Raw genomic sequence first — 72,089 nt, 5'->3', positions numbered from 1 at the left:
GCAGGTTCTCTTCAGGGGTTGACTAAACCTGCTCCTATATAGCAGCAATCTGAAGTGCATAAATTGTTTATTATTAAGGGCTATCAGTGTTTCCTGGCAAAGGGCATCTTTATCATTTGCCATTGCATTAACATTGACAAAGCAGGGGAATACTGAAACCCAGCATTGTTGATCAGATGGAGCAAAATAACAGACACGAAGCAATTCAGCTAGAAGCCCAGTATTCTTGATACATCTGTGGTTATGTGGAAAGATCAATTGAAGACAATGGAATTATCAGTTAAATTGAATGGCCAAGACTTGTGGAGACACTTTTGCTGAGATTTGAAGCCATTTAGGAAAGACAGAAGACCTAAATAGATTCATATTAAAACTTCTTGTCCCAGAAGCTTAATTTGACATAATAAATGTGGTGGATAGGCTATGTTATTTAAAGATGGGAATAAATATTGCTTTGCATACCATATTGCTCTTGTTTATGCAGGGCTATAGTCATGTGTTGGAATACAAATTTTACATTGGTAGAATGAAATATTTACAAGTTAACTTCCCCAACACCACCCTCACACCTGTTTTTTTTAAGTATGTACGCAATTTCTGTAGTGCTTTTTCAGATGAACTCATGTTTCATTCATGAATAGTGTGGTGCTTTAGTCTATTTGAATAACTTGAAGATGTAAAAAGTGGCACGAACATAACACTCAAACTGTGCAAGATCAACCAGTTTCTGAGCCTTAAATTAGGGAATGCCATGATCTAATTCCATCCAGCTAAAGAACAAATCATGTAGAAATACATCCTTCTCTTACACTACCCTCTACTTCACTTGAATGACAGGAAAATGATAGAATGGAAGGAGTTAAGCTGACCAATCTTCCAAAAGTCTATGTTTTTTAATCGCCAGTATATGTGCTATTGGGGGCATGAGGCCCACTATTATTTAAATATATTTTCAAACATATTATTTAAACATCTGTGGCCGAGTTGAGGTGGAAGGATTGTACATGAATGAAAAACCCAATTTGGGCCCCAATTCAGGAAAGCACATGCTTAACTTTAAGCATGTTTTTAAGTCCTCTTGACTTCAATGAGAATGTGCTTTAGAGCTTTTTTGAATATAGGTGCTTTACTGACTGAAAACCGTAGATAGGATACTCTGTCCCCATCTTCATTCTCATACTTTCCCACCTTGCTGTGTTATAATCTCTACCTCTGGAAGAAAAGAGGAGTAGGAGAAGGAAAGAAGTCTTCATAAACCACATGCACAACTAGACTCCCTCCCATTAAAGCCAATGAGGCAAAGTCAACTAAGATGAGTGCTCATCTAGGGTAATTCTGCTGACTTCCATCAAGTCACTTCATCAATGTGAAAGTAGACTTTTGATTAATGGTTGTAAAGTACAGTAGCAAATTAACAGAACTTCTAATGGACCATCTGAACCAGTCCTCCCCATTTTCCAGACGGGTCCTCTAACTCTGAGACTCCATACAGCTAGGGAATTGTTTCTTAATGACTGATCCATGGACTGGCGTCAGTCCCTGAGATCTGCTTGACACAGTTTTGGAAGGCAGCAAGCCAGCCCTTGGTATTAAAAAGGTTGAGAAACACTATGCTAGAGGACTTAGAGCTCTGCCTACTTGGTCAAGATGTTTTTATCTGGTTTTGCTTGTACGGGTATTGTAAACCACCAAGATGTCACACTGAAAATTCATCCCCAAATAATGCTACTTTCATACAGATTTAAACTTTATTATTTTGTGCAAATCTGGATAAATTATTAGTCCACATTATGATCTAAATACTCAGCCATTTGGTTTTCAGAAATTCTTATTCTCTCTCTTTATTTATGTTTTTATTTGTATTGTATTTTGACTGTTTATGCAACACCTCAAGTCCTGAGTGCTTTTGAGGGTGGGTGGGAATTGGGCAGAAATCACTTTAAAAATGATTAGTTATTATTATGAGTGGTATAAACCACCTCCTGAATTTCAGTTATTTTATTTTAAACACTCAAAGATAACAAAATCAAGAATCCACCCCCCACCCCTGAAAAAAAACTACAACTCCATACTCCAGACTGAGATCATATTTGCCGAGTTTTAATCAAAAGAGATTTTATGGCTGAGTTTTAAGCTTCTTAAACTAGAGGTGTGTAATAGAAGCATTGACAGACCCTTAATTATATTGATGAGACTGAGTGCTGCTATAATAAAAGTTAGGAGCTAATTCATAAAAACGTGCCTAATATTCAACACACAGCTAGGTGAGACTATAAACAATGACTAACTTTCCAAGGCAGCAAGGTATTCAGATTTTGCTTGAGAAATTGGAATAGTTCATTCCTGTTCTTCAGAAGCAGCAGTTTCAGAAACTGAGCTCATCAACTGAAACTCCCCCCGCTCCAAACTCTAGAGCCTTTGATTCAACAAAACCACTGCAGCTGAGATTTTACAAAACAGCAGTTGGAAGCTCAATTCCCATTATTTTTTAAGGGAACTGGGCATCCAAATCTTTTAGGAGGCATTGACAAAGTCAGCCAGGAATTCCAAGACAAAAAAGTGCAAGTGGGGAATATAAAAATACGCATAGATCAGAAGCCCATATTTAACAGGGTCTCAAAGTTAACAGCAGGATCTGAAAGTCAATACCAGAATGAATTAGACACCAAAGGAATGACTTCAGAATGAGCATATTATGACCTGAACATTTAGAATGGGCAACAATGACTGACTGGCAGTAGTACTTCGAATGAAGTGAATGCTAATAGAGGTTGCCAGGGGACCAATTGGAAACGTGTTGAAGTAAGTCAGCTTGGAAGTAATAAAGGTACTGTATATGCAAATGTCAAAATATCTGAAAGTAAAGTGGGCACATTTAAGCAATCTTTTAGCGATGGTAAGAAAATCACTTTGTAACATTAGAGACTTTGAGCCAATTTCTGCTCTCAGTTGCACAAGTGTAAATCTGGCATAACTCCATTGACTTCACCAGCATAAGTCGGGACAGAATTTGTCCCAGGGTTTCTTAAATGTCAGTGGAGTCATTTACTCAGTTTCTGAAATAGGGTATGTCTGCAAAATTGATAAGTTACCACAGGTAATTCCTTAATTAATTTCCCCTCACCTTCTTTGAGATGAATTAGTCTGCTGCTTACATCTGGGCAGACAAACAGGTGAGGATGTTCACAGCCATTCATTAATGACACTCCAAGAAAGAGCAGTTTGCCCCTCTTCCAGTACTGTTGCCACATCATCAATGTCCTACTTCTTCACCAGCCTGAACCTGGCCATGGATTCCAAGATCATTTTTTAATCTGGCCAGTCCTCACACCATCATCTTGAGACACATGCCTATCAAACTCTAGTGGCCAGCTCTCTGTGGATAAACAATCTTCCCAATGAATATATTTACCAGTCATTATAAAAAATAATGTTTTACATATAAGAAACACAGTTAAATATCTTGATGACACCTAGTAAATTTTAAATATAATTTTTCATGGTATATGAGTGACAGCCTCCTTGGAAAGAGATAGGAAATGTTCATGTTATGCGACTGTAAGCTCAATTTGCTAATAAAGACTATACCTTGCCCTGAAGGTTTTTTCCAGCTGCAGCCCCTGAAGCACAAATGTCGAGCATGTATCACACAGAACTGTCAGTTACTACTGGAGCCAGAAAATTGTTGTTTCAAATGTTACAGTACAGGAAAATCGCCTCTCTGCACTTGCTGCCAAAAAAATGACAGCTTAATTTATGCCATGCTGAAGCTACATTACAGAGCCATTCAACCTGGCAGTCAAGTACACTCCATGCTCACATCTTTCCCCTGTGCAAATGCATTGGGAAGAAATACACAGGGACTGTAATAAGGACAACTGGCTGCAGTGTTTTCCATGTCAGTGGAACGAAATACAGGTGAAACAGTATCAGCAATAAATAACATCATTGCAACTTCATATGCAAACCACAATTCAGCATGTGGATTCTCGAATAATCAGTGAGGATGGCTGACAGAATTGTTATGCATGAAGTGGATTATGGAGAGGTTTGCTTGTGTCAAACCCCTAGGTTTTATGTCGAGGGGAGGTGCTGAGGTATTACCCATGCCTTTGAAAATTATGTCAGTATCCTTGGTTCAGACCTTCAAAACTTGGCAATGTTTACACTTTCTGAAATTAAAAATCTAACAGTATTAAAGCACAGCATAGTGTCGATATTTGTCATCAAGGTTTTCAGCAAGACATTAAAGATGCACATATTCCTTAAAAATGAACAGCCAACCAATCAAACCCCATAAAATCAAGCTGAGCTATCCTACATTGTTCTTGTATTTTAAGGCCAAAGCTCAATCCATTTGACACTGAAACAATGATCAGACACATATTTTGGCGACATGTTAATAGAATGAATGGAGATTATGATGTGGGGTTCTTTTGCTTAGTTGATTCATATTAATCCCATCATAATTATTTTCAGAAAGATTCCCAGATTTTAAAGAATAATTAAGAACTCAAATTCCATTTGCAAACTCAACAAGACCAAAAACAGGCTATCTAAATGTCATTTTATTTATTTCAGTTTCTTCTTCCTTTTCCTACTAGTCACAACATTCCTTTTCTACATTCCCTTTGTACCAGCGGCAACATCATGCTCTTCACTTATCTTTAAAATGCTTGGCAAACAACTAGCTGATTTTCACAACAGCTCTGTGAGACAGATAACTATACAACAAAAGGTTTGTAAATGAATTTACAATGTTTTTAAAGGGTTATCATTCTTCTGTCTCATCTATTTTAGGTTTTCCTAACCCCAAAGTATGTAGTACTATGCTCTAGACAAATGTAAATGATTTGTAAAATGTAAATAGTCCTGAATACTATTTAGAACATGTTTGGAAATTCTGTATATTAATAAATAACTGCACAATTCATCAATAGGTGATGCTTAAAATGAAGTGTTGCTTCATTCACAGGCTTCACTTCACCGGGTTTGTGCCCATATTTCCTTTGATTGGGATGGTTCACATCCCCCCCTTTTCAGAGTTTTAGTTTTAATTGACCCCAAGATCACAAAGTAAAACTCTTGCTTCATGTTAAATTGTGAAAAACAACTAGTTTTGCACAATTTTGACGCTGACTCATAAACCTGGCCCAGGTTCACCCAACAGTAGCAAATCCTAGCAAGTCTTTCAGCAAAGGTAGGTTAACTTGTCTGTTTGGAGTGGAACACCAAACTGAAACCAAGTCAGACTTGCATTGCTTCCCTTTTAATTGTAAATATTTAGGACAACGTTAGTATTATCCAAGAATCTCCCATAAGATAACTAAAGGGCAAATTCTGCTCAGACTTGCACCCAGTGCAACCCCGTGGAGTTTTCTTTCCATAGGAAATAGGTTCCCAAACTACAAAGAGTAGTGCCAGGTTCTTTTTATTTGGAAAGAAAATGTTGGCATTGAGTTTCTCCAGGATGATTAGCCATCTCAAGTTCCACCATCAGCTTGGCAAAAGCTGCCCTTGGTGTATGTACTCATCTCAGCAGGTACAAATCTTGTATAGTTTAACTTTGTCAAGATTTTGAGCCTTTTTATCAAATAGGATAAGAAGGTGGCAAAGCACTAAGGGAAAAATGAGTTTCACAAGGGCAGAAATTGCTTTTTGCATGTTCTTGTCTTGCCTCTGGGAAGGATCATTGGTGCAATTAGAGCATGGAGCTGGGGTGTCACTTAATCCCTCTTGGCCTTTGTTTACTCATCTGTAAAAGGGAGAAAATTGCCTACCTTACAAGGTTGTTGTAATGCTTGACTGATGAACTTTGGTAAAGCACTTGGTGATTATAATTATGATTTATTGTATAGTGCCATAGGTGTTCATAGCTCTTTACGGGCAAGTAAAAAGTGCCTTCATGACCATACAATCTTTAGCTGAATGATCAAATACTATTTCATAACTGTGTGCCACAAGGTTTCTTACACTTTCTTCTGCAGTATCTGATTCTAGTCACTGTGGGAGACAGGATCCTGGATTAGACACACCCTGGTCTGATCCACAATAGCTATTCCTGGTCCACTATGCAAAGTAGTATTTAGCCATGCTAAAATTCTGTCAACAGCTTGATTTTACATTGATCTCTACTAACACCAAACTAGCTTCACACACAGCTCTAAGCCCTACTGTCAGCAAACCAAGACATATCTATGCCGTTCCCCCCCCCCGATTCTTCCTTCTTTACGTCTTTAGAAATGCACATGCCCCTGTCCCTAATTTTTTTTTTAACAGAGAGAGAATCCTGCTGGGACCCTTCCATGCTCCTTTGTAATGTTTCAATATTTTCAAATGAAAATAAAAAGGAAGATGCAGACTGAAAAGGTTCAGTAGAATGGCCATAAAATGGAGTTACTCTTGACTGGAGCTGGTTGAATTATTTGGATTATCTGTTAGTCCTCTTGACTAGCTGTGAATTGTACATGAATCAGTTCAGATTTTGGTACCTATATCTTACTTGCAGTATTTGCCAAATAGTTTATATGAACAATTTTAACTCTCTGAGGTATTTGCGAACTGTTCACTTCCTACTGGCAATGTGTTATTGATCACATATGTATTGTTTCCACTTCCAAACTGGATGACTGAAGCTTTTTAGAACAGATGAATCATAGAATCATAGAAATGGAAGGGACCTTGAGAGGTCATCTAGTCCAGTTCCCTGCACTGGTGGCAGGACTAAGTATTATCTAGACTATTCCTGACAGGAGTTTGTCAAACCTGTTCTTAAAAATCTCCAGTGATGGAGATTCCACAGCCTCTCTAGGCAATTTACCCTGACAGTTAGGAAGTTTTTCCTAATGTCCAACCTAAAAACCTCCCTTGCTGAAATTTAAGCCCACTGCTTCTTGTCCTATCCTCAGAGGTTAAGAAAAACATTTTTTCTTCCTCCTCCTTGTAATAACCTTTTATATTCTTGAAAACTGTTATCATGTCCCCTCTCCGTCTTCTCTTTTCCAGACTAAACAGACACAATTTTTTCAATCTTCCCTCATCGGTCATGTTTTCTAGACCTTTAATCATTTTTGTTGCTCTCCTCTGGACTTTCTCCAATTTGTCCACATCCTTCCTGAAATGTGGTGCCCAGAACTGGACACAATACTCCAATTGAGGCCTAATCAACACAGAGTACTGCAGAAGAATTACTTCTCATGTTTTGCTTACAACACTCCTGCTAATACATCCCAGAAGGATGTTTCCTTTTTTTGCAATGATGTTACTCTGTTGACTCATATTTAACTTGTGATCCGCTATGACCCCCAGATCCCTTTCCACTGTACTTCTTGGGCAGTCATTTCCCATTTTGTATGTGTGCAACTGATCCTTCCTAAATGAAGTACTTTGCATTTGTCCTTATTGAATTTCATCCTAATTACTTCAGACCATTTCTCCACTTCGTCCAGATCATTTTGAATTTTAATCCTATCCTCCAAGGCACTTGCAACCCCTCCCAGCTTAGTATTGTCCGCAAACTTTGTAAGTGTTCTCTGTATGCCATTATCTAAATCATTGATGAAGATATTGAACAGAACCCAGAACCAGAACTGATCCCTGCAGGACCCCACTCAGTATGCCCTTCCAGTATGACTGTGAACCATTGATAACTGCTGGTTTTCCAACCAGTTTTGCACCCACCTTATAGTAGCTTCATCTAGGTTGCATTTCCCTAGTTTGTTTATGAGAAGATTATGTGAGACAGTATCAAAAGCTTTACTAAAGTCAAGATATATCACCTCTACCGCATTCCTCCATCCACAAGTCTTGTTACCCTGTCAAAGAAATCTGACACAATTTGTTTTTGACAAATCCATGCTGACTGTTACTTGTCACCTTATTATCTTCTAGAAGTTTGCAAATTGATTGCTTAATTATTTGCTCCATTATCTTTCTGGGTACAGAAGTTAAGCTGACTTACTATAAAGTGTACATGCCTCTGCTTCCAACTGTGCATAAAACTAAGACATTTGTTCAGCTACTGACATACAAACTTCTATAAACATCGGTTGATAGCTGAATGGATGACTTGCATCTCAGTTTTGTTTGACAATGTTCCAGTCAGATCGGCACAGGACTAAACTCTCTTTTCAACACACAGTATTTTGCTCTTGCAAGCAAATTTGGCCATTGGCCATCTCTCCTGTTATTGATGACGAGTCTGAGAACTGCATATACAAATGATTTAATTGCATATATAAATGATTTAATTGCATATTACCTCTATCTAATGTGGATGTACCCAATCATATAATTATTCAAAAGATAATGATTTTTGTATCCATTTATCAAAGAAGTTGCATATTTAGTTCACATTTTAGGGAGATCTTTAGTAAGCAAGTTCTATAGCAACTTACATGGAAACATACTGCACCTTTTGCTAGTATACTTTCTTTTCTACTTAACTCTCCTTTACTGAATAAAGTACATGGATGAATTTTAATGAAGTGGGCATTCTTAAATATCAACAAGCAAAAGATAGTTTTTGTCACTTTCTAAAAAGCACTAAACAGTGGGTTATTATTCTCAGCATTCAATTTTGGAGAACCCACTCTGGCCTTCAAGTTGGGGCATTCTTATTGGGGATGCATGAAAGATCCATGCAGCCAACTTGGCCAATGGCACCCTCCAACCTCACTGAGCCAATATATCATTGGCTAGGAACATGAAGACCACCACAGATCAGACTAGCTGGCTGGGGTGCCAGCCAAAACACTTTAAATCTGTACAGGGGAGCAGATGGCTAAAAACATTTGTCACATGCTTCTGACATTTTTATTGCAATTGAATGTTTGCACACGGCCACATCTATGTTCACTAGTTAATTTTTTCTTCCTTTCCTATCACATAGATTCATTAACCTAATATTATTTTCCTTTTCTGTCATGCAATAAAAACTTTTAAGCCATGCTTGCCAGGTAGAGGGTGGACCTAGAGAGTTAATTATTTGGCAGTTGGGGTGCAGCACTTAACCTTGTAGCGGTTGGGTGACAGAGACTATGCTTTCTTTCTTGGAGCAGGAATCACTCGTCCTATATGAGGAATGATGGGGTTGATCTATAGAAGGATTTAGTGGCTGTATACAAAACTGCATGAGAGCGAATTAGGCTATAGTCCATCCCAGCATTTAACTTCTTATACCACACCCGTCATCATAGTGTCAGAGAACCTTATTGGAGGTCTCTCAGCTGGAGAGGGAAAAAATGAAGGTATCAGACATAGGAGTATGGCAGTCCCAGCACCCCTTCTTTTGGGATGTTCATAGCTATTTAATAAAGTTAAAGCCTGTCCCTTTCAAACTGAATCCACTTATCTCTGACTTCAATCGTACATGTCTTTATCGAATGCCATCTGTAAAGTTCTGGCACCATGGATTTTTGCTTGCATTGATATAACCTTTAGCAAGCCACTTTTCACTGAATAAAAACACTTGGTCAGTGAGAGAGCTGCTCAGGCAGACTTTACTGATGATTTGATCAGCATCCAAAACATTTTTTATTACAGCCTGGAATAAATGTATCTCCAAGATCTAATTTGTCTAGTATACATTCAGATAAACAGAACTTGAACACATGTCTGTAATAGTGGGCATCTGATGACTCCCTATGACGTTACATTACCTGCCCAGGATAACTGATAATTTTTCCATAAATACTGAAACTGGTTCGTATGTCATGTTAGTTTAAAAGATTAATTCATGTTATTCTAGAAACAAGTCCTTGAAAAGAGAACTCTTCTCAAGTGTCTAATGTCCACATAACACTCTTATTTTCAGAGGAGTAGCCGTGTTAATCTGTATCCTGAATTCAGATGTATTGCATCTGAAGAAGTGGGTTTTTTACTCACAAAAGCTTATGCCCAAATAAATCTGTAAGTCTTTAAGGTGCCACCAGACTCCTTGTCACTCTTATTTTCTGACCCAAAGGGTTTTAAAAATGATAATTGCATTTTTCATTGTTTAATAGCAAAGGTTTATGATAAAACATGACCTTTTTGAGAAGGTTTCATTGTTCCAATGGGCCCCATAATACAAGAAGGATACGAAAAAATTGGAAAGAGTCCAGTGGAGGGCAACAAAAATGATTAGGGGGATGGAGCACGTGACTTATGAGGAGAAGCTGAGGGAACTGGGATTGTTTAGTCTGCAGAAGAGAAGAATGAGGGCAGGGCCGGATCCAGGCACCAGCAAAGGAAGCAGGTGCTTGGGGCGGCCAATACAAAGAGGTGGCACCTCCGGGTCTTCGGCAGGTATTCAGCGGCAGGTCCCTCAGTCCTTCTCTTTCTCTTTGAGCTGCTGCTGGAGCTGGCCCTGAAAGGGGGTTCCAAAGAGGATGGATCTAGACTGTTCTCAGTGGTACCAGATGACAGAACAAGGAGTAATGGTCTCAAGTTGCAGTTGGGGAGGTTTAGGTTGGATATTAGGAAAAACTTTTTCACTAGGAGGATGGTGAAGCACTGGAATGGGTTACCTAGGGAGATGGTGGAATCTCCTTCCTTAGAGGTTTTTAAAGTTAGGCTTGACAAAGCTCTGGCTGGGATGATTTAGTTGGAGATTGGTTCTGCTTTGAGCGGGGGGTTGGACTAGATGACCTCCTGAGGTCCTTTCCAACTTTGATATTCTATGATTCTATGAAATGAGTGTAAACCCCAACAACATGACTATACAATCCTGAAAAATCAACATATATCGATGTGAGTAGTCGATTGTCTCCAGCAGGACCAACCAGAGGAATGAGAGTTATGTATGTACATTTCTGCATGATCAGGCACATACAGACCTAAAGTTCTTTGTAACTGACATTTCCTAGATGATGAATGCAGATTATGCACTTGCCTCATATGATTAGTTGCATTTACTGGCTTTATAAATATATATTAAATGTTGTATTCATAGCTTCTTAAATATAATACAACAAAACCTCACAATTTTTCCCACTGAAAGATCCCAGAGCACACTATGATCCCCTCAACTCAGAGCAGGGTATATGATAAACAGGATCTCACCTTTCAGACTAGTAACTCAGGAAATAGGGCAAATCCAAGGCCTGGTCTACACTAGGGGGGAGGTGGAAATCAATCTATGATACTCAACTTCAGCTACGAGAATAGTGTAGCTGAAGTCGACGTATCTTAGATCGAATTAGAATCACTTACTTTGCGTCCTTGCGGGACAGAATCGACGGCTGCCGCTCCCCCGTCGACTTTGCTTCTGCCTCTCACCAAGCTGGAGTTCAGCAGTCAACAGGAGAGTGATCGGGGATCGATTTATTGTGTCTACACTATCTGTCGCTACCCGCTGATCCAGCAGGTAGTGTAGATGTACCCCAAGAGGGAGTCATGGGACTTCTACCACTGTCTTTATTACAGGCTGCCATTTTCCCTTTCTTTTATAACTATTCTTTCTCCTTTCTGTGATGAGCCCTTGGCACAGAGCCTCTATTCAAGAGATTGAGGGACCTGCTGGTGCAGAGGTGTAACTGGCTTCTAGCATTGGAAGCCCAGGAGTGAATCAAGCTCCAAGAGTGTATTAGCAGTATTTATATTGACCATGGAAGATTCTCTGCACCTTGAAGTCTTTAAACCATGATTTGAGGACTTCAATGGCTCAGACATAGATTTGATTCAGGAGTGGGTGGGTGAGATTCTGTGGCCTGCATTGTGCAGGAGGTCAGACTAGAAGATCATAATGGTTCCTTCTGACGTTAAAGTCTATGATTCTATGAAGTTGAGCAGCTTGGGAATTTTTCAACAAAATGTTTTTTCACCAAAAAATGCAGATTTATCGAAAATGAAATGTTTCACGGTAAAAGGTCAGTTCAGATGCATTCCTCAACTCAGAAAAAAAGTTGAAATTTTTTTTGAAACTGTCAAAACATGTCATTGCAATACTTTCAAAACAGAAATTTAGATTTTCTGGCTAGGAGTGACTTTTTATTTCAAAATGTATGCTAATTATAATTTTAAAAAGGTTTGAAATCAAAACAAAAATGTTTTGAAATTATCAAAATGAAACATTTTGATTGACCCAAACTAAACATTTTTTAGAATTTGCAGTTTGCAAAAATTCTCAGGATTTGGCTCTTTTGTCCCAATGCCAGATGAGAAAAATATCCAAAATCTCAAAAGTTATTGTGGGAATCGGAAACAGTGGCCTGCCCTGTTCTAGTTGTGATGATTACTTGAGGGAAGAGAAGGTCTGATCTTGAACAGCAGGTCTAGGTTCGTGGGAAGCTGGATCAAGCTTCACTCTGAACTTGGGATGAGCTCACTAAAAGGCATGCAAATGTCAGGAAACAATTAGCAATCCTAAACTGAGTTTTGACTAGATAATGAAAAACTGAAATCTAGCAAAGTAGACCTGTTTTCTATACAGAAGGTTCACATAGATCTCTTGTGGGTCCTGGGTTCTGTTCTGAGCTCGGCCATTGGTCACATTACTTAAACTCGCTGTGTCTCAGTTTTCCCATCTGTGAAATGGAGACAATAAAAATACTACATAAATAATAAATAGTAAATAAATAATAAAATAATCTAATTCAGGGGCGTTGTGAAGATTAAGGAGCAGATTATTGGCTAGTGTAAATGGTCATAGCTCTACTGAAGTTACTGGAGCTATAACAATTTACATCAGCTGAGGATCTGCCCATATGGTTTGTAAAGCATCTGGGCCCCTCAGATGAATGGCTTGATACGGCAGAATATTATTATTGTTTATAAAGTGCATATTTGCAGATCATTTTGAAAAGTAACCTATTTTGGTAAGTAGCAAAAGCTATTGCTGTGAGTTTTGTGTTGTTAATCAAACACAAATGCTTGGTCAATTTGATCTAGTGCGAATTCCTAACACTATGAGCTCTCTGTAGGGGGAATCCCTGGGTGAAATGGAGCCATCATTGTGGTTCTATCCCATGCCCTTACCACACATCACAGAAGAGATATGGCAAAGGAAAGAGCATGGGATTGGAGCATCTCTATATTCAGGCTATTTTGGGCTGGCAGAATGTCCCTTTGAGGCCATTGGCAAAAAGGAGAAAGTTATAACAGCCCTAACTTTAGTCAGGAACCAAACTAGCCACAGAATCCACAAGCTACAGAGCTTAGCCACCTTCCCTTGGGTCTAGTACCAAACACAGAATCGGGCCCTATATTTTTCATCTTTTACTTTCTTTGTATTCAGGGTTGGGTTTTTTTAAGGTGGGAATCATGATTTAGTCTTTTCCACATCATATTTTCCTTCTTTTCTTTCAACTAAAACTATAATGTGCACAAGTAAAAGTGCATATGTTTATTTTATAATATGAAAATATACAGGAGTTTCATATTAAAATGCCAGTTACAAACATAGAGACTGGTTTCCCATTTTAAAGACTGTTTCCTGGCTTAGCAGGTGCAAAAGACAATATATAAGCTCATTCTGCAAGGCTACCTTTGGAATGAAATGGTATCTGCTGAACTAAGACACCATTGTCCTAATATGTTACAGAATGGCATATATTCACTGCAAAATGGCATATTTGATTGTCTTAATTGCATATCTAATTCTTTAAAATGCTTTGCTTTCATAGTTATGACAAAACATATTTTAAACTGCCAGGTTATACAAAAATTGAAACTGCTATAATATCTCCAGTGGAAGTATTTTCTGACAATCAAAACTATTTTTTTCTTTATGAAAAGCTTCTATATAGAAAATGATCCTTTAAAAATGACAACAAAAACCTACTGGTATTAAGAGTTTGTAACTGAATCGGATTTGATAATATTGTAACAGCTTCTATTTGGAGACAACTTTTTTCTGTTTTGATTTGAGATTCACAAAGGGAGATGGGGGGAAAGCGTCTAAATATGAGAAATGTAAATTTTTTCCTTCAAAACTGAAGTGTTTTACAATAAGCAAAGAGCTAAATTTCTAGACACTCAAATCAAAACAACCACCTCTTCCAGCATAGGCTACTGCTTAACTCATTGTGGTCTCTGGCCTCCTACAGTACAATGTTGAGATGGAGCAATGAAAAAAATATCTCCATTATGTAAACATTGGTAAAGACAATTAACAACCTTTGTGTACATATTTCTTTGATTTTAGGTTACATTTAGGGGGCTACTGAAGCTTCCTTGTTATTCTTTCTACGCAAAACAAAAACCAGGGACATGTCCAAGTACATACAATCACAGTTAGGAAGTTTCCATTTAAGTAATAAGACAATTGTCTCCAACATGTGACCCTTTTAAAAACAAAAAGGTTGCAAGCAATATCTTTAAGTAGTGCATGCTCTGTATTGACTAACTCCCACACTGATAATGTCTTTGATCCCGCGTATAAGAGAATGTGATGCTGCAGGTCAGCAATAATGGCTACAGAAGAAACTTTCAAGAGTGAAGAGCTTATTATATCTGTGTGTAGGAAAACAGACTCATAATCAAACAGCATCATAAACATATTTGATCACTGTTTGGGGTGGTTTCAAAATGGGCCACTGTAGAGACTCCTTTTATTATAGGGCCAATTCCAGATCTAATCAATTCAAATGTGCTTTAAAGCACTGTTGATTAATCTGGAGGAAATGTCCACACAAAAGACCTGGAGTACAATATTTACCCATGTTGCTAAGTCCTTCTCATATGCACAAGGCCAAGGGATAAGTTTCTGTACCTCACTGAAGGCTGACCTATTTGGCTGGAAATTGGACTAAGCTACAAAGAAGGTTGCTTTGGACCTCTCCAGAGGTACCCCTTTCCAGTTCCATTCAGCACTCCTACCTGCTTCGAATGCACTGAAAATTTGCTTTTAGGTCTGACAGGAAAAAATTTATTATAAATATTCCAGTTAAAGAGTTAGTTAGCAATGACATCTTTCCTTAACTATAGATCTATACATTGTAGGTCCTAGTCTTTATATGCCATTCAGTTAAACTTCCTTAGAAGTTTATGACCAAGGAATCTGTTCATTACCAACAATCAGTGCATGTACCATACATGTTCTTTATACTAAACTACTGTCATTACTCCTCTGATGGAATGTACAAGCACCAACTCCCAAGCTGGTTTCACCTTTGGCCTACAGTCAGGACAATGGGCATTTTATACCACTTCAGGAGTTGGAAATCAGCACCTGCTTTCAGACAGTTGATAACAGATTTAGACTTCTTTGCAAGCCTTCCCTCACCCCCCAAACTATCTGAAGATGAAAGAGATTTAGACAGGGAGCTCATGGTGTGTCTGGTAGTCACCAGGATAAGTTGTATTAAAGCAAGTACTTTACAGAATACATGAAGAACAAATAGGGTATAAATCCATACGCAACAGGAAAGAGTTACTCAATAGATAAGAAAGACCAAAATCTGACATTAAACATTTGTTCAGCTCATATCCAAGTTAAAAAACAAAGAAAGTGTTCTGAAGCCTATTACAATTTGCCTAAGACTGTGAAGCTTTGAGGCTGTGGTACCCTGTTGAGAAGATTTTCTCCCTATCACTCTCATGAATGCTAGGTTGGAATTGTGCCCAGTTACTGTTTGTGGGGAGGAAGTTTCATAAATCCTAATTCCCTAGTAGCATATCCATGCAGAACTGCGCAGGAGTCAGTTCAGAACAAATAATTAATCTGAGGGAATATTGTCTTTGTTTTGTATTGTCAGAGGCCTAATTGATTTTATTAGGTTTGGTGCAAAATACAAGTTACTGCATATGTTTAGATACCTCAGACATGGAGATGGGAGGTTCACAGAAACCTTTAAAAGAGTCTTGGTTTTGATAGGTGGCCTTGTTTTGTTTTGTAGGTTTTGCTTTTTATTTTTAACTACAGGCTTTGTTTGACTTTAACATGACATAGCTCTTCAGACACATGACCCATTCAGTGGTGTCGTTCAGTGTTAGTCTAATCAAAACATGTTAGCCACATGAATATTTGTGAAATGTACAGATGACAGCTTCACTATATGCATCCAGGATGAACTCTCTCTTCAAATGAATGACATCAATGTAATCTCTCAGAATTCAGCAAACGATAAGTCATGTCATCTATGTTCTACCAACTTTACAAGACTGTAGGACCCTAATCAATCTCACAGTCATGTTTTTAATCCAAAATCTTTAACCTTGCCCATTTACAATGTCATGCCTCGAAACACACATAGCAAACCAGACTCATTTTCTTTCTTAGAAATTGTCCTTAATAATTTCTGTTCTTGCTGACTCATAAACAATGTGATTATCAGGGAAGTCTAACTACTTCCTCCAAATGATTTTCTTATACAGAGTATTATTTAGGATGATATTTTAAATTGGCTGAAATCTAAAAATAAAATGATTCATTAATATAAAGAGATGCTATTTTATTTCTATTATATATATATATATACACACACATATGCATTCATAATTTAGGAGGGCAATCTAATCATCTAATACAAACCACAAAAATTATATATTAAAGCCTGATTATATGCTAAAACCATAGTGCTGCCAAAAAACAATTAACATACTGCATGCTGGCTTGATAAAGCCTTCCTTCATAATTAACTAATTAATTTTAAATTGTTTAATTTTAAAAGATGCTAAAAAAGAGATCTGATAAAATACAAATAATTCCAAATACCAAATTGTGAGACTTGATTAAACCTGTTAAATCAATAAACCTGATAAATATATTTGTGCACTAATTTCAGGGGCTACATCAATACTATTAAGAGATTACAGTACATGCTCTCATTTCCAAGGCTAAAGAATGCTCCACTGTATGTAGGTGCTGAGGAGAAGAAGGCTAATGAGAAAAAGAGTGATTGTGACAAGCAATTATGTCACCTATGTGAATAGCTTAATTTTCTAAATTAGCCACTTTGATAATTATGACATCTCATTTGTCTTTTAATTCCATGAGCTGTGAAGTTTACCTTTGATAATTTTTTTTGCAATCAGATAAGAGGCTTTGAGAAGCGAAGGGTCTATTATATGCCTGAAAAACTCACATTTCAGTCTGATTGTGTCTGCTCATCTGCCTGAGCTAGAGCAAACAGCACTCTTTACAAGAGCTCTCCAAACAAGGCTTCCACTCCTTCTGTTTGCACTATTCAAAAATGTTTGCTAAGTAAATTAGTAATGTAAATAAGACTGCAAGTGGGAATGCTTAGCCTGCATAAGAGTGAAAGCAAAGAAACTGTTTTCAAGCACTTTTCAAACCTCTTCAACAACAGCCCTTTGCATACAAGCAATTAACATGCTACTTGCAAATAGTTCTGACCTACTCATTATAACATTTCTAAGATTCACTGACAAATATAGAGGTTTTTCATTACTTATTTTGACTTGTAGGGGAGATATGAAAAGTTTGCGTTTAATTAAATTTATCCTAGAAAACAGTATTTTAAAGGAACTTTCCTGTGCTTAGCTATAATTCAGGATGAAACTAATATTCAGTAAATAATACTGGGTGCGTGCAGATGTCATGTATGTATTTGTACCACTATGTACTATATACTGTACATACAGAACATTAAAGGGAATATTTTAAATGATTTTTATAAATACATGTGACTGTCATTATCTTTATTCAACTAATAGGCTGATTATCCTTGTGGGAGCTGTAGTAATAACCACCAGCTGAGGACAAGTTTGGCCACAGAACTGAATGATCACCTCTCTCATTGGAAAGCACTGGCAATACATTTCAAAGGTGCTGAAATATAACTTCTATTCCTTTTAAAAATGTTAATTCATTTGATACTTATTGAAAAATGTAAGTTAACCAAAAATGAACATTTTACCCTTAATCAACACTGACATTTTCCAATTATTTCTAAAGTCGAACATGATTTTTGTTCATCCGTACTTTGAATCACCAACTGCCAAGATTATCAATACCATATTAATATGGTACCACCTAGAATCCAGGTCATAGACCCGATTGTGCAAGGCACTGTACAAACACAGAACAAAAAGTTCCTAACCCAAAGAGTTTATAATCTCATCTGTCTGCTTCCTTCTTCTTAATAATAGAATCATACTAATGCAGGACTAGAAGGGACCTCGAGCACTCATCTAGTCCAGCTCCTGTGCTGAGCAGGATCAAGTATATTGCACCCTCACAGACAGGTCTTTGTCCAACTTTTTCTTAGAAACATCCAGTGATAGAGATTCCACAACCTCCCTTGAAATCCTATTCCAGTGCTTAACTATCCTTATAGTTTGAAAGTTTTTCCTAATATGTAACCTAAATCTCCATTGTCGCAGATTAAACCTGTTACTTCTTGCCTACCTTCAGTGGACGTGGAGAACAATTGATCACCATCCTCTTTATAATAATAGCCTTTAACATATTGGATGACTGTTATCAGGTCCCCACTTAGTCCTTTTTTCTCAAGATTAATCATGCCCAGTTTTTTCAACATTTCCTTACGTGTCAGGTCTTCTAAACCTTTTATCATTTTTGTTGCTCTCCTCTGGACTCTTTCCAATATGTCCACATCTTTCTTAAGGTGTGGTACCCAGAACTGTACTGCAGCTGAGGCCTCACCAGTGCTGAGTACAGCAGGACAACTACTTCCTGTGTCTCCTGTTAATACACTCCCAGCATGATATTAGCCTTTGTCACAATAGCATCAGTTGTGCAGATCGTTCAAATTGACTCATATACAATTTGTGATGCTTTATAACCCCAGATCCTTTCCAGCAGGACAGTTATTTCCCATTTTGTAGTTGTGCATTTGATTTTTCCTTTCTAAGTGAAGTACTTTTCCCCTGTCTTCATTGAATTTTGTATTGTTAATTTCTGAACAATTTGTCAAGGGTTACTGTCATCCAGCTTAGTGTCATCCACAAATTTTATAAGCATGCTTTCCACTCCATTATCGACTCGATACTTCCTTCCAGTTTTATACAGAACCATCGATAACTAATATTTGAGAATAGTCTTTCAACTAGTTGTGCACTCATTTTATAATAATAATTATATATAATATAATAATTTCATCTAGACTGCATTTCCCTAGTTTGCTTATGAGAATGTCATGTAAGACTGTGTCAAAAACCTCACTAAAATCGATCTAGATCACATCTACAGCTTCCCCTGAATCCACTAGGCCAGTAACCCTGTCAAATAAGTAAATTTGGTTGGTTTCCAATAATTTGTTCTTGACAAATCCATGTTGGCTATTACGTATAACCCTATTATCCTGCAAGTGCTTGCAAACGGATTGTTTAATAATTTGTTCTAGTATATTACCAGGTATCAAAGTTAGGTTGACTGTTCTATAATTCCTGGGTCCTCTTTGTTCCGCATTATAAAGATAGGAACTATGTCTGCAGTTCTCCAGTCTTCTGGGACCTCACCTGTTCTCCATGAGTTCTAAAAGATAATCGCTAATGGTTCCAAGATTGCTTCAGCTAGTTACATATGTAGCCTACGGTGAATTTCATCAGACCTTACTGACTTGAACATATCTAAATTATATAAATATTCTTTAACCTCTTTGTTCCCTATTTTGGCTTGTGTTCCTTTCCCCTTGTAATTAAGCATCCGGTCATAATTTACCTTTTAATTCCTTTTGCTGCGTGTTGTTTTTGTTATTCTTTTTGTTATATTTCACATACATTTATGTGATTTTCTCTTCTTTGTAATTAGATGCACCTAGAATATTTTATAATAAACCTGAGATTTTCTGTTAAAGAACAATAGCCAGATTTTAAGAGGTGATGGGAATCCACAAGTTTCACTAAAATCATGGGGAGTTCAGAGTATGCAACTTCTCTGTAAAAGCAGGTTATGAGTAGAACTGGGCAAAACTTTTTGACAAATGTGGACATCTTGAATTTTTCATACCATCAAAAATAATCATAAGCCAGTTAATGTCTGGAAGAGATTTTCCTGATGACTAACTAAAGCTTCCAGCTGCTGTTCTAATTCTTCTGTTTTATTTTCTCATGTCTTTCTACTCTGAAGGAGAGAAGTCAACAACTGGAGTCACACAAAAGGCTTGATTGATGGCTGCAGGACCCAGATGGCAAATTCTAGAAAATGTTGATGGCAGATATCTTTACTGCTGGAACGGTTTGTTTTTTCACTGTTCACTTAGCTGAGGCTTTTACTAAATGTTGAGCAGTCACTTCTTGGTTAACTCCATTCAAGCCGCATTTGGATTTTGCTGGGATGGCTTTGGTCTCATAAAATTCATTGTTTATATTCACTCTTGATAATGAAGAATTTGTCACCTGATATGCTTTCCTATTCCTATGACTGTTTCAAAATAGCTGCCATCCATGGGATGTTTTGACTTTACTTTTATTGCAGAGAAAATTCTTCCATAAAAACCATGTCATGCTGTTTAAACATCCTGTACATGTCATGTGGGTTATCTATAGAATGGTGAGAGTTTTGAAAGGCTAGTGCACGCTCTTTATTTAATAGGTCTCTCAAGTCAGGAACATGCAGTAGGGCACTAGAAAAAAAATCTCTGAGAAATATTGTCATTTGCAAAGTCTTCCACCTCAACTACTCTCCTTCTCAGCTAAAACTAAAATTCTTGTATATGTCTAGAAAGATTGGAATCTTTCAGGCTCCCTATCCTCATCCCAAGCCTTGTGGGTGAACACAAGAAGCACAAGGTGTTTTGTAGGAACCTGTTTGCCAGAATTTGAAAATCTCTCAGACGGGTCACTTCAACGCAAGTTACGTTGTGTAAAACAGCTGCAGTTGTAAGGCTCAGCATAAGTTTCATCTACTAGTGACTCAGGTGGCTGTCTTCCCTTTGAGGCAATATTGTACCACTGCCTCACCATAGCGCTAGAATTCCACCAATCCTGCATCTTTAGTTTTTTTAAAAAAATAGGAAGTGAATGTTCTTTAATGGCACACTTTGTAGGATAGGTGGAATTTAAAGTACCAGGAATATTTACAAATGCATGTTTTATTATAAAATTATTGTATAGACACATAAGTTAACTCCAAGCAAGTGGTCCAAGTTTTACAGACCAACAAAAGGGATCACCCTTTGGTTATTTGCTACTTGTTGAATTTTCCCCTGTAAATTAAAGTTGAAGGGCCAAACTCAGACTTGATGTAATGGGTGCAAAACCTGCTTTGACTTGCAGGCCAGAACCTGGCTTGAAGACTATCGACACATCTTTCAGTCCGTTTATATTAGAAAAGGTCTGAATCAACAGTATCATTTTCCTTCACCCTTTCAGTGGTTTAGGATATATGACACATATTTTGGGAAGGGCACTCAGGCATCCCTAGATCTCAAATATTGAATAATATAGTTTATAAAGAAAAAAAGGGTTTGTTTGTTTTTAAAAAGAGAAGTCACTGGGCAACCATGAGAGATGAAGCATGAGAGTGCTAACTACTAGTAAAATAAAATAATTTTGGAGTATTAGCATCAAAGTGCCTGATCTAAAGCCCACTGAAATCATTAAGGCTCAGATCCTCAAAATTATTTAGGTACCTAACTCCCATTGAAAACAAGGCCATGATGCATACGTACGAGGTCATGCTGTGCGGAGGACAACATTTTGTATAGCAAAATGGCGTCCCTCTTGTGGTGTGACCTTGCATGTATGGTGCATGCGAGGTCACACTGAGTGGAGGAATGCATTTTGCTCTTCAAAATGGCCCATGCTGTCTTAGGTCTTGGGAGGAAATAATTTATTAAAATGGGGTTGTGCTGGCAAAAAGTTTGGGAACCGCTGTGTTACGTCTGATGTCCTGAAAACTATGCAGCAATAGTCTAAAAAATATGCCACAGTGTACAGTTAATACCCCAAGATGCCTGAGATTCTGTAATAACCTCATATTGCTACCGTAACTCATTGACATAGATGTTCATGAAAATACCGAGAACCCAGGGGATAGACAATGAGAAACGGGGCACCCCTAAATTATTGGGGTGCACAAGTATGAATGAGGAAAAAAGGATCAGAATTCTTTTGCATATGTCTGAGCCTTAGCAGGCACAATGATAACTTGGAATAAAAGGGGTTGCCTGACCTGTGTGATGAGGGAACCTATGGGAAGACGGTAGGATGGCAACCACTGGTGATGATGGTAATAATGATGAAGATGAGGAGAAGGAAGATAATGACTGACACTCCACGGTCCCCCAGCAGGAGATGTGAGTGATGCTAGTCATAGGGCTAAATACTTTCCTTGCTTGCTCTCTGCTGTTGTATTTGTTTGTGAGATTGTTTATCTCTTTAGTAAGATTCTTAATAAAAGGACAGTTGAGAACTTCTAAGTACATCAGTTGTGGTCATCGTTCTTTGTGTGCTCCATTATAATGATAATCCTAATGGTGATTCTCACTCTGCTAATCCTGATACTGTAGTTTTTCAACAGGTCAAACACTTAACCAAGGTCACTGTAATCTAATATAAAACAATCAACAATCAATATGTTATTCCAGAAATTAATAGGCTACAGAACATAACAAAAATATCATGATGTAGGCCTCACAATATAATTTAATTTTTAGTTATGTTGTAGCATCACAGAGGCACTCTCATTGTCAATATAAACACACAGATTAGGTTCTTTGTTTTCTGTGTGGGTTCAATTGTTAAAGAATGTTGATTTGTGTGAAGAATTCTGGTCAAGAATCCTTTAATCTGAAATCTAGCACTATTACAAATTTTCTGAACTAAAAATTAAGGATTTAATAAGTTTTGTTTGCCTTTCTTTTTTTTTCTTGTATAGAAGAATAACATCTTTCTTCCACCTATTGAAATTTTCTTTTTTATAAAGCATCTTGTTACCATATTATCAGTTTTTGTTCTGATAATGGACCCTTCAATTCTTGTCAGTCCCTGGTGGATTAAGAGATAAACGGAACTGGATCTTAAGAAAATCCACAACTGGATCTTGGAAGCAGGATAAACTGAAGGGGAAATTCCATATTTGGAGGAGTACATGTGAAGGAAAAGAGAAGATATTTTTATAGCAGATTTGAACAAATATGACAGCTTAGATGTTCTGTATTGCCAGAAGAAGTGCCATTGCAAAGGATTAGCGAGGGTAGTGCAGATGAGGAAGGCAAAGGTGCAAACTCCCCTAAAAACAGTTTATCACATGGTTGTAGAAATTTATCATGGAGATTTCAAAACCATATATATCTATATTTATAGATATAGATATAGATATATATATAGAGAGAGAGAGAGAGAATAAGTATCTATAAATGTATCATCTATAGACAAATATTAATCTCTATATATGTACACTGAAATATTCCGACAATGTCCTTGAGAAAGAACATCTGGTGTCACCACATTACCTAGCACTTGTTTCCTTTTAGATTATTCAGGATCTGTTTAGACTGAATTTTCTGCCATTCCCTGTGATCTTTTATCTAACACTTTTACCTGTATTAATACATTCATCATTCTCTTTTTATGCTGCCATCTGTTTTATTGTCACTCTCCCCAGCACATTGTTTGCATCCATCCTAAAGTATTCTTATGCAGTGCCCTGTCACAGCTTGAAAAATATATGGTTTGTTATTCATTCTGTGTAGAGCTTGTTGGGCTTTTTCCATATTGACTTCTTAGGTTCTGACAATCCAGTCTCTTATTACTGATAATAAATTCTAACACTACAGTCAATTTTATTTCAAGAAGAAAAACCTGTCATTGCTTTGTCGCTTTTTGCAAATCTCGCTAACACAGCAAACCTGAAGTAAAGATCAATATTTGGAAAGTTAGAGTTTGTAGCTTTGTTCCTACAATTTTTAACTTTTCTTAGTTGGGGGAAGATAACTAACCATTCTGATCAAGCACAAAATGATTTTTATTATATATACCTTATTACATTACCTTTCTTTTATATTGGTTGATGTTTATAATGATTAGATGTGCTGTGGTCAAATGTTTATTTATAACTATACCTGGAATTTCCATGATGTCATTCTGGGTTGCAATCCAAACCCATGAGGGGCTTTGTCACTCCTGCCCTGCAAACTTGGGTGCCTCACAATGCTTTGCTGCTGTAGCTCCCATCTGGGCTTGCCAGCATGCAGGTAACACCTGAGTGTCTGCATAGTTGCAGCCTGCCAGCCACACATTAGTCACACTCTGACTTCTACCACCCTTAGCTACTACTTGCAGAGTGACCTCAACACACTCCCAGTCCTATATTTTTTCTCAAAACAGGTGTTGTGCACTGTCCAGCTCTGTCCTGAATAGTCCAGATATATTAGGTCCATTGCCCCTCTCAAGGGATCAATATGTAATATTGCTACCCTAAATGGAGTTACCCAAACAATTCACAACACTGCATTAGTTTTGATTAAAGAATAAAACAAGTTTATTTAACTACAAGGAGATCGGTTTTAAGTCAGTACAAGTATAAGGCATTAAAGCCAGAAATGATTGCAAGAGAAATAAATACAAAATGATTCCTATACTAAAACTTAACAAACTAGACTCAAGGTGAAGTCCCTTACCACATGTTTCAAGTAACATTGCTGACCAAATTCTCAGGCCAAGATCTGTTCTCAAAGTCCAAAGTCTGTTTCTTTTGTCTTCTGAGGTGAAGGAGAGAGACTAGAGACAGATACGGGAGAGAATTTGGGGTGGTTTTGCCCTTCACTTTTACAGTTCAGTCACTCTTTGAAATGCATTTTTCTGAAGGTTACCCCTAGAAAAAGTTAATTCCCACTGTGAGGATGGAGACAAGGAGTCTGGTGGTGAAAGAGGTTCCATGCTGTTGTATGCTAAGATGCAGATCTGTTTGTTCCTGCTTCCCTTCCTTGCCAAAGAATGGTCACTTGATAGCTGATTTTCCATCAGCTTTGATGAGACCTGGCTAGAGGTGTCAGCTTGTCCTTTGTCTTTGAGAAACAGGTTTAACCACGCCCCAGACTTGTCAAGTAAATACACTTCAGTCATGATTTCAGCTTATGTTCGTAACTTTACATATAATGTTGTTACACACATTTCACCATGATATTGACCAGCAAGGTACACCTCTACCTCAATATAATGCTGTCCTTGCGAGCCAAAAAATCTTACCGCGTTATAGGTGGAAACCATGTTACAGTGAATTTGCTTTGATCCACCGGAGTGTGCAGCCCCGCCTCCCCGGAGCACTGCTTTACTGTGTTATATCAAATTCGCATTATATCGGGTGGCATTATACCGAGGTAGTGGTGTATTAGTTTTCAAATTATACCCCACATGGAATATTTTGTACAAAAATTATTACAGTGGTGTGTAGAGTGTGAATACAAGGTTGCATTCGGTCACACATGGATAAACCCTGATAAATGCACTTTTGAAATCTTGGCCGAGGAGTTCTTGGTCATCAGTCCTGAAAATGTGTTCTCCATTCTTCAACTACAGAGCAGTTATTTTTATATTACCAATAAATCCTCACATTCTGTCTCCCTCTGGTGACTGTAAAATCTTCGCCCCAAGAGGAGCATATCATGGTAACTCCACATAAAGTTTGTTAACCAAACCTTCATCTTGACTGGCTCATCAGCATGCAAGTGTGTGTGTATGTTTTCTTTTCGCTCAAATTTACTGGCTTTATCAAGCTGTTATATGTGCTTGGATTGAAATCTTAGCTCCATTCAAGTCATTTGGTCTTATCTATGAAATTTGAAATGTTTCTTTTTTATCAAGACTCTTAGATCCGTCCTACCAAGCTAATTCCTGAAACCTGAAAGTGTTGCCTCATTTGCAGAGATGATAAAAAATGTAAACAAAACCAAAACATTATATGAGGAACCATTCAAAAAGGGATTTGTGTTTGGTTTTTGGGCGAACTGGTTCACCAAAATCCAATACTCCAACCGTCCAATATACCTGATTCTTGAAAGTCAATGATGACAGTGTAGTGGTTTACAAGATAATTGTCCTGATAAATAAAATGTGATTTATTTAGAGGCCATTTTTATTGCTCTAAGAATTTCCCCCTAATCCTGACATTTCTTTAATTAGTCTTATTTTTTGCACCTAAAAATAAACACTAAAAAACGATGGACTTCTATTATGTGATATTTTCATGAAACTCACTTGTGTGAGTGATAGAGAGATAAAAAATAAGCCAGGTAATGCCAACGTATTAAGAATGCCGATGTGGCTGTCATGTACATTCTACAAAGCATACGCCAAAGAAAAATGCTGGCATCCTTTGTGTTGAAATATCAGCTTAGTTAAAGGATTCACGATGAAACATTTGTCTTTTAGCCTACCCCCACCAGTTCTGCCAGCAATTCTCAGTGTCTGCCAAAATGAAAAAGGGAGAGCTGCCAAGGGGAGGATTTCAAAGTGTGATTTTTGTGTTGTTTTGTTTCTGTTTCTCTTGGTCTTAGAGATATTTTATTGCCTAGAAAAATCAAGCAAGTTGGATGTTAAGATAAGTTAATCAGGAAAGCAGTCAGTAGTGAAGGTCCCACTTGGGCTAACCTTTCTTTTGAGTCTTTACATCAAAATGGAGGGAAGACTGGCAAACATACATTGGCAGCAGAAACTATGTCGCTAGGAGGAGGTTTCCCGACAACATTCTGCTTCCACACTAACGCTTCTGTCAGTGTAATTTCTGTCATTCAGGGGAGTGGTTTACTCACATCTATGAGTGACAAAAGTTTTGCCGACATAAGCAGTAGTGTAGACATAACCTATGTTATCAGGAATGACTCAAACCACTAGACAAAAAGAGGGGGTTTGTTGATATTCATTTTTTGTAAACACAACTGTAAAAATGTGCAGAACTATGTAATTGCTAGGACTGTGTAAACAAAGTCCTACAATTTGTGTTATATTTCTCCATATACAAAGTGTAAATGGATAGTCAAACTGAATCACTTTTATTTTAGATTAAAAAGAACAGCTCCTCAAGGGTGAGCAAAAATGTTCTATAACAGACCAAATATCTCCTCTATAACAGTCTGTACTGCAATGAATGCAGAATGGCTGCCACTTCATGCAGACAGCAGTCCTTGGTTGTAAGGGGCAGTACACAGAAACACTGGATAGGGAAACTGTGTTTCAAGCATGGTAGTTCAAACCATGTTTATACCATCTTTAGAGGAGACCTACCAACACAGGGCTGAGTGGACCCCCATCTCTGGAAATAACTATGGGAAGGATCATGTAGCTGTATCTACATGGCCTCCACTGGCTACATATGTCCCTGAGGGACTCAGCATGGTTCCCCAGCCTAGGGATTACTTTTTCCTGGACATTTCCCTGGGGTCAAGTTGTATGTGTGTGTGGGGACAATGCAGGTTCCTCCCCACTGAACATAGACCTAACCTACTCCTTGATCTTGGCCCCATTCCATCTGTTTTCCACCTACTCCCCTCACTTGGTTCCTGTATCCATGGAAGACTCTCTGTGGGAGTCCCAGCCAGGAAAGGGGTGGGAGAACAATGCCACAGCAGTACCTGATCACTGCTTTCACGTGAGAGGGAGTAGATCTATCTGGTGCAGATGGAACTCCTTCTCTGTGAATGACTGGGGAGTGAGGAAGATCTTAGCTAGAGCCTTTTTTTCTAATGTAGACAGACCCTTTTAAGACTGAAAACTATGAACAAGGAAAATCTCAGGCTCTAATCTTGGGTTGCATGAGGCAATAAATCAAAAAGCTATTTGGCAGGGGATAAAATTAATCTTTACTTCCTTCCCTCTTTGCATTTTTTTTCTAACATAGGTTTGCAGTAAAATTACACATGCTGTTAATTATTAACGATATTCCAATTGACAAGTATCGGAAGGATAAGTGATCCTCACCTCATGCAAGCAAAGCCTTTAGACAGATGTCACATCTAAGTGCAAGCTGATGTGTAAAACATTGATATCAACTATTTTTTTAAATGCTTAATTTAGCATTTTTGTCACATTCTACTTAAGGGTGAAATATAAAATTAATATTGCAAATAAAGTAAATGATTAGCTGATTTCGCTGTCTTCACTGCAGCTATGTCAGTGTTCACCATTATTATCCTAAAAGTTTGTACTGCTGCTCACAGAAGGGTCTAGAGTAACTCTGCTATGCAAACAATGCAATGACTATGAACTACTCACATTACAAGCCCCTTTGTCCATTCCACAGCAAACAAAATGTATGATCAAGAGTTTTCAGCTGTTCAACATTTAATGGCAGGGTTTTTTTTTTTATAGTTCACCTATCATACTCATGTGCAATCGAATGTCTTCCATATGCTGTTCTTGCCAACTCTGTCTCCAGCAATTATCCTTTTCTAGTACTCCATTGCAAAACACCTGCCAACAACGTGAAATTTGCAGGTGGTAGTTACAAAGCACTGCTTTTCTCTTATGTTTGCAGGCACCCTGTAGTGACAACTGAGGGTGTGTCTACACTGCAGTAAAACACCCATGGCTGTCCCATGGGAGCTGACATTGGGTCATGGGGCTTGGGCTGCAGAGCTACAAAACTGTGGTGTAGATGTTCAGGATGGGCTGGAGCCCAGGCTCTAGGACCCTCGCCCTTTGATCAGAGCCCAGCCTCTACCCCGAGCCCGAAAATCTGCATTGCAATTTTATAGCCCCACAGCCAGAACCCCACAAGCCTGAGTCAGCTGACCCAGGCCAGCCAGGTATGTTTTACTGCAGGGCAGATATCTCCTGAATGTGATGGCTCTGACCACTTGCAATGGAGGCCATGACACAGGGCAGGTCAACTGAACTGCCATCTCCATTTACCATTGATCCAGATGACTGTTGAGTATTCTTACCGACTTTTTCATGTGGAGGTGGGTAGTAAAGCTGCTACATTCAAATGCAGAATAATTTCAAGCTAGGTGTTGGTGGAATTAGGTGACTTTCTCCTTACTTTAAATAATTTTCTTCCTCTGCCCCTTACCTAAAAATTAGATTTTTTTTTTGTAGTTTAAATGTAGTGAGACAATTGTGGACAGAAATTTTTAGCTACGACTGGTTAATTTTTGACCCTGGGAATGAAAGCATAACCTCCAGTTACTAGTAAAATAGAATGCTTCTCCTAAAATATGCCATTGCCGGTGACTTGTCAAACTGACAGTAATGTGCCTGTATAGATGAAAATTCTCTCTCTCTCTCTCTCTCTCACACACACACACACACACACACACAAAATCATCATAGAAATGTAGGCGTTATAAAGGCTTGAGAGGTCATCTAGTCCATCTCCCTCAACTGAGGCAGAATCAGGTATATCTAGACCATCCCTGACAGGTGTTTGTCTTACCTGTTCTTAACAGCCTCCAATAATCAGGATTCCACAACCTGTCTTGGTAACCTATTCCAGTACTTAATTACCCTTACAGTTAGAAAGTTTTCCTAACATGTAGTGATATTTGCCTTTCATAACTGCATCATATTCTTGGCTCATATTTAATTTCTGATGCACAATAACCCCCAGGTCCTTTTCTGCAGTACTACTTCTTAGCCAGTTTTTTCCCCATTTTGCATTTGTGCATTTCGTTTTTCCTTCCCAAATGTAGTAATTTGCACTTGTCTTTAGTAAACATCATCTTGTTGATTTCAGACCACACATGCTGGAAATATCCATGTGAAAAACTGCAGAACCATGCATTCACAGTTCACCTTTGTCAGCCTCAAATACATTTTGGTTACTAATACACCTCTGTTGGGACTACTAGCATCTAAACCTATGAGCACTTTGAAGCATTTGCCTTTAAAACAACTCAGCAACCTCACAGAGAACATTTTTTCCCCATGTCCCATAAATATGAAACTTCTCCACACCTCTCCATATTACACTGATCTGAAATTTAGGATGGTTGATATGTGCATCATGCATATCTTTGAGCAGAAGAACAGGTTTCAGTTCCATTATTTCTCATTCTCAGGACTAGAATTATTTTAGAGAGCCAGGAGTGGGATTTAGGAGCATTTGGTTAGATTACAAGATATCAGATCTTTTAAGATCACATTTTTAAATCTGAAAAAGCTATTTTTGGTAATTATATTAGTAACTTTTATCTGTCTTTCAAAGTCTATCCAGATGGACTCATGGTACTCAGGTACCTGGTATTATGGGCAGAAAAATACAAAAATAGAACCAGTACAAATTTTTAAAACTTTCTCAAACAATTCTGAAGTAGTTTGTTTGTAAAACACATGACACGTACAGAATACATGATGGTGGGGTATGGTATAAACATTTTATTAGTACCAATTCTGGATGACATGTATGACTTTGCCACTCATGAGTAATGCAGACAACCTAAATTCTTGTCGATAAAACCTTCATACCACACTATCATGTATTTTATGTGTGTTTACATTTTATAGACATGATTATACGTATTCCCATACCATTTATTACTCAATACAGACTGATAACAGTTTAATCCAGTACCAGAGGGGTGCTATTTGGGTAATTATTGTGAATGAATACTAAGCACATGGGCCTCTATTATTCCTTGTAGATAAAACTTGGCTATAATTAATATAAATTGGGTTCATTTTAGGGGCTGCTCGACAGTGACTAGTTTCTGTAGTTCTCCCTGACTTTCTAGTTCCCAGGTTACTAAACACAGCCTAGGCCTTCCCCACACAGAGTTTCCTAGGCCTCTTGCTGCTGGCCTGGATTACACAGTCATGAAAGAGACTGCTGGCTAGAGCTGTAGAAATAACTGATTTTTTAGTTTGCTGGCAGATCTGAAAACAGACTGAAAATGTTTGTCACTCCAAAAAAATATTATTCAGAATTTTTTTGTTTTGTTTTTTTATCAGAGGCAGGGAGAACAATTCCATGGAATTAACAAGAATTCACAAAATGTTTTGGTTGATTCAATTCTGCTGTATTACTGACTTACACCACACGTCTCTCCCATTTAAACTAATGTAACACTAAAGCAGCAAAATATTAACTGGGCATATATAGAATAATCTGTTTCCCTCATTCAATTGGGGTTAACAGCGAGCTAAACTATAGTGTCCAGACCACTGTCTGTGGGGTGATGTATCACATCCGACTGATCAGTCATGGTGGAGGTTTGTTAACTCGCAGGTTGTACTTCAGAAGAGTTGTGAGTGTAAACTTGACTGTTGTGGAGTGGTGTCATCCCTATCATCTTCCTCCTCTTGCTTGGCCAGAGGCCACCTCTGACCTCTACAGGCTTTGAAATATGATGCATTTTCCATTACAAAATATCCATTCTTCTGAGCAGTGATTAAAGAGTCTTTGAAGTCACCACAAAGGCTCCTTAAGTCTTTTTCTGGACTAGGCAGTCATGGAAGGTTCTGCTGACTTGAACAAGCCCCACTCTTTCCACAGGCTCATAGAACCTAAAAGGCAGTAGAACCAACACAGTCCCACTCAGCTGGCCTGGGACAGGGGGGCCACATTGCAAGTTTGGTCCTCCTTCCCTGTAGCCACAGAGCTGTGGCTACCAAGAGCCATGTCTGGTAGCTTGAGGGGGAGGAGCTTGTAGAGCAGGTGTCAGACTGGTAAAGGGTGCTGACATTGCCAGGGAAACTACAATGAGGCATAGCCAACTTTGAAAACCCAAGGTTACAAAGCAGCACAATGGCTGTGGAAGCTACTGCAACCCATGGCTGCATTAATGGCTGCAGAGTAGCTTACTAGTGCTCTGCTGCCTGGAATCTGGTTTATTCTTCCTCTACCCCACAGCTTATCCCTGTGCAAACTAGATTTACATTCTAAAAACAAAAACCTGGCTTTAAAGGAATTGAAGCTGGTTAAGTATGACATTCCCACCAATGCAAACTCCTCACAACCATACCCTTGTGTCCACACATTGCCTCTGACAGTGAGACTCCACAGCTTCACAAGGAACTTCCTTCTGCTTCTGATGAATAAGGAAGACAAGGGCATACCACACATGACTCTCCTTCACAGTGTGATGCAAAACCTTGATTACAACCTAAGCAACACTAGCAAATATTCAAGGTTGACACATGCACAGGTTAAGCAGGGAATGTATTTGTGAGGGAAATATGAGATTATAATTATTTTTTTGTTATGATATGAGGTACCAATAGAGTAAAAAGCAGTAAAATACTTTGTACCATGAAAGCAAGCACATATGAATCTGAACACAAGGGGAACAGATCTACGAAGTAAGAAGGTGCTATTTTTACATCAATGAAATGCACGTTAGATTTGTTTTGAATTTTAAGAGTGTCTCTTTTATTTAACATTTTTATTGTATTGCTATTTTTCTTAAAAGAACATTATGGGGCACCCTATGCAAATCAGCAGAGGAGTTGGGAAGCTAGAGGCATTCCAAATGCGCTGTCAGTGCAAAATCCTGAACATAATATGGTTTGACTTTGTGACATTTCACACAATCTCACAGAGATCTGGCCTTCCTTCGATCACTCATTATATTCAAAAGGCAACATTGCATGTTCTTCGGCCATGTCATCAGAATGGACAAAACCACACCAGCACACAGTGTTTTCAAAGTAAGTGGGTGCAAGCCATGACCCGACATTGCACTGCCTTCAGGGGTACCCTAGAGATTTGTGGATTCACAGGATGCCTGATGCAACACCATCAACAGTGGTCACTCTGGCTAGCACAATGGTCCTTAGTAGACTGTGTGTTTGATGAAGATGATAGAGTTGGGAGGGGTTTTAGAATGGAAATTATTATTATGCAGTACACCAGAATTACTTGATTGTAGGACAGCTGATCTGAGCTTTCATGTGAATACGTAGTAAAACTTTTTTTTAAAATGAACAGTAAATATTCTTTAAAAGTATGGTGAAAATCCTTAAAAAGTTATCACATACCTAAAATAACCATGTTACAAAGATCAATATCACAACTGTTTTGAGCTTTTTCAAAACGCCAAAACTTTGTATCATGGTATGACCTAAGAGGCTAATTTTTCTTTTTACCTGAAATTGCTTGGTTTTATCAGCAAAAAAGCATTCAAAACAAATCAGCTAAAGTTAGTTCTTTTCACACTGGCATCATCTGAAAATGACTAAAAGCCATCTTTTCACACTTAGTTATAAAATCTGCTCTTAGCCCAAGAATGTGTATGTTGAACATGACTGCAAATAGGCTGTGATAGAACCCTTGTAAGAATGGGGCAAAAGCTGCTCCCTTGTAAGAAGGGAGCAAGATGCTAGGAGCCTCTACTGAGGCTGGACACTTTAGCATGTTGGAGAGCCCAATTTCATGTTCGACACTCACAAAGCAGTAGCTTGGGACCTGAGCAGAGCCGGCTCCAGGCCCCAGCGCGCCAAGCGCGTGCTTGGGGCGGCATGCCGAGGGGGTGCTCTGCCGGTTGCCGGGAGGGCGGCAGGCGGCTCCAGTGGACCTCCCACAGGCGTCCCTGCAGGAGGTCCACCGGAGCCATGGGACCAGCAGACCCTCCGCAGGGACGCCTGCGGGAGGTCCACAGAAGCCGCGAAATCGGCGAGCGGCAGAGCGCCCTCCGCAGCGTGCCACCATGCTTGGGGCAGCGAAATGGCTAGAGCCAGCCCTGGACCTGAGAGAAGTGAGGGCAGGGCCAGTGGAACTGTGGTGATGTGAATCCACTGGTTTTGTTTCCCCTCTGCAAAATTGGGGATGGTAGACACAAGCAATGTGGGAGCTACTGGAGTCCTGAGGCTGCACTGGTGGCTATACTGCTGCTCCAGTGATTGGGAATGAAAACCATAATCCCCTTAGCTCTGTGGAATTCTTCTGCATGAATGCCTATACTTGGGCTTGCAGGTAGGGAACAGACAGTAATTGCTTGGTAATGCAGGATCTTTTTGTAATGAAAAGTGTCATCTATGTCATGTATGTTTCATGGAGATGAATGTTTGAGATATTGTCTGTAAATGAGTTAAGAGTTTTATTAAATGAGATTTGTCCCAATTCATTTCTGCTATGATGTCCATATATCTAGCTATCTTTGGGTTTGGTATTGGCTCCAATCATTGTTTTAGCTGAGTGTCTATAATAGCCAAAGCAACAACAAATAGACCATTATTTATTTATCAATCTTTCTATCAGGATGAAGTATGTGAACATCTTGAGAAAAGTGGATTATTCTGCTAGAAAACTCCCCCCATACATGTGGAATAATATCACAAAACCCAGCAAATCATAATCGATTGATTGCCAATTCCAGACCAAGGTGGGGGCATTATCCCTTTGCACCCACTGCTGCTGACAAGCCTATGCTAAGACTGTTGAAGTAGCAGAAAAAGCCTCTTACTAGCATAAACAAATACAACCTTGAAAATGGATATTGCTGCATGTATACATATGTCCAGGGGCCACATGGTGTCAGCGGGACAGGAAAACAAAAATGGAATGAGAGGAAGAAGAGAGTAAGATAGAAAAGAGATCCAGAAAGAGGGGAAGGGCTGAGAAACCAAAGGAAAAGCTACAGAGAGAAATAAAAGATTTTTACAAGTTCGACTTCAGGTAGAGCTACTGCTGTTGCTCTGTTGGGCAATGCCTGCATATCACCACCAGAGTGGCTGTGGTTTAATGCCATCTTCATGAAGGGAGCAGTTCCCTTATCAAAGGCAAGGCAAAGGGCAATGTATTACAGCCACAGAGCCACGCCAGCGGTCAGGAGACAGACTGTCACTACCAAGAAAGACAATAACAGTCAGCAAAGCAGCAACAACGGTTGGTCTTTCAGGTGTGTGTTTTTATAATTAAAAAATAAATCCCTGACAAAACACATTGACTCTCTGAAGAAGCAATGTGCTGTGAGGTAGCCTATGAACACTGCTGTCTAGAAAATGGTTTAAAAGTTGGAAGTCTCCTCCACCCTGTTTAGCTCTCTTTTAATTGAAACCTGACTGGGTTGAGATAAACCGGTGAATATGTTTTCGTGTTAGTTTTTTTCATCAATTTGCTTTACCATATTTTTCACCCTGGAAATATAGACTCTTGCAAACAGATTTTTTAAAGAAAAAACATTTTTCATACACAAAAACCTAAAAAGTGACTTACTCATGGAAACTTGCATTGGGGGAATTTTCAGCCAGGAAGAAATGGTTTTTTTGGAGGGGAGGAGGGGAAATTTTAGGAAGGTTACAAAAATACAGTGAGGGAAAAGAGAATCTCCCCCAAAACTACATGGTTTGGTGCGTTAAGAACAGAACTCTGATTTCTACTCCCAGCCTCTTACTTACCTGAATACTACCTTGCTCTTACAAGTATAATTTAGCTAAGCCTCACAGAGTCCTTAGGAAAAAGGCAAATAGCATTTTACAGAAGGAGGAAATGAAGCTCAGAAAGGAGAAGTAATGTTCTCAAAGCCATACAGCTAGTTGGTGTCAATTTTAATCCTGGTTCTTCTCAGGTCTGCTCTCAGTAGGTTTGTGGCTAATCCAACAGATTACAGTGCCTCCTAGACAAGTCATTTAACCTCTCTAAGCCTCAGTTTTCTAACATGGAGAATGGACCCTCATACTACTTCAGTACATCACTCCTTCCTACATATGCAATAGACACCTGACAGTCTGTACATTTAAAAAATATTGCTTATGGTAAAAATCAGTGTACCTATTTTACAGAGAGGGAAACTAAGACCAAGGTTCTTCACAGTTTTGGTTCTGACATTTACTTTCTGAGTGCCCCTGTCTGTATAGTAATTATCTTCTCTGAGCCTTATTTTCCCATCTGTAAATTGGGGGAAATGATATTTGCTTACTTCTTAGGGGCAATAGCATGCCTTCTCAGGAGCAGAGGCAGGAATAACATTCTGGACCACTCATTTTCCACCCAGATGCTTAGCCCCCAGCTCATCTCTTACTCAGGCAAATGCTCCTCAACTACAATCAGAGTGAAAATTGAGTAAGGCAGTCAGAATTTGACTCAGCATCTCCTCAGGACCAGTGTGTCACTCTATTGCCATGGACTTCTCTGAAGAAAGGACCGCTCCCATTCATTATCATGCTATTAGCAGTAAGTTTGCAGAGAGTCAGTTTGAAAGCAGAAGACCTTATCATGCAGTAAATATTCACTGAAAGAGCAAGAGTGAACGTTGAAAATGTTGCAAACCCCTGAAAATTTGCAGCAGAAAGACAATCATTATTTACAATACAGTAGCACTGTATAAGGCTATTGAGATATTCAGTAAAAGACAGTTTCCTCCTCAAAGTGCTTACAATCCTTATTTAAAACAAGATGTAACGTGTGGGTAAACCAAACAAATGGTAGAGAAGAGACAACGGGGTAATAGTAACAGACTAGCTCTAGCTGTGTGCAATACAGGCACAGGGATGGAGTGTTAGTATAATTTTCAGAAAGGGTAGTAAAGAAGTAACTTACATTACAAACACCTTTGCAGAAGACTATTCAGTGAACTACAAGATTTGGCTTGTGTTAAGCAATGCCTTCCAGGAGTGAATATAGAATATTCTTGACGCCAATTACTATAGTTTCTATGTGTGTTTATAGAGACAAATGGCACTGGATGCCATAAAGAGCAGTTTCAATTGCCAAAGGCTCTTTCTTCATTCATTATACATGGAAAAGCCTTATTAAAAGAAACACCTTTATTACAGTGATGCCCGCTCCCATTCTAATAGTCAGGATGGAGTCAGTCATCAGTATGTCCATTATGAACCTCCTTTCTCAGAGGGATTTTCTTTTTTCTTTTTTTAATTTGGCTGTAAAAAGTTGGCTCCTGGGCTGAACACAGTCATACAAAACTCTCAGCCTGATGACAATTTTCTGTTAACAGTTGAAAAAAAATGTTTTTGGGGGGAAGGGCACTTTTTAAGTTAAAAGAATGAGGAAAATGTTAAGTTTTTTCCTTTTGACATTGTTCTCAATTCCAACTGAAAATACCCCAGGCAGAAGCACAGAAGGGAACGGAGCAGCAGCTGCAATGACACTGGGGCTCTGTTCCTTGCTCCTCCCCAACAGAGAAATACCCAGCTGGGCTTAGGCCAGTTTTTGCCTGGACCACTCCTGGACACACATTCCTGTTGATGATCTGGCTGTCAATACACAAACTCTGCTTCACCTACCTCCTATGAAGAGTCTTCAAGCCAGGGCCGGCTCTAACTTTTTTGCCGCCCCAAGCAAAAAAAACCAAACACGCTGCTCTGCTGAAACACGCCCCCCCAGCACTGCCCTGCCCCACCAAAACACCCTCCAAGTGCTGCACCAACCCGTCGACACAACCCCTCCCACCCCGATGCGCCGCACCGCCCTGCCAAAACAACCCTCCCACCCCCAAGCGCTGCACCGCCTTGCCAAAACCACCCTCCCACCCTGAGCGCCGCCTCGCCCCGCCAAAACAAACAACCCCCGAGCGCCACCCGGCCAAACCAAAAAAAAAAAAAAAGAAACCCTTGAGCGTCGCCCTGCCGAACCAAAAAATCCCCCAAACCCGAGCGCCGCCCCACCACCCGAAGATTGGCTGTCCCTTACAAGGTGCCACCCCAAGCATGTGCTTGGTCAGCTGGTGCCTGGATCCGACTGTGCTTCAAGCAAATTTTAAATGGCAACAAAGAAATGAAAGATGATATCCATACAAAAATTGATGATTCAGAAGCCAAAGTGACTTCCCTGCAAAAAGAAACGGAAAACATGGTAACCAAAGTAATCAAGCCAAAGATGCAAGTGGGGAACATGGAAAACAAAATCACGGGAATCCAAAAAATGAAAATTCATTATCCCCCTGCACATGCATCACTTAGTATCTCATCATTTACAAAAAGATGTGTAAATATGGACTTAGTTACCTGATTTAAATTAATCTAAATTTGAAAATTGTGGCTATAGGCAGACAACTAGATTGCTGTTGTATGGCTCTCCTCCCTCCCCTCTTTTTTATCTTTGGAGTTGGGTCTGAACTTAAATGAAAGATCCAGACATCCCTGGATTTGGATACACTCAATATTTGAACTCAGATCTAGATGCAAAATTTGTAAATGACCTCTATCTTTATAATACACCAAACCAGAAGTCTGGATCCAAATACTCATGAACTTTAGGGTATTTGAACTCTGGATCCAAATTCTGCAGCTTTAGTCCATGTCTGATATTTATTGTTAGGAAAAGAATATTGAAGCAGGGCTTAGTGAATAGATCTGAGAAGGAAAAATGATTCTTTGAACCTACCGAACTTAGAATAGTTAAGGAATTGGCACAATTTTTTTTCTGAATTTATGAATAATTATTCATATAGGAAATTAAATGTTTGGCTGTATTGTATTTTTAATATAACATATCATAAAGTTTAGATAACTCTCCTAAAATACATAATCAGTAATAAAACTGAAAATTATCTATGTTGTTATGTCTATATGTGTATTTATTCCATGGTCACTAGAATTTTTTCCTTGACTTCTTATAAGCAGAAAAAAGAAACAACAGGTTGCAAGTGCTCATCACCTATAGTAGTGACAGCTAAAATGAGCACAAATTTCACAAAGGGATTCTAAGTTCACATATTCCTGCACTGTGATCTCACACCGAGAAAGGGGAAAATGTACTCATTTTAGCTGTCACTACTTTTCAGTCTCTTCATGTTGCCTTTTTAATTTATCATTTACAGTTGTACCAGACTAATAACAGAATCACTTTCATTTTTGGCAATTTTATGGTACTTTTACAGAACTCTTACTGGCTATTATTCTTCAGACCAGGACTTTTATTTCTGATAAAGCAAGAAGGCATATCCCAGGCTTGGTTCAATAGAAAATCAGATAAAGAGGAAGTTACTTCATGTCAGATAACATATGTGGAAAGGTGAAGAAAATGCATCACTGTATTGAAGATAGAAATAATCTGTTTGACTTCAATGAGAATTTAGCCTGAGTAAGGACTACAGGGTTTGCCCCATAGTGATTTGGCTATATGATCATACAGGTTCTTTCAAACAATAATGCACAAAAGATATATTTGTATCTTGCTGTGATTCCTTTACAGCATTGCAATAGTATTGGTGTTAAACTTTTAAAAAATCATTATTTTTAACTGAAGGTCATATGCTGCTCTGAATCCTTTTTTTTTTTTAAATGGGTTTTCCTAAGTAACCTTCAGAAATGAACTTGGAAGGAAGTTCTTTCTGCTTAAGATGCTGTCCAAATGTAAAAATCAATGTTTCTAATGGACACATCTGTTGTTTCAAAGCATTTTCCTAGTGAGCTGTTTGTACATTATCCTCATCACTACATCCCCACCATAAAGTATAGCTCAATGAATAACTAACAGATGATTACATTTATGAGTAAAGACTACTCATGGCAGACAGCTACTTCCTACAGGTGACAAGCAATCTTCTGCTAGGGCTTTACCTGACTAGTCATTTTGGGACATGATCACAAGGGTTGGAGACTGATGAAATTATCCTGTCCAACATCAAACACAAAGTGGGTGTAAATCAGCTGAGGCTGCAGCAGAAGAAAAACAACTCATTCTTTATGCTTTGCTGGCAGCTCCTACAATTACAAATCCTAACAATATCATTAAGTGACCCTATTAAGAACTTCATTATTTTTTTGCTATCAGTGTGAGCTTGAATTTAACATTCAAACTAGATTGGAAAAATTCTATGAAACACAAAGTTTTGCCATTGAAAAAGAGCAAAATGGTTTATTAGAGAGGATTAGAGCTTCGTGGGACAGCACTCTCCACATGTATACATAAAATATGTCTATTGTGACTCTCCTTTTGACCTTGGACAGCCATGTACGTGCTGTACCATTATAATATCCCTATGGCTTACTCCATAAAAAGAAAATGATAAAAAGCTGGCACCTGCTGTTTAACCTTTTCTTCCTCCAGAATAAAGAATTGTTTTTCAAAAATTAGAAAAGAAAATAAGGATCACATTTGCTAATCATCTGCAATGCACATGCTGTAAAGGAACTGTAACACTGAAAATCCATTTTAAAAAGTTACCTTTTGGAAGGACACAAATGTTAGTAAAAATTCTGTCATTTTCATTGTAAAGGGGAAAGGATTTCTAAGGATTCTATTTACTACACACGCCAGGAATTTATATGCATCATTCCCATTTGTGCAATTGGTGAGATGACATGTAAATCCTCTGCATACCAGCAACAGAATACTAAAGTGTTCTCAGTACTTAACAGCATACTAAAAAAAAAAAAAGCTTTAAAAACAACACTGCAAATCAAATCTTTGAAAATGAAACAAAATATCTATATTAGAAAAATAAACAAGGATTGACAGGGTCATATTGCAATCCATTAAAAGCCAAGTATTTTGCTCTTAAAAAAATACTCTTGCCACACCTGCTACACAAGAACATTTCAGCTGATCAGCATGAAAGGAATGTGCACAGTTCAATAGGCAGCCGGAATAGAAACTAAGAATGAAAATAATCTCTGTAGGTTCACGTACTCTTTGATTGTAACTCATAATTCCCCATATCTATATATGAATATCTGTTGAGCAATCATGAACCAATCCTGACATTAGCAAATGTATATCGTATTCATAAATATTTGACCAATGTCAAAAGATGGTGATGAGCACCCAGATAGAACCCTCTTGATCTGTCACAGAGTATCTGATTTTGTTATTTGAGGTTCAGCACAGATCAACCTAGTCATACAGATGTGTTTTGAAGCTTGGTGAATGTATGAGGACTTCAAGGCTTGCATACTCTTGAACTGAACTAAAGGCCTAGTATTTGTTGTATATTAATATTTTTCCAGTATTTGACCAGTCTCAATATCTACTTATATACAGAATCTGTTTTTCCATATTATGTATTGTTGAAAACAATTACACAGGAAACTGCCCTTTATAACATGCTTCCTATTGCACTCTATTGCCATGGACTTCTCTGCTTCCTATAGCTTTGCTTCCTATAGCTCTCTTTGTCTTTAATCTTTTTCTACACTCAGAGAATATAAGATAAAAAAACTCCTCCAAAGCATAAGAGCTGAAAAGAAAAATCCCCTTCCGTGAAAGGCATATGAGGAACAAATGAATGCAACAACAATCCTCTGATATTCCTAAGAAATATATTTCCTAGCACTCCACTGATGGCTATTTTTGTGTTATCTCCACAGTGCTCCTTCAGCGCTTACATTTTAATTATCCTGCACTTTGTTCATGGAAGGTATGTATTGGCTCACTGCCAATGTTGGCTAAGATTCTTCCTGTCACTACAGTGTCTAACAGCATGTACAGAACAATATCCCAATTAGATCTTTAAGTGATAGAAACATGATACACCATGTTTTCTCTGGGCCTGATTGGTACGAAGTTTCAAAATATATACTGAAGGTGACTAGTCATGCCAGCCCTTTACACAACAACAGTAAAAGCCTTGACAAGATTATTTCAAATACTAGAAATCCTGGCCATGACCTTGCTTTGGTACGGCTATTGTGAATAGCGTTGGGGGTACTTCAGCAGCGAAGGTTAGGGGTTCTTCTTTTTAGCACTCCCCAATTCAGGATAAAGTCCTATGTCAATATCAAAGTTATCACTTTATTTCTTCAAAAGTTCATGGGTTAAAATGATCATCCCCAACAGCGTTTTTTCAAAAGAATCCCTTCGCTTTTTGTAACAAAGGGATCTATGCTGCCCCTACAAAATGTTTTATTGTGTATGAAGGGATATTTTAGAAATTTAAGGGAGAGAGGTTTAAAATCTCTCTCTCTTAAATTACTCTTTGAGTTAATTTGCCAGTCCATGATAAACATAAACATAGGGACTCTTCTGGGTGTGATGTGGGGAAATGGAGATGATGGAAATCTCTGAGGAACTTTGCAAGGAGACTTCTGCACTGCTGTTGAGAAAGTAGCTGTGAAGAATGGCCAGTGTGCTCTAACTCAAGCTTCCATAGTCATGTTTCACTTATGCTCCAGCTGTGGGGTATAATATAGTCCTGTCTTCTTTGATTTCCACCAGTCAGATACTTCCTATGACCTTCAAGGACAAAACACTTAAAAACAGGAAATAATTTAAATCCCTCAAATTTTGCATATTTAAAATTAAATTTCCAACCCCTCTAAGGCCCTTAAATGAATTTATTGTAGTTTAGATTATTGATAATCACCTTTGGGGGGTGAGTACACACTTTATTCACAAAATCCCAGAAGGCTGGCTATCCTATTTCCTTAGTGGTTTGAAGGTAAGTTGACTTCTTTAGAGAAAGCAAGTGGGAATTCCCAGTGATGAGCTACCAAAATCTTAGGAACCGGTTCCCTACCAGTTCTTCGGCGATACTTCGGCGGTGGGTCCTTCACTTGCTCCGGGTCTTCAGTGGCATGTCAGCAGCAGGTCCTTCAGTGTAGCAGTGTAGTAGTGGAACTGCTCAGAGAGTACAAGCACCATGTGCCTCCGAAAACAGCCTATCCCCCCCATCCTTCCCCCACCCACGTCCTGCCCCTAACTGCGCCCCTCAGAACCCGCAACCCATCAACCCCCCTGTGCTCCTTGTCCCCTGACCACCCTCTCCCAAGACCCCCCACCCTAACTCCCTCCCAGGACCCCACCCCCTCCCCAACTCACCCTGTTCCCTGTCCCCTGACTGCCCTGACCCCATCCACCACCACTCCAACAGACCCCTGGGACTCCCATGCTTACCCAACCCCCTCATTCCCTGTCCCCTGACTGTCCCACCAGAACCTCTGCCCCCTCCAACCACTCCCTGACCCTTATCCAACCCCTCCCTCCCAGCCCTGGTCCGGCCCCCTTAACATGCTGCTCAGGGCAGCATGTATGAATGCTGCGTGGCCAGCTGGAGCTTGCAGCCCCAGCCCGTTACTCAAAGCAGCAGGAGCTGCAGAGCTGCCCAGGAGTGGTCCAGAGCACTGGCGCCCGCAGTGCAGCACACTGAGGCTCTGCAAGAGGAGGGAAGGCGGGGGTGGCTCCCCAGCCGGGAGCTCAGGTGGGCCAAACAGGACGGTTCCACGGGCCGGATGTGGCCCGCAGGCCGGAGTGTGCCCACTCCTTTAATAACCAGTTCACGTGAACCAGTGCAAAGGGGCTCCAGCTCACCACTGGGAATTCCCTTGTGTGACTTTGCTGAGAGGGAGGGACGAGAACAAACTCTGTGGTTGGTTTGGTGGTACTCAGGTTTGTTTGATTTTTTTTTAAAGACAAAGTGAGGTAAAGAACATAAGAATGGCCATACCGGGTCAGATCAAAGGTCCATCTAGCCCAGTATCTTGTCTTCCATACGTGGCCAATGCCAGGTGCCCCAGAGGGCATGAACAGAACAGGTAATCATCAAGTGATCCATGCCCTGTCAGCTATTCCCAGCTTCCGGCAAAAAGACACCATCCCTGACCATCCTGGCTAATAGCCATTGATGGACCTATCCTTTGTGAACTTATCTAGTTCTTTTTGAACCGTGTTATAGTCTTGGCCTTCACAATATCCTCTGGCAAAGAGTTCCACAGGTTGACTGTGCACTGTGTAAAAAAATGCTTCCTTTTGTTTGTTTTAAACCTGCTGCCTATTAATTTCATTAGGTGACCACTACTGCTTCTGTTATGAAAAGGAGTAAATAACATTTCCTTATTTATTTTCTCCAAACCAGTCTTGATTTTATAGACCTCAATCATATCCCCTCTTAATCATCTCTTTTTCAAGCTGAAAAGTCCCAGTCTTATTAATCTCTCCTCCTATGGAAACCATTCCATACCCCTAATAATTTTTTTTGCCCTTTGCTGAACCTTTTCCAATTCCAATATATCTTTTTTGAGATGAGGTGACTACATCTGCATGCAGTACTCAAGATTGGATATACCACGGATTTATATAAAGGCAATAAGATATTTTCTGTCTTATTATCTATCCCTTTCTTAATGATTCCCAACATTCTGTTCACTTTTTTGACTGTTGCTGCACATTGAGTGGATGTTTTCAGAGAACTATCCACAATGACTCAGAGGAATGGTCTCTGCGTGTATGTGGCAGATTTGGGTTTCTTGTTTCTTATTTTGCAAATTCTTCTAGGCTTGTTTGGCCCCTTTATTGAGCTGCATGGCTTATTGGGTCCATGGCTGAGGTCTACCAAAGGTAAACATTCATATCTTCCTATCAGAGAGGCTAATGCCTGACATAAATAGCTCTCCCATGGTGTCTTCAGGAATGAATGTCAGTAAATTATCAAATTGTGTGCGGGGTCTAAAATTTTTTTACCTGAATACAGTGTTGCATGAAAGGTGCAAGACTGATCAATTCTGGAACCTGTGATCTTATGTATCCGCAAACAGGCTGTGGCAATGCAAGCTTCCTTACACTTCATAGCCAACGTGCCTTAATCTATACCTGGCAGGAATGCCTGTAAAATGAGAGTACAGCTCACTCTCCAGGCCAATTTTATCCTGGGTTTCTCTCTCTAGACACTGCAAATAAGGGTGACAGATGTCTGATGGCTTTTATTATATAGACGCCCATCCACAGAACTGTAGACAGATTTTCTAGATCCTAACACATTTTTAAACCGCTGACATGGTTTAACCAAACACTCTTTTAAAAAAAAAAACCAAAAAAAAAAACCAAAAAGAAACAAAAAAACACCTTTCCCCTAGTCTAGACAGGGTCCTGGAATTCAGTGGCCATAGTCACCTGCATGCGTGGAACTTTCATTGTCTCAGTACCTGTTTGACACAAAGGTTGAGGGGAGTATAAGGCTTCTTACAGGAAGCTGAGCAGGGTAACTGGCTCCTCTTTTGGTAAAGCAGGTTGAGAAGAACTGAGGTTCCAATCCTGAGAGGGAGCACTAGGCGGATGATATTTCCCTTTAAGAATCATGATTTTCCTGTGCAGCTATGGAGTAAAGGAGGCAATGGAATGTCTTTGACTGCAGCCATGGAAGATAATATATTTGCATTAAATGCCGAAAGCAGATAATACTTAGCTACTGAAGCTTCCCTGCACCTTAGCATCCCTTACAAATCTAAAGCAGAGATACTCTTAGAGATTTAACACCAAACGTCAGAAAAATAAGTAATCAGTAAGGCCTAAACCCTCACCTTCATGGCTATGAAGCCACTTGCCACAGGTGTTATCTTCAGAAACCTCTCCTCCATCACCTTGCAGGCCAATGGAGCAGCAGTGGAGCCACCTGACAGCTATGAAATACCCCCACTCCTCCTGTGCACCAGTTCCTTAGGAACAATGGTTGGCACAACTCAGAAGCAAACCCCTCTTTCACTGACTCCTGCCCCTCCCTGCCTTCAAATCCATCATTGCTGGGGCACCTGGAGAGCTCCGGCTATTCTGCGTTCCTGGGAGGCTAAGGGTCCATAACTACACTGTGGACTGCCCTTCCTACACAATTGAACAATACTAATTCTGCCGTACCTGGGCCCGTCCAACCTCCAGATTGGATTTGCCTCAAGTAAACACTTTATTGTAATTGGAATGTATTTTAGATTTTCATAATAGGTAAAAGTGCAAGGTCTCTTAGAAATGACACCCACATTACTCTGTGTTTGAGCTCTAGAGACTGTCTGGGTATCTACTACTAGGTGGGCCCCTAATCTTGATGAAGGAGATTCAATCAGTTATAATTGAAGGTTTCAACCAACAAATACTAACAAGAAAGACACAACCCACCTTTCCCCAAGAGAGACTGGACCGCAGCAGTGTAAACTGCCTCCTGCTTTCATTTCACAGTGCAGAGGAAAAATGTAGATTTAAGATCAGAAGTTCCACTGAGAATAGTCCTAAGGAAGTTCCCAGTTTGTTCTCATGTCTGAATTTTACTGTTTTTCAGGAAAGGTTTTCTCCTAATTTAATTTGTTTAAATACTACTGTTTTATAGAAGTGGTTTTATTACATACATGGTACTGACTGATGTTTATAATATTCCTCTTTGTGTTCCTGTTATAGTTGCTTAGTTGAGTTCATTGTAAAGTTAAAAAATGGGTTAACACAGTGAAATATTTATTGATTCAGCAGCCAATAGTTAATTTCATTTGTGGTTCCTATAATCCAAAGTATTAAAATCTTTCAGACTAATTTAAAAGTAAGCCAACAAAATAAAGTAATTTTACTAGGAATTTTAGGTCTGAAAAATTTTATTTTGGTAAGTTTGTTAATGTGGAGCAGAATTTGGAAGATATATTTCTGAAGTCACATGAAATGCAAATTTAATTAAATTCACAAGACCAATAAATATAACAAGTCCAGAAATTTGCAAGTTGTAGAAATCATGTATGATATGGTAATAGTAAAAGTATTTTAGAAGAGCAAATTTCCAAGAAGAGTTGCAGACAGTTTGTACTCATGTTTGAACCTTACTGTTTTGCAGCTCAACACTGGTTGCACACACTGGACCATGGGTACTGCAAAGTAGAAAAACAAATATTTCTATATACTTTTGGAGTGTTCTCAAACAGTTTTAAGGTATTAAGAGGTAATGAGATTAACTAATATATGGTCATTTTAGAATATATCTGAAAATGTTTTGTATGTTAAGGGCACATACAATTCAAAATCGAGTTAATTAAGAAAAAAGTTAAAAGTAGATTCTTGTTCAATAGTAGTGCCTGCCAGTTCATGTTTTTACAATCACATTTTCCTATTTTTAATGCATCTCTCTCCCTTGTAGCAGAGTGTTAGACCCACATAAAACACCAGGAAAATGGACTTAGACCACAGTCCTGCAACTGGATCCACATAGATAAAACTCTGCTGATGTGCCAGATCCTGCTGAAATCAGTATGGCTCAGCAGGGGCACAGGACTCTTCCTGGGCGGATCAGGATGTAACTGATTATACAAAAGAAACAGTGACACTTATTATTGCTATATAAAAGTACTGCAAATGTTCAGTATAAACAAACATAAAAGACTGTTTTGCTCTGTCAGTAATCTCTTTCAGTTCTAGTAATCACATCTGTTACTGGAGCAAGAAGTGAAATATTTTCAGACAGAAAAGTGGGGTGAAATCCTGGCCTCACTGAAGTCAATGACAGAGGCCCAGATTCCCAAACATATCTAGGTGTCACTGAATGGGAATTAGGAACCTCTAAATACCTTTGCAAATCTGCACCAAAATTACAATTGGGGTAAATGATTTCACCTGTGATTTTTTTGAGCTGATGGTGGCCCTTTAAAGTCTTCACTTTCAAAGAATTCATCTTTTAATTCTGGGTAAGTTTAGCACTGATACATTAAAAAAGATTGTATATATACTGTGCATGAAAATAATTAAAAGTGTTTTTTTTCCCTTTTGCTTTGTGGGTTACTGAAGGATGAGCATGTCATTTAGCCTTAGAGTCTCCAAAGAAATGCTGGAAAAATACTAATCATTTGGCAAATTATTGTAATGATCCTTTTAATAAAAAATAAATAAAATAAAATAGAAGAAGGAAAAGCTTCATTAGTGCCATGCAGGTTATTTGTTTTTATACAGGGCAGTATTAGAAAGAGAGTCTCAAAGGATGCATCTGGCAATGAATCCTATTGTGTACAAGGACTGTATCTCATTCACGTTAGGGCAGAATTGACAGCCGCACATTAGAAAGGAAAGATCCTATTTTGGTGGTTTGCTTACAGCTAGTTCTTCCCAGTGGTGACGTAATCTTACATAACAGTTCTTATCAGCCTTAGACAATCCTTCTCTTGACACCAACAGCAGAAAAAACAGTAGCCAGCCCAGATGAATAGCCATTTAGTGAATGTATTTTATGTATTTCACACGGTGCCAGTGTAAACCCAGCAACAGTTTTTGCATGTATTCTTTATCTAATCTATGAAAAGGAAAATACTTGTGGACCAGGTCTAAAATGCACGCCTATCAGAGGAATGAGAACCAGCATACACTCTCCCCCATCTTTAGCTCTTTATTCAGTCAAGGATTTTGTGAAAGGGCCAAATTTTCCAAAGAACCTAACCTGCCCTCCCTTTGTGTGTGCACAATTCGTTCATACAATTGCAGTGCATTGTCACTTGTGCAAATAACATAATTTAAGCATGCAAATCCCCATGGCACTCAATTTGCACAAGAGATTTTGCATATAGATATGGCCTATATTTTAAAAACTTGGTCCAAACTGCAGAGTTCTCGCCACACATTTTTTTTCTGGTCTTTCTCCCCCATCTCCAGCAGCATGGCAGCTATAGAAGCAATGCTGATATTGGGCAAGTGTCCCCTGCCTGCACAAAATACCCCTCAGTAGTTCAGAGCTGGCTCAATCAGTAGTAACTTAGGCACAGATATCCATCTGACTACATGCTGCCTAAGGAGGCAGGAAAGCAACTCTATGGAATAGAGCGAAGGAAAGGGCATACCATGGAATTGGCACCCCATCTTTCTGTTGGCATCCTGTCCTCCCAGGTAAGTTAAGTTGTGTTCTGTTACCCTATATTCATATAAGGGTTTATGGTTCCACCAACTAAAACCTTCCAAACAATTGGTAGATATGTAGAAGAGAAAAAAAAAGTAATGTCTCCTTGTACCTCACAGTCTTTAAGTTATCTCTGTTTTCCTGGTTTCTGAAAGCTTACATTTTGCCAAGTTTTCATTTTATTTTAGATAACCCTCCTTAGAATGGAAAACCCAGTGAGTAGGTAAAAAAATAATCTGTGAACCATAATAAATGGATTTCTGCCAATGACAGGTCATGATACAGAAAAAAAAAATCTGTGATGACCCTCTTTCCTCTACTCTCATTTATCTCGTACCAGTGTCCATGGATAGATTTCTGCTGTATGATTTATTGCAGAAAAACACCACCTAGAAATGGGCTTTTGATAAAATTGTTCAAGGATTCCTGGACAATAAATCCTAATCTTTACATGCATGCTGCAGGATGTTTCACCTTTCTTATGCTATAAATAATGTATGCCAAATGTGATAATAAATCCATACATTTAAGCAATGTTTGTGTAGTTTAGGAAGTAAAATTACAGTATGTAAGCCTGATGTTAATAGCAGCTACATAATGCAGAGAATATTGATGGCAATATTTTTTTATTTGAGATCCAAATTTCCAGCATTGTGTTGTACTTTGTGTTCCATAAGGAAATGTGTGAAAAGCACAACAGACACTCTGGGGCTTGAATCAACAGAGATGCTTCTTTAGCTCAGTGGCTGAGCACCTGCTGAGGAAGTCAACTGAAATTTCCAGTTCTAGTCCATGCAAAGATCTCTCTCTCTTCATAATAAATCATCTACATCAGAAGTGTGTGATAGCATCAGTCACCTTCCTATGACCCCACTACTGTTACACTGGTGTAAAATGTATAGGAACCCAGCATTTAAAGCTCTGTATATACTATAAAGTCAAGGTCTGGTTATGGCTTAATGGTACAGAGAAATGGGAGTTAAGTATAACTTGGCTGCCTTGCGTATATTTGCTATGGCAATGAGTCTAGGCCTCAGGATTGACTTTTATTACTGATCCCTCTAGTGCCTGGAAAATACTGCAAAGCATCCATCTCTTCAAGTTGCCAGACAAAGAGCGCAGATCTTAATCTAGAATGTAAAAGTGAGCTAATGAAATATATGCCATTCCAGGAGGCAGCTTGGCCACAATACACTTTGCTGTGTAGAAAAGAAAAAAATTGAAGGATAAGAATGATTTCAGGGGAAAGGTAAGAACATGAAAAGTTGATATGAAAGAGAAAATTCAATTAGAGGTAAAAATAATAATGCTAATAATTAGTGTGTCCCTGGGGACAAAGACACTCAGATTTCAAATAATAAAGTCATCATGCGTCACTTTTGACTGACACTTCTGTTGCCTTTTTTTACCTGTATTCTTAATGCTGTAATATCTACCTGATGCTTGTTTTTCTAACAAAAAAAAACAAAATAAAAAATATCGACCATGTTGCCTTTGCAAGAAGATAACATTGCCACAGTATTTCCCACACACAATTATTTGTCAGAGTATCACTAAAGATTTAATGGTAATGTACAGGTACATTTGGAAAGAAACTTTAAAAGCAAAGCAAAGCAAGAAACAGGAAAAAAGAGAAACTGAAGAAAGAAAAATCTTTCATTTAATTGGAAGGGGAGAAACTCAAGTAAATAACATGTTTGGTTTCAGCGGTGTCCTCTGATCTAAACTGAAGGTCACAGACAGAGATGCCACAGAAGTTATGATTATTTGAAATGAAGTGAGAAACAATAATTTAGCATAATAAACACTTTTAGTAACTACAGAATGTCCTATTCACTGAAATTGTCTGCCAGGTGTGTCTGCCTGTCTCTAGTACACTTGGCTAATCTTATGCTGAAACGACAGTAATACATGTTATTCTTAGAAATACATGACTAATGTTGGGTTGCATGAAGGGAAGTTCACCTCACTTCTCCAGCACACACCAGAAACATCCCCCTCTGGTTTGCCTAGCTGAAACATAAAGACTTCCACTTTCAATTCGTTGATTCAAATTTCAGTCAACCATGAAAACTTATGCAATTTGCTTTGTATAATCCTTTATCCCCACAGACACAAACCAGACTAAACTATATTTGGAACTATATTCTTAGGGTGCTTTTTTCTCTCTGGGCAACAAGTCTGACAATAAAGAGGAGTATCTCCTGACAAAGCAGTGAAGGCCATCAAATGTCTCCTTGCACATTACTGCACTTGGCAGTTCACGAAACTCTTGCTATCAATTTGTTGTTTTTATAAATGGAAGCAGGACTCAGTCTTTCTTCCTAGACCAACCACCTTTCTCAGATCACATACTGTGCCTCCAGCCATTTTGATTCTTAAAATAGTCTGCTTCCTTGTCCTCTTGGAAAAGCTACTAAGGGCTTGTCTCCATTTACCGGGGGATCGATATATGGCAATCGATCCACCGGGGGCTGAGTTAGTGGGTCTAGTGAAGACCCACTAAATCAACCACTGATCGCTGTCCTGTCGACTCTGGTATTCCACCAGAATGAGAAGCACAAGGTAAATCAACAGAAGAGTTTCTCCCATCAACCCAACATGGTATAGACTCCACAATAAGTCGACCTAAGGTACATCAACTCCAGCTACATTATTCACATGGCTGGAGTTGCATAACTTAGGCTGACTTAGCCCCGTAGTATAGACCTGCCCTCAGTGAAACAGAAACTATTATTTCACTAGTTTATTATCTCTCCTCTTATCCATTCTTGAGATCATGGTTCCTCATATCGTGTTATTCCAAATTTTTTCTACTGTATGTCAAATAACCTTGCATTTATTTTTGGAGAAAATATTTAACTATTTGTTTAAAAGAATGGGTAAAAGTGGCTCAGCACAAGTTCAGAGAACACATTTTAATGAAAAGAGTGGCTCCAAATTCATTTATCACATGATTATGGCTTGTAATATTGTAGTCTATACCCTCCAAAAGGATTTCAGGATAGCTCACCAAAAACCAACAAAATATGATGTTGATCTGCTTTACATATCAAAGCCCTCCATCACATAAGAGGAATGTCTTCAGTTGGACCCAACCACCTTTTTTCAAAGTTTAAAGAAGTGTGGTAACTTTTAATTTTGTTTTATTTATTAGTTGTTTTTCCACTTTGTGTCTGGGACTGAAAACAGGAACTACCAGAAGTCTCAGGAGAGAGCACATTTTTACAGTGTTTCTAGCCCGATATTGGAAACCAAAGAGGTTCAGATGAACTGCAGAAAATCATCTTAGCTATTTAGAGCTTATCTGAACTTTTGAGGTTTACCTAGCACTAACAACAAGCAGAGCTGGCTGAGTATCAGAAACACTTACTTAGAAAAATTATTTGTTGAAAAAAGGCAATATTTGAAGAATAATACATTCAATGAACTGTATTAATAAGGGACAAGTGTAGGGCCTATGCAACTGCTGAGAAGGTTAAATGCTTGGCCCACCATACAAATGACAGGTTTCAGAGTAGCAGTCATGTTAGTCTGTATCCACAAAAAGAACAGGAGTACTTGTGGCCAGGGCCGGCTCTAGCCATTTCGCTGCCCCAAGCATGGCGGATGCTCCACCGGAGCCGCGGGACCAGCAGACCCTCCACAGGGACGCCTGTGGGAGGTCCACCGGAGCCGCGGGATCGGCAAGCGGCAGAGAACCCCCCGCGGCGTGCCGCCCCACGCACGCGCTTGGTGCGCTGGGGCCTAGAGCCAGCCCTGCTTGTGGCACTTGTTAGTCTCTAAGGTGCCACTAGGACTCCTGTTCTTCATACAAATATGGAAAGCTCTAAATGCAGCAGAACTGCCATAATTTTGCCTTGTACCTGAGAGCAACCCACAGACAGACTGTGCAGGACTCTGCATCTCAAGTCTCATGAAACTCTGCTCTGTGATGACTGTCTTTGACACTGCAGAGAGGAGTACAGAGAAGCTCAGGGAGGAGGGGCAAAAGTGTGGTCAGTAAATTCTTTTACTACGGATACAGAGGTACATTTTCTGTTACTGACATCCCTTGCACATGTCTTTGTCCAACTGGAGTGCTCCGCAACACCTGTTCAACCAGCTAACAGAGGTCCAGACTCTAAGCCTTTTCTCCTAATAAGCTGAATGTAGTTTTCTGGATCACTCTTCTACACTTCTCTGTGTCACTGGCACTGATATGCAACACACCACCATAGGATTCTCTTCATACTCACCGAAGTCTGTTTGGATGTTTTATGAGATCCATCATGTTTGCAGTTGGTAGGGAAGTCACCAGATGGTTCCCACAGACATAACAGAGCCAGTTATCAATATTTCTAATGACTGAATCCCCTAGTACCTCACCCTCTCTGTCTAACAATGCATTCTCATCTCCTGCTAAGATCTCCACATGTGTGAGGAATGATCTTCTCCTTCTTCGTCGGTATCTCTATTACTGGAGGTTTGCAGTCATGGTAGCCCATTCTGTACGGTCCTCTGTTAGTCCCTCTGTGGCTGAATAGGCCTTTTGATTCAACCAGGATACCTCATCGTCCATCAAAGATCTTTTTTCTCTGCCTTGTGTTCTTCTGCTATTCAGGGCCTGTAAATGTGCATCACCCGCTGAACCACTTACAATGTGCACGGCAAATTGAATCTTTCTTTTCATAAGACCTGAGTTCCAATTATCTATAATACTCTTTTGTTGATTAAATGGTCTAGCCATGATATTTTCAGAATTCTTCTAAAACACCGTAATTCGAAGGATAGTAATTTCTTTATTATTGATTGTTTGGTTCCCATTTTTCACAACCGTAATTTGATACAGACCAAATTTAAGTTTTTAAGAGTTGGAATTTAGTCTTCAGATTTGTTTCCTCTCTCATCAGATGATTATTCTTCCAGGATCTTTTTTTTTCACTTCTGGTATTCTGGTGCTGACATCAATATCCAATCTTTCGTCTTCTGTAATGATCTGTCCTAAACAGCAATAATTTCTCACGTGCTATATAGCTGTGTTGTTTACTGGGTTTGTATGTTTTTCCAGGGTCCCTGCATACCGCCTTAGTTTTTGTCTGGTCCACATTCAACTCTAGATCATTTTCTTTGCCATATTCATATATAATCTCCACTAACTTCATCAGATCTTCTGAATAAGCCAACAGCACTGTGACATCTGCACAGTGAATGTTATTCACTTATTTTCCATTCACCTTAATACCTTCATCTGTTTATTCAATTAATGATAAGTCTCTTCTATTTCTCTTTTGTAAGTGGGTCATAAAACTGGCATTCTTAACTGCAGGATCAAGACAACCAGTACTGAGATGTCTCTATAGGCACCTCACAATGCCCCTATATACTGAATAATTCCATCTATCTCTTCTCTACCAATTCAGCAACTCTAACCTTAAGATTCTGTCCATGGGCTCAGAGGACCATGAACAGCTTGCACCAGGTATGTGTGTATGCCACTCTTTCACTAGGAAGGCAAGTAATCATATATTCAGGACTCTCTTCAGTGAGCTGAGCAGCCCTCATGCTGAATATTCTGTTACTAGTTTTCCACCTCCATTGGTGATACTGGTATTATATTCATATTAGACACAGTGGATATGTCTACAATGCAAAAAAAAAACCTGCGGCACCGTCTCTGCACCCAGGTCAGTTGACTTGGGCTTGCGGAGCTCTGGCTGTGGGGCTAAAAATTGCAGAATAGACATGCAAGCATGGGTCTTTTGTTGCAGTGTGAACATACCTATACGTTTTATCATTAAGTTAGAAGTCCAACCATTTTATTAATGTATTTTATTTATTTATTTATTAATGTATTTTCTTTACTAGCAACTAATTCCTAAACAACCTATTCCCCTCAGTGTCAAATTCACCTGTGTTCACTTTGGAGCTTCTTTGCACTCAAGAATGAGTCTCCCACCTAGGGTGACCAGACAGAAAATGTGAAAAATCTGGATCAGGGAGGTGGGGGCGGGAGGTGTCATAGGAGCCTATATAAGAAAAAGACCCAAAAATCAGGGCTGTCCCTATAAAATCGGGACATCTGGTTACCCTACTCCCACCAGCTACTTTTGCATGTATACCTTCCCAGTACAAAACACAAGGACCTGGCTCCTTCCATACACTTAATCACTATCAGTCACCATACAAAGACAATCAGTTGATCTTACCTGTAACTAATGCACTTCAAACACTCACTATGACTCACTGACATCAAAGACGCTCATTTTATTACCTTCGGAAAAGCCTAGTTCAAAGAGATTAGTTTCAACTGCTCTAATAAGCAGTAAGGTCTTAACAATTAACTAATGTCTTCTAAAATAACTGTTTTTTATAGTTTATGATTTAAAGCCCAAATTTAATTTTCCAGATTTTTAAACAATCCAAATTCAGTTTTAAAGGTTCATATTAAAAGAAAACAATCGAAAATAGTGGAATCCAACTCCCTTGTAGTCTGGCCCCTATTCAGCAAAGAACTTAAGCACATGCTCAAGTCTCAATGAAGTGAAAGTTGCTCTGCAACATGGTGACCCCCACCACTGCCTCTCTTTCAGTGTTTTGGGCCTTTCTCTACTTGAGAAATTCCAGGGGCGTAAACTCTTCTTGTGGTGGTAAGTTTGTTTTAGAAGTGGAGAGAATTTTTTTAAAATTGTGGTTGTACTGAACACATATATTAATAAAATCATAAAATCGAATGCATTGTTCTCCATTCTACAAGCTGGAGTAATGCTAAATGCAACAAGTGGGAAAATAAAGGAAAGAAATCTTTTCTGTCATCTTCTGATTCGAACTCTGACTAGAGTAAGGCTGAGATAATTTATGGGAGAGTAATGATCTGCATCTGGAATCTCTATTTCAACCTGCCGCATGACTGAGCTAGTTTTTATAAAGAACCTTAGCAAGCTGGCGCCACAACAAATGAAGAAAATGAGTTTAATCACTTTACAAGCTTGCTGACTTGTGGGTCTTGATGGCTAGATCTGAATGAGACATGGGGGAAATAGTGGCAAAAAATATGTTGGATGCATATGCAGTTGATGGTTGATTTTTTTTTTCCTTTTGGTATGTCAGACATGCAAAAACAAGTAGATTTTAAATGCCCTACGCTAAAGTCTAGTGATCACACAGAGAGATGTGCAAGCCCTGAAATACCTGTTAACCACATATATCCACTGAATCAGCAAGGCAACTCAAGGCACAGAGAGATAAGTGGGTATGTAAGTAATGGGGCAGGTAGCAAAAAGCAGCCTCTCTGAGGGGTACCCACATGAGCAGAAATATCAAGATCGATATGGCTGCACTTGCAATATCTCTGAATAATATTCTTCTAATACTAGCAATTGATCTACAAAAGAACAATGGTTTAAGTCACAACAAGCAGGACATTTTTACAAGCTACAAGTTAGGGGTGATACTCTACACTCTGGAATAACTTTGCTGATTGTGTACCAGCCAGTGATTCAACTCAGGGACAAGTAAGTGAGGTAGGAAATCTGTGTAGAAAGGGGCAATCTGACAGGTTGGAAGAATGTGGGTCAGAAATGGAGCAGTTTAGTATCAGCTATTGATTTGGAATTGTGCTGTAGTTCTGGTTTTGAGAAATCATGTAGAGTTTAAGGAGCCATAATAAAAGCAGAGACAAAGTGAACATTTACCCTATGTCTATCTTTAATAATAGAATTTTTTTGTACTTTATCTTTTAGGGTTAATCACTTCAAGTTAAACATTGAAATCAATGGAGCCAGGGTTTCACCCTGAGTTTCTATCTTCAGTATCTCAATTTCAAATTCTGAAGAAGAAAAAAACAATCAATATGTCATTGTCTCCAGAGCCCTGATACTGGACCAGAACAGGTCCACCTGCAAGACAGTCAGGGCTGTCCTTAGCCATAGGCAGAACAGGCAGCCGCCTAGGGCACCACTAGGTCTGCACAGGGCAGGATGAGCTGCTGTGGCTCCATGGGTGCTCCGTCCCTGAGATCAGATGCTGTACTAACTTCACCATGGTCCGTTGGGCTGGCGGTGGTGCCCATTGGAGTGTGATCGGACCCAAGGGTTTGCTGCTGCTGTTGCCACTCTGCACCCCAAGAGGTAGATTATGGGGTCCTGCAGTTTTCCACCTATCTCCTTCTCTACTGCAGTTGTTGGACCAGCAGGCTGGAGGGTGAACCAAGCATGAAAGCAGAACTGTGTTCCATTTAGACTGTCATTTAACAAATTTGTTTGCCAAAAATGCTTGCTAACAATCCTGAATTCAATTTCAATATTTTTTTTTTAAAAATCAATATCTTAGCCAAAAACAGAAAATTAAGTTGTTGACAATTATTTGTGACAAGTTTGGTATGGGGAAGGGAGTGGGCCAGTTTTCATCAGAGAAACAAAAAATGTTGACTGACTTTCCTATAGCCCTGTTACTGCTAAATAGAGCCCTCCAACAACTGTAATATGCTCCTCTCCTTACTAATGTATAGAGCAGGGGTCGGCAACCTACGGCACATGTGCCAAAGGTGGCATGCAAGCTGACTTTTGATGGCATGCAGTGGCAGGCTGAGCGGCTCAGCCCGCCACTGCTCTGGGGTTCCGGCTGCTGCCCCATAGCCACCTGGGGTCCTGTCCACCGGCCCCACTCAGCACCCACTGCTGGCCTGGGGATCCCCATAGAACGAGCAGGCCGGTGGCTGAGACCCCAGCTGAGCCACTCAACCCGCTGTCAGCCTGGGGTTCCCTTCACTCAGCTGGCAGTGGGCTGAGCGGGACAAAATTCAATGAAATAGGAAAACAAGAGCAATTAATGACAAAGTGCAAGAATCTAGAGCAGTGGTCCCCAAACTTTTTCGTCTGGCAGGTGCCAGATGAAGGACTGTGGCGGCGGATGAGCATATGCCGAAATGCTGCCAAAATTCGGCGGCATTTCGATGGCGACGCTTCTGGATGACGCTGTTTGTCGGCGGCAAGTGGTGTCATCCAGAGGTGTCAGCGCTGAAATGCAGCCAAATTTCAGCGGCATTTTGGCAGATGCTCATCCTCCGGCCAGTACGCGGGCACCGCGCTGGGGACCTCTGACCTAGAGAGCCTCCTGAAGCACGGTGATCATTTTGATTTAAATGAACTTGAACTGTACGAAGAATTGAGTTGTTGCCACATGCAAAATAGATGATGGACATTGTACAGTTTATTCTTACCAGCAAACTTGTTGACATGTATCCTAATGTGTACATTGCCACTCGAATTCTACTGACAATTCCTGTAACAGTAGCATCAGGAGAACGGAGTTTCTCAAAACTAAAGCTCATTAAAAACTCTCTCTGCTCTACAATGAGTCAGGAACACTTGACTGGTCTTGCTATTCTTGCAATCGAACAAGACATCACTTTGTCTTTGTCACATGATGACATTATTACTGATTTTGCACCCAAAAAAGCCAGAAAAATTGCTTTTCATTAAAAACTAATCCTTGTCTCAATACCTCTTCATATAAATTTCCAATAAAATGTTGACAAATTAAAAAAATTATATTATTAGCATCATTCTGTCAAATAAGAATTTTTTCTATAGTGCTACTTCTTTAGAGCTAGTCTATCAGCATTACAGTGGGCTTAATTAAGTTAAACTGGTTTTAATAACATGCATGTGGCAAGTTTTCCAATCGTGTAAGCTTATGTTTGTGTTGCCAAAAGCAAGACAGGCACAGGGGCATCAGTTTAATAATCCTGCCTAGGGCACCATAAATCCTAAGGACAACCCTGAAGACAGTGCCCAATAAAGGCCCTGGAGAGTAGTGTGAATCTCTATGTGAATATATAAGTTTGAGAGCATATGGATGAAGAACAGCCAGGAATACTTCATGATCATCCATGATTCTTTTTAATAAAGTGGATTGTTTTTAAGGATGGACATAGCTACCAAAGAATGGGTATCAAAGGCTTCCAACTTAGCTAATGAACATAGAACAACCACTGATATGCCTTAAAATAAACCAGTGCAAATATTTAAAAGTGTCACAAACAAGTTTTTATATCTCTAAGGGCTTGTCTACAGACACAAACTGTACCGCTTTATCTATACTAGTGTAGTTAAAGCAATAACAACCTCCCTTTGCATGGATACAGCTCTATCAGTATAAAGATGCCTTATACCCGGGACACTAACCCACACAGGGGTTGGCAGCAGGGGACAAACTTGGGACCTCTTGAGTTTAATGCATGAGCCTCTACTGCCTGAACTAAACAGACATGTCTCTCTTAACCACTGTTGTAGTAGTCTCATCAATCTCTAGGGTGGCCTAGCCAACACTAGAGGGGGACAGAGTGCCACTCTGAGAAAGCAGGGATTACATATTCTGCCTGGGCAGGGAAGCCCAGCCCAAGCTTCAGAGACTTCCAAGCTGAACTGCCTGAATTCACCATATGGGCCACTGATTGCAATGCCAATGTACACAGAGGCATTGGGAGCAGGGATCAAACCTTGGATCTCTTGAACTAAATGCATGAGCTTCTACTGCATGACCCAAAAAACATGTGTTTTCTAGCCAAGGCTGTAGTAGGCTCATCAATCTCTAGCTGGCCTAGCCACCACTAGGGGGGACTGAGTGCCACTCCAAGCAAGCAGGGCTTATATAGCCATTCCCATTTGGGACGGGGTGTAAACTATACTAGTATAACTAAATCAGCATAACTTCACTAAGAGGACCACACCAATTTAACTACTTCAGTAGAAAGATCACACCCCTAACTGAAATAGTTAATCTAGTACAAACTTTTTTTTATAGACCATGCCTAAATATTTGTTCCAAATGAGGAAAACCAGCATGAATTAATGAGCCCAAGAAAGCCATGTCTACTGTAATATTAGTTTAAGTATCAGGTTACAATAAACTAGTCTGTTCTGTAAGGAATGACAGAAAAAGTGGTTCACCCACAGACATACTGCACTGATCTATTTTTCCAGATTCCGTAGGAAATGACCAGACTATTCTCTTGGTTTCTTGGCTTCTAGAAAATGATGGAAAAATCATAGTTTTCCATAAAAATAAATACAAACCCCCACACACACCAGAAATCTGTGACCTCATAATTCCCTTATTGTCATGATGTTGAGACACACATGCACATCTTTCATATTTGTCAGTATTCAAAGAAGAAAGAATAGACACATGACTGGATGCATTGCTTCTTCATTAAAAGCAACAGCCAATTGCACCTAAATTCTACACTGGGCATATAAAGAAATACATATAAAAGAGAGAGAGAGAGAGAACTGAATTACTGAAGCTAACAAGTTTTGATCCCTTTTGTGGTGAAAATAGCTCTCTTTATAAATGGGGTATTTATTAGTGCCCAGTCCTGCAGCCCTACTCATGTGAATTGAATTCCAGGGTGCAAATTCAAGCAAGGTGTATGACAAGGTTTCTTTCCCCACTCTGAACTTTAGGGTACAAATGTGGGGACCTGCATGGACACTTCTAAGCTTAATTACTAGCTTAGCTCTGGTATACTGCCACCACCCAGAATTTCAGTGTCTGCAGCACTCTCTGTTCCCCCAAGACTTTGTCACCTCCCTGGGTTGCCTTGAGGGACTTCATCAACTCCCTGGTGAACACAGATCCAAACCCCTTGGATCTTAAAACACGGAGAATTTAACCATCCCCCCTCCTTTCCCCCATCAATCCCTGGTGAGTCCAGATCCAATCCCCTTGGATCTTAAAAAAGGAAAAAATCAATCAAGTCCTTAAAAGAAAGCTTTTAATTAAAGAAAGAAAAGGTAAAAATTATCTTTGTAAAATCAGGATGGAAAATGCTTTACGGGGTAATCAGATTCCTATAGACCAGAGGGGTCCCCCCAGCCTTAGGTTCAAAGTTACAGCAAACAGAGGTAAAATCCTTTCAGCAAAAAGAAACATTTACAAGTTGAGAAAACAAACATAAGACTAACATGCCTTGTCTGGCTAGTTACTTACAAGTTTGAAACATGAGAGACTGATTCAGAAAGATTTGGAGAGCCTGGATTGATGTCCCGTCCCTCTCAGTCCCGAGAGCGAACAACACCACAAAGAGCACAAACAAAGACTTCCCTCCACCAAGATTTGAAAGTATCTTATCCCCCTATTGGTCCTCTGGTCAGGTGTCAGCCAGGTTTACTGAGCTTCTTAACTGTTTACAGGTAAAAGAGACATTAACCCTTAACTATCTGTTTATGAAAGTATAATTCCACTGAAGTAAATGGAATTACCCAAGGGATGAATTTGGTTGAATCGGGCTCCTCACATGAGTAAGGGCTATTGGATCAAGCCTTCAATAGCCAAATTAACTAGTGACATTATGACTGTATAATATAGTAAACTATGAGCGAACTCCTGATCCCACTGACACCAGTGGAGTTTTGTGCTGCAAGCATAAATACACTGTGTCCGTGGCTCAACAGAGCCTTGAAGGCCTACCCCTGGGTTGAGGCAGTGGCATAATGGTCCAGCTTGAGAGGCACTGTGCTTCTGCTACATGTAATACCTCCTGGGGTTCCCAGGGAGCTCAGCCATTGGCTTAATTTTTGAAGGTTGCATCATGTGCTCACCATGGAGCCTGGCCAACTCTGGTGCAGAAGAAGGGCAGAGGACCGCCGCCTTCCTCCTCCTCCTTGACTTCTTTGGTGTGGCTAGCAGGAGAAGTCTTGGTTCTCAGGAGATTTCAAAGACTGCAGTTACATGACCCACCTCTGGCATTTGGCTGAAAGGAGCTCTCTGCACCCTCATCACAGGGTCAAATCTCAATTTGGCTCACAATGGACATAAAGCATTTGGTCGTTTCCAAATAAAGTGAATGATTGGGCAAACTCTCACCACAACCACCTCACTCTCTTTAGGTTCCAAAACAACTTGCAGCTTTTTCTGAAGTGCCCGTTGGAAAGCAGTAAGATAAATGCACATCAGCTGTACAGAGCAAGGAGTGGGCTGTACAGTCTGAGACAATGAGAAGAATGATTGGCCAAAAGATGAGGCAGATGGAAATCTTGCAATTATGCTTTAATGCCTAGGAAGCACCACTGGAAATAAAAATAGGAATACCGTTGGAAACCTAAAATATTTAAAACTTTATCCACTGAACCTTACTCTGCTCTCACATCAATATTTCATCACTGTAAAACTCTACTGACTTCAATAGAGCTATTCCTTACTTACACCACTGTGACAAGCATATCAGGCCTGCTATGTTTAAAAGTTCACATATATATTGAGATCTATTTAAAATTATGAAGCCGTTTGGGTGAATTTACAAAACGAATAAATTTGAGCTCACTATTTAAATTAATCTGTCATTGATAAGGCTATGTAAATTAAATTAGTCAAATAAATGGGAAGCTCTAATAAGAATTATTACATTTGAAAGTAATTTATGGAATATAATTACCCACATCTGATCAAGCTTGAAAGCATGCTTCAGACTTCCACACTTTAATAGTGAAAATGCAAAGTGAGTCATGAATGAGTCTCACATTACATTCACTACATAGTTGGACAAGACTTAAGGTACTTTAGTTTTAGTATTTTCCGTTATGTAAACCAAAGAGGGGTCTTAATCTGAATCAAAGGAAACAATCTGCTAAAAGAAAGGAATACTCATTTGAAAAGATTGCAGTTAAGGCAGTTTTTCTTCAAAGTAGTAACCAGAGCTGTAGGTTATTTTGTGGTTTCAAGAAACTTTTTCCATGGGGAATGATGTCACTCGGTCAAAGTTCACTCTTATGTAAGGAGTCTAAGGTAGGGTATATCGATCTCCTTACAACCATAAAGAGGCTGACGTGGTTAAAAAAAAGAGGTAATATTTCTTCCTCCTGCTCCGTATTTACCACCCTGCCCAGGGCTGATTGCAGAGTTTGCTTGATACCACTTACCTTACAGAGTCCTGCTTCCTAATTTCATCACTGCTCTTCTGTCCTACCTTTTTCAACCCCCATCCCAAGTGATCACACTCCACGTGTGCAAACAATGACATGTCCTGCCTTTAAACCCCACTTGAGAGATTTTGTCAGCTTCACTTTGCTGCTTGCAAAGTGGAGCAGTGAGCAGAAGACAGAGGGAAAAGGTAGGAGAAAGTGCTGTGAGACTGCAAGAGCATGTATTTTGGCCTATTGCAGGGGATCTCAAAGTTCATTGCACTGCGACCCCCTTCTGACGACTACTACTATATGACCCCAGGAGAATGGACTGAAGCCTGAGCCCACCTGAACTTCACCCTGCTTGCATGGGGGGGGGGGGCAGAGACCATGCCCCACCTCCTAGGTGGGGCCAAAGCCAATAGCTTGAGCCCCGTCATCCAGGGCTGAAGCCCTTGAGCTTCAGCTTTGGCCCTGGGTGGTGGGGCTCAACCTTCGGCCTTGGGCCCCAGCAAGTCTAACACCAGCCCTGGTGACCCCATTGAGAACCGCTGGCCTATTGTGAGGCCTGATTAAAAAAAATCCTCAGAAAGTTGAGATCTTGTTATCATCTGATTTAAGAATGGGTAAAGATTTTCATTTACCAAGGTTGGCACAGAGGATAGTGTTCTGCCTGACAGTGACAATTTATGGACTCTGGATCCACTCTCAACTTACAGAATTTTATATAATTACACACATATGTAACAAATATACTTATATGAACAAATTCATATTTTTATGGCTACTGAAAAAATAATAGTTTCTGACATAGGGTGTTTATTTTTTCAATATATTGATTTTTTTTTTTTACTGTTTTGCAATTACATTTATTTTTTGGCCCGTTTTTTAGAGATCAGTTGTCTTTTTCACTTCTATACTATAGAGCAGCTCAGTAATTCAATATAAATATCTGAGAAAAGATAACTAAAAATACTACAAGGCTTGATTAATAATCAATTTGCAGACTTCTTCTGGGAGCTGTCATGACTTGTCTGTCTTGGAAAAGCAGGTAAAAATTAGTTTTCTACCACTAAACAGAGTCACAAATAGCAATGGTTTCCTTGGAGATTTAGCAGTAACTCTTAAAGCACCATACTTAGAGCAAAGAGGAAGTTTCTCAAGAATGATTCTCTGTCCAAACCTGAATTAATCTTCTCTCTCACACACACCTAATCCAAAAATTAATCTTCTCTCTATTATATATATGTACACACACACACACACACACACACACACACCTACTTACCTTAGACCCTCCACACAACTAATATTTTGGAATTTATACACACACACACACACACACACAGAGTATAATCAAAAATCTTAATTCTCTGAAAGGAGTGGGATTTTTACACTTTAAAAAAAAATATTTTGGCCAGTTGTCTAAAGTGAGTAAATAAGACTAAATTCATTATTCAACCATAGCAGCAGCAGCTGTAAGGTTCCTGACTTACCCTGCAATAAAGCTGCAAAACAGCATGACAACTCATGAGTCAGGTAACATGAAAATAATGGCCCATATTCCCTTCTGCAAAGCGCAGGGGGGGGGGGGGGTGTCGGGAAGCAAGCTGTAGCTCTCTGATTTCTCATGATTTTTGCTAGCAGCACCTCTCTAGCATAAAGTTAAGATAAAGTAGAGTCTGCTCTAACTTATACCAGCTGGTTAAGATACCTATGAATACTCCCTCCGACCTGCCCCAATACATTCCTTCCTGTCTCCTACACTGTCCTGTGGGGGCCAATTGTCATATGAGCCAGCTATATCATTTTATGCCAGAGAGGATCACTCCCTCATGCCAGGGGAATTCTCAGCCAGCCTGTTATCTACTGTATGTCTCCAGAGACATCATAGAAAAGTTGTACGAAAAGTGGGTTTTGTCCTTTAAAAAGGCAATATATCCTTACTGAGGGAAAGACCCAATGCTAATCACCATATCTAATTATAACTGAACAGCCAATCATTACAACTGTGTCAGGTATGATATAAATAAGGTGCAATCAAATAGAAAGCTGCTATCTTGCCAATATCATAGTACACAGTAGGACTTAAAAAATTCAGCTCCCATTTAAATTCATAGAAAATTTGGGACTTTCTAAACTGATAGAAGGGAGGTTTTTTTAAAAAATGAGTTAATTAAACAGAGGTAAGACAGTGCAAGTTTACACACAAGAAAAGATCTGTCATACCCAAATGAGAAGAATACCCAGCAAAAAACATCAAAATAAAGAAGAAAAAGTACATGCCATTACTGGGAATTTACATGCCCATTGTACTATTAAAATAACATTGTATAATGCCTGAATATCTGAATCGTTATGGAAGACAGATATCTGGGTTGGGGCTCTTGTTTTTGTATGTTTTTTTGTGTAGAAATTCAGGTTTTTGGCATATCTTAAATTTTTATATATATAAAAATAATCAGTGACAGTTCTGCTGCATAATATATGGAGATATACCTATCTCCTAGAACTGGAAGGGATCCTGAAGGATCATTGAGTCCAGCCCCCTGCCTTCACTAGCAGGACCAAGTACTTATTTTGCCCTATCCCTAAGTGCTCCGCTCAAGGATTGAACTCACAACCCTGGGTTTAGCAGGTCAATGCTCAAACCACAGAGAGAGTGTGTGTGTGTGAAAAGAAACTCTCAGTGACTACAAGGGTGCCAGAATTTCACCCATACAGGTATCTATCTAGATAGGTGAGGTTTTATATACATGTGAATTGCACATCTGTATACGTTCAGTTACTTCTTACATTTATTTTGTTCTTTGATTTTACCATGCTCAACATAAACTAAAAATGGACCCAGGCAGGAATCTTTACTCCATACTGCTGCCAATTTATGGAGTGTTGAGATTCAGATAACTGCATCTGAACCTGACTCTCCAGTTTTATTTACAGGAGAGATCCCAAGACAGAAGGAACTGTTTTCCTGTACCAGTCTGAATGGAGCCATACTTCACCAGCTCAGCTCAGGAATGGGCCTAAGATGACAGAAATCTCATAAGGTTTTTTTTCATTATTATTTTCTGAAATCTCACAACTTCTTGCAAGCTTTTGGACCTGCTTAGCCAGACTCAAAATGTACTTTGTTCAGTCTCAAACCTAAACCTCAAATCCTAGCCTAAAGTCTGTTCTGGAACTGGATCCAAACATCTCCTCCTCAACTCACTCTGATTATAAACTAAGGGCCTCATTCTCTTTTATTAGAAGGCCCCTTTACAACACCCTTGCAATGTAAGGCAGCCTTTAAGTGGCCTCAAATTACATATATGGCCAATTTAAGTCACCTTTACACTGCCAGAGTAGTGTAAGGTCACCTCCGTGTGAATGAGAATCAGCCCCGATTGTCCATTTTTACATGTGTATTATATTGTAGCATACTGTATTCATATTTTGTCAGGCTTAATTTACTCAGCTGCCATTTGCTTTTTGCCAGAGGTTAAACTCTTTCATCTACATTTCATTTTCCCACTTGTATACTAATTTCTCTGTTTGTTCACTTTAATCTACGTTGCGAAGTGTTGTCTGTGTCCATTATATATGTCGTCTACTCTATTATATTTCTAGTACTTGCCCAATTTTGGTATCCATGTCTATGTATATATCAGAAGACTTCTGACTGTGCAGGGCTGAGAGTGCAGGGCGTGTGTTTCCTGTCCTAATTCTGGCTCTTCCAAAAACCCATGGAGAAACCATGCCACAAGCTGCCTAAAACAGAAATCAGAAAGGTGCATTCCAGGATGAGGCCTCCAGGTGTGTGTAGGCCCTCTGGCAATGGTATATATGAACCCAAGAATCATCTGCAAAAATGGGAAGGGGGTTGAGTAGAGAGGTGCTATTTGCTGAACAGAATACAAATGCGCAAGAGTATTGCTTTAGCTATAGTATTGACAAAGTAAAATGACTCATGTTGATTTAGGTGGGAGTTGGATTGGACTCTTAACATGCCCCTGTTCTGGAGCATCGCTTCAATAGAACAGAATTTGTCCCTATATCTTTGTAGTCCTAGTTAAAGTTATTTACTCAAATGTGACACCAACTCTACTAATTAAAAGATATATATAATACTAAGAGGTTCATTTTGCTGTACTGTATGTGTGTAACTACTATAAAGGGAATTACACAGGCATTTCAATAGCTGAATATACCCCAACGTGTTTTATGCATTCAAATATTCATTTCAATTTCACCCTTCCACCTTGATAGTCTGTAATTATTATAATCTTTAGCAGAAATAAATGAGTTGTTTTAAAATACTTTGTATTTGCAAACCTAATGTTTTAGTATTTTATTTTAAGCTTAGACCTTCTGCTTATGAGAACCCTGGATGGTGTGGGACTTTGCTTTGTGAAAGTTTCAGGCAAAATTTCAGGCCATTTAGACTATAATTACACTTGTCACTGACAAAAACTGACTTTCTTAATTTTTATATTGCAAATCCAATGCATTAGGGGGCTGAGGTTGTAGAGGAAACATATATATTATATATGGTACCTTTTCTCCATGCTTCCACTAATTTATTGCATGACCTTGGGAAAGTCACTTGAGTAACTATGCTCCCTTTAAATTCAATATCTAAACTCCCATTGAATCAATGGGTGAGGGATTGGATGCTTAATCCCAGGTACTTTCATATAATCGCTCTTGAAATGAATATCATACTTACCCTACCTCACAGAAGTGTTGTGAGGCTTCAGAAATGCTTGTAAAGGAATTCTGGAATTAGAGGTGCTTAGAAGAATAATTTATTATTACAGCATCTGTTTATTATTCCCAGTAGAACTTTCATGCTAGAATGTGAAAAGTCTAACAAGTGGAACTTTCCTTGTCTTTTGACCTAAACTATGTCCCTTTAATTTAAGGGAGGGAAAGAAAATTAGTTATTTTAACAAAGGAAACGTTCTCTCCCTTCTCCCTCAAATGGAGTCTTAAAGAACATTTTAAGACATAAGGCCATATTCAACCTAGATGCTAGGACAGTTTCCACTGTTATAAACCCTGGTCAAAGCTTCCAGTCACCTGAGAGAGGATGTGGTAGCAGAAAACAGTTACAAGCTCTATCCCCCTGGAGTGGCCAGTACAACCCTCAAATTGGGCAATGCTGGCCAATATCCTTTTGTAAAAGATACTGAGTAATTGGAGAGGGTGCAGAGAAAAGCAATAAAAATGATTACAGAGCTGGGGGAAAAAATAAAACAAGCCTTGAAATGAAAATACTAGGTAACAAAGGGCCCTTTAACTTAGGAGGGAGAGGCCAACAGCAAGAAAGTCAGACAAATTCAAATTAGAAATAAGGCACAATTTTTTAACAGTGAGGGTGCCTAACTATTCAAATAAACAATGAAGGGAAGTGATGGATTCTCCATCTCATAATGTCTTCAAATCAGGACTGGATACCTTTCTGGAAGATGAGCTTTAGTCAAATGCAAATTATTGGGCTCAATGCAGGGTGAAATTCTATGGCCTGTGATATAAAGCAGGTCAGACTAGGTGATCTAAGGGTCCTTTCTGGTCTTAAAATCCATAAGACAGCGGCCTTGGACAACACATCCAGGTGATCAGCGCATTCAGTATGTTGCCTAAGCAGTCATCTTGGTCAGAGTTCCTATGGAGCCCCAAGAGATATTAAAGCTAACCTTCCCAGATGGAGTGATCTGAGGGGGGAAGCAATAGCAGCACTGCTTGCATTAACTCAGGGTGAATAATACCTGCTGGGAGCAGGGGTGTAGGGTAGTCTTTAACCATCTCAGTGAAAATCTTGCTAATAGAAAACCATTCACAATCATTGGTATTTTGGACTCTGTTACACTAAGAATTTGATATGTGATATCAGAGCGGCATTCCAACAGGAGAGATGGTTTGGTGGTTAGGGCACTAGTCTGAGACTCTATAGCCCCAAGTTCAAGTCCTATTTTTCTTACACACTTTGAGTGACTTTGGACAAGGCGAGTGGTCTCTCTGTGCCTCAATTCCCCTTCAGTAAAATGAGGACAATAGTACTTCCCTATTTCATACAGCTGTTGTAAGGATAAATACAATCAAGCCTGTGAGATCCTCAGCTATCAGAGGAATGGGGCATGTATGTACCTTAGATAGACTATAAACAAAATATTCATTTATTTTCTTCACGGTTTAAAGGAAAACAATGTTTTTGCAAAATTTCAGATTTAATTAAAACATTACCAAAAATAGGGGGTTTTTAAGCACTGTGTAGAAGTTAACAACAACGCTGAATCTTACTTTCTCCATGGGGACTGGCATTTTCCTGCTAACAGGCAAAAAATAAAGAAATTAGGGCCCTGATACAGCAAAACACTTAAGGACATGCTTAATTTTAAAGCATACAAGTCCCTCCTGAAGCCACTCATTATGAAATTCATGAAATTAGCAGGGAAGGCACTGGCTCCCAAATATTGATTTTGGGCAGGTTTAAATATATATTATCATTTTCTTTTTAATCGGGCAACTTAACTCAAACAGTACCCAGGAATTTCTGTTTAAACGAAATAACCTATAGCACCACTGCTATCTTAGAAATGGTGCGCTGCCACTGACCCCTACGCTCTCCCATCAGCACAGCACCCTTAGACCATTCCACTCAGCCAGATCACACTTCTTTCCATCTTGGCGCCTGATTCCAACAGCAGGTTCTACTGACCCTCTACGCTCCACTGCATTTTGCACTACAAAGTACTAGACTTCAAACTCTCTCAGGGAGAAGTCTGCTTGAAATGTCAGCTATACGGATTCACAAGAATTACAGAAATTTTGTAGGAAGCCTTTATGTTTATTTTTTGTTTTTGCAGCAAGCCAACAATTTATGGTTGACCTGAAGGGACCATATCTACATCATCATCGGCTCCTACAGACCACAGTCTTATGTACTTCATATGTACACAATTTTATGACATTCAAGGTATCATTGCTGTTGGGTAACATTCAGCTTGTTGTTACTGCCTGAAGACATGGGCTAGGATTTTCAAAGGAGCCCATGGGAGTTAGGTGCTCAACTGCTATTGGAGTTCAATGGACATTGAGTGCCTAATTCCCTTAGATTATCTCAGCCTAGGCCTCTTGCACTGTATTGAAAGTGGATCATAACATAAGGTGCTGACTGAACTGACCACACTTTGAGTGAACTGCGAAAAAGATAAAGCTTCCCAGAGACCAGCTATCAATACCTACTCAGCCCCTTGTTTGGAAAGCTTAACGTCTTGCTTACTTATCCCTTCTTGTTTTAAGTTAACAAGAAGTTCCTGAGGCATGGAACCCTGAGGTTTTTTTCAATGTACTTATCGCTCCTTTCTGCTGACTATTGTTAGAAGAAACAGAGGCAACCAGAGCAAGGACAGAATCGGGAATGGGGCAAGCCCATCTGGGATCCCATTGTCTTCCTCTATGGCTCACCACCCTGGATACCTGATCAGAGAGGCCCTCCCTCAGAGGCAACAGGCCCCAGGCTGCTTTCTCACCCAGACACGTCACCTCAGAGAAGGGCAAAACAGCAGCTCCCAGTGTGAAGCAAGGCAGGGGAGCACAGTCAGTTACCCTCAGCAGCTGAAGAATCCTTCTAAACAATGGTGATATTGTCAGGATCTGCCAGTATCTGTCTGGACAATATTTGCTGATTGACTGTTTATTATGGTGTCCTCCTGCCTCCTCACCCATATTCCTTTTGGTGCCAGCCATAGTCCTTTCTGGCTTGCATGGTATTCTCCCATCCTACTCTCCTCCTACAGTATCCTTTTTCTTCCTCGTTTATATTCCTCTTAAGTCATCTCCTCCTCCGGCCCGTCCTCCTCACCCAACTCCATCTCCCATAACACAGTTATTTAAAAAAAATTGACTCTCCAGAGAAAATGTGCATTAAAAACAAATAAAAATCATGGATCTAACATGACACTCAGGACATCTGTTGTACCCCTTCCTCCTGTGCTTTTGTAAGTCTTGTCTAGATAGTAGGCTCTTTGCAGCTGGAACTGTCTTGTTATGTGCATGGACAGTGCCCACCACAATGGAGTCTCAGTCTCAGTGGAGATCATTTAATGCTATTGAGATGCAAATAAATAGTAAGATAGATGTGTCTCTCTGTGCTTTTATTTTCTAAGGTATGCTGCATAATCAAACATATTTACAATCCTTTTACCATACCCTTTGCCCCCAGTGACAAGGATTCACATGCACCACCTAGTTGGTAGGACCACTTTTTGCAGCACAATCAAATACACAGCTAGCATCTTGAGCACTGATTCACTCCTTTATAGTTATCTACTCACTAGCTGCATTGTTAGTAAGGACACTACCTTCACACACAGGGAGGGAACACATTACTTTCTGCTTTAACGCAAGTAGCCTCCACTGATCTACTTGAAATTCATCCCCTCTTTTCCTCCATTGCTTCCTCAGCAAGTAAGTGACCATCAGTGACAAAAAGGCTTCCCCTTCTTCCTTCAAATCACTCCTCCAAAGATACTTCTTCACTGAAGCCTTTAAAAAAAAGACTCACAGTCCATTCATATTCACACTGACCCACCAAGCACTATTTGCGCCTGAAATGGATTTCATGCTTCTTGGGCAAGGATCACCTCTTATTAGTTAAGAACAAAAGAACCGCCACACTGCATAGACCTGTGGCCCATCTAGCCCAGCATCCTATCGTCAGACAGTAGCTGGTGCCAGATGCTTCAGAGGTAGTGAGCAGAATAGGTCAGTTTATCATTTAGTTGGGATTGATCTTGCTTTGAACAGAGCGTTGTACTAGATGACCTCCTGAGGTCTCTTCCAGCCCTAATCTTCTACGATTCTATGGTCTCCTGTTCTCCAGTCCCAGCCTCTATCAGTCAGAGCTTTAGACGTACAGATAAAAGGGTTGCATTCCTGACCATCTTGGCTAACAGCCATTGCTGGACCTATCCTCCATAAGTTTATCTAAATCTTTTTTGAATCCAGTTATACTTTTAGCCTTCCCAACTTCCCCTGGCAATGAGTTCCACAAGTTGATTGTGCGTTGTGTGAAGAAGTGCTTCCTTATGTTTGTTTTAAAGCTGCTGCATATTAATTTCATTGCGTAACCCCTGATTCTTGTGTTATATAAATAACACTTCCCTAATCATTTTCTCTACACCATTAATGATTTTATAGACCTCTATCATATCCCCCCTCCTCCCTTCAGTCATCTCTTTTCCAAACCCAATAGTCTGTCTTTTTAATCTCTCCTCATATGGAAACAGTTTCACATCCTGATCATTTTTGTTGCCTTTCTCTGTACTTTTTCCAAATTCTAATGTATCTTTTTTGAGATGGGATGACCAGAACTGCACACAGTATCCAAAGTGTGTGTTGTACCAACCAGGCAATGTACTAACAAGCTTCAACAGAACTTTATTTTTACAATGGAAACCTCTTTACCAAGCTGCAGATGCACCCTCTGTAACTCTCACTCGGCCTCTTCAATTCCTCCCCCGCTCCTTCCTGTTTCCTGTCCTTTCGGACTTCCAACAGCCAGTGCTCCCAGTTCTAATAATTACAGGCACATCTAAACACCACAGTGTGGATGTACCATCAGGGCCGGCTCCAGGGATTTTGCTGCCCCACGCAGCCAAAAAAAAAAGCCGCAATCGTGATCTGTGGCAATTCAGCGGGAGGTCCTTCGCTCTAAGCAGGAGAGAGGGACCCTCCATCGAATTGCCACTGAATACCCGAACGTGCCACCCTGCTCTGGAGTGGCCACCCCAAGCACCTGCTTGCTAAGCTGGTGCCTGGAGCCGGCCTTGCGTACCATGGATGTATGTAGTAGCAATATGATATTTTCTGCCTTATTATCTATCCCTTTCCTAGCAGTTCCTAACATTCTGTTAGCTTTTTTGACTGCTACTGCACATTGAGCAGATGTCTTTAGAGAAGTGCCTTAATCACCAAGCAC

Source organism: Gopherus flavomarginatus, chromosome 2 (assembly GCF_025201925.1).
Source record: "Gopherus flavomarginatus isolate rGopFla2 chromosome 2, rGopFla2.mat.asm, whole genome shotgun sequence".
Taxonomy (NCBI): Eukaryota; Metazoa; Chordata; order Testudines; family Testudinidae; genus Gopherus; species Gopherus flavomarginatus.
The sequence above is the reverse complement of the archived record's forward strand: the minus strand, read 5'-3'. Positions refer to the sequence as shown.